Below are 72,089 nucleotides of genomic sequence, written 5' to 3'. Positions count from 1 at the left end.
TCTTCTTTGAAGGTCTGATAGAATTCTGCACTGAAACCATCTGGTCCTGTGCTTTTTTTGGTTGGAAGCCTATCTATGACCCCTTCTATTTCTTTTGGGGTTATGGGTCTGTTTAGATGGTCTATTTGATCCTGGTTTAATTTTGGTAATTGGTATCTGTCTTAGAAAGTGTCCATTTCCTCCAGATTCTCCAGTTGTGTTGAGTACAGGTTTTTGTAGTAGGATCTGATGATTTTTTGAATTTCCTCAGTTTCTGTTGTAATATCTCTGTTTTCATTTCTAATGTTGTTGATTTGGATACTTTCTCTGTGCCCTTTGGTTAGTCTGGCTAAGGGTTTATCTATCTTGTTGATTTTTTCAAAGAACCAGCTTTTGGTCTTGTTGATTCTTTGTATGGTTCTCTTGGTTTCTACTTGATTGATTTCAGCCCTGAGTTTGATGATTTCCTGTCTCTCCTCCTCCTGGGTGAATTAGCTTCTTCCCGTTCCAGGGTTTTCAGTTGTTCCATTAATCTTTCAGTGTAAGCTCTCTCGAATTTCTTTGTGGAGGCACTCAAAGCTATGAGTTTTCCTCTTAGCACTGCTTTCACTGTGTCCCATAGATTTGTGTATGTTGTGCCTTCATTTTCATTAAATTCTAAGAAATCTTTGATTTCTTTCTTTATTTCTTCCTTGACCAAGGTATCATTAAGTAGTGTATTGTTCAGTTTCCATGTGTATGTGGGCTTTCTGCTGTTTTTACTGTTACTAAAGACCACTTTTACTCCATAGTGATATGATAGGAGGCATGGGATTATTTCAATCTTCTTATATTTGTTGAGATCTGTCTTGTGACCAACTATATGATCTGTTTTGGAGAAGGTACCATGAGGTGCTGAGAAAAAGGTATATTCTTTTGCTTTGGGATAAAAAGTTCTATATATATCTGTTAACTCCATTTGGTTCAAAGTTTCATTTAGTTTCATTGTCTCCCTGTTTAGTTTCTGTTTTCCTGATCGGTCCATTGAGGAAAGTGCAGTGTTGAAGTCACCCACAATTATTGTGTTAGGTGCAATGTGTACTTTGAGATTTAGTAAAGTTTCTTTTATGAATGAGGGCACCCTTGTATTTGGGGCATAGATGTTCTGGATTGAGAGTTCTTCTTGTTGGATTTTTCCTTTGGCCAGCAAGTAGTGATCTTCCATGTCTCTTTTGATGACTTTAGGTTGAAAGTCAATTTTATCTGAAATTAGAATGGCGACTCTGGCTTGTTTCCTGGGACCATTTGCTTGTAGAATTGTCTTCCAGCCTTTTACTCTAAGGTAGTTTTTGTCTTTGACACTGAGGTGTGTTTCCTGTTTGCAGCAAAATGTAGGGTCCTGTTTACGTAACCAGTCTCTAAGTCTATGTCTTTTTATTGGGGAATTGAGTCCATTGATGTTAAGAGATATTAAGGAGTAGTGGTTATTGCTTCCTATTATTTTTTATGTTAATTTTATACTTGTGTGGTTATCTTCTTTTGGGTTTGATGAACGAAGCTTAATATCCTGCTCTTTCCAAGGTATAGTTTCCCTCATTGTAATGGTGCTTTCCCCCTATTATCCTTTGTAGGGCTGGGTTTGTAGAAAGATACTGTGTAAATTTGGTTTTGTCATGGAATATCTTGGTTTCTCCATCTATAGTAATTGAGAGTTTCGCTGGGTATAGTAGTCTCAGCTGGCATTTGTGTTCTCTTAGAGTCTGCATGAGCTCCGCCCAGGATCTTCTAGCTTTCATGCTCTCTGGTGAGAAATCTGGTGTAATTCTGATAGGTCTTCCTTTATATGTTACTTGCCCTTTTTCTCTTACTGCCCTAAGTATTCTTTCTTTGTTTAGTACATTTGGGGTTTTGATTATTATGTGACAGGAGGTATTTCTGTTCTGGTCCAGTCTGTTTGGAGTTCTGTAGGCTTCTTGTATATTCATGGGCATCTCTCTCTTTAGGTTAGGGAAGTTTTCTTCCATAATTTTGTTGAAGATATTTGCTGGCCCTTTAAGTTGTAAATCTTCACTCTCATCACTACCTATAATCCTTAGATTTGGCTTTCTCATTGTGTCCTGGGTTTCCTGGACGTTTTGGGTTATAAGCTTTTGGCATTTTGCATTTTCTTTAACTGTTGAGTCCATGGTTTCTATGGTATCTTCAGCATCTGAGATTCTTTCTTCTATCTCTTTTATTTTGTTGTTGATATTTGCCTCTATGGTCCCTGATTTCTTCCCAAGGGTTTCTATCTCCAAAGTTGTCTCCCTTTGTGCTTTCTTAGTTGTTTCTACTTCTGTTTTTATATCCTGGAAATTTATGCTCAGTTCTGTCATTTGCTTGTTTGTGTTTTCCTCTAATTCTTTAAGCGATTTTTTGTGTTTCCTTTTTCATGACTTCTGCCTGTTGATCAAGGTTCTCCTGCATTTCTTTAAGTGATTTTTGCATTTCCTCCTTATTGGCTTTTGTATTCTCCTGAATTTCTTTCAATGATTTTTGTGTTTCCCTTGTAAGGGCTTCTAATTTTTGATCCATTTTTCTCCTGAATTTCTTTAAGAATGTCCTTCATGCGTTCCTGTACTAGCATTATGACCAGTGATTTTAAATCCAAATCTTGTTTTTCTGGTGTGTTGGGGTATCCAGGACTTGCTAATGTTGGAGAATTGGGTTCAGATGCTGCCATAATGCTTTGGTTTCTGTTAGTAATGTTCCTATGTTTGCCTTTATCCATCTGGTTCTCCCAGGAGTTAGATGGTCTTAATGTCACTGGCTGGTGCTTCAACCTACTGTGGATCTTTAAGGTTATCTCTGCAACACTGGATGACTGGGTTTCTTCTGGCACAGATTACTGATATGCTGGCTTCCTCTTTTGTGCCTTTGGAGCCCTTCACAGTCTTGCCTCAAGCAATGTTATACTTAGGTTGTCAAGGTCAACCAGGTGTTCTCTGTCTGCTCCATTATGGAGGGAAGAAGTTGTGGTGGGGGTCACTCCCTCTGTTGATTCTTACATAGGACACAGATCCTGCAATGGACTGGCTTGCAGAACTGGCCTATGTGCTCAGTTCCTGAGTGCAGGCAGACCCCTGGTGGTTTGCACCACCAGAAATCTAAGGCTCAGGGTGATACAGTACCTAGTGATCCTTTTGTGTTCTGGCAGGCAACCACAGGGTTTCTCTGTATAGCCCTGGCTGTCCTGGAACTCATTCTGTAGACCAGGCTGGCCTCGAACTCAGAAATCCGCCTGCCTGTGCCTCCCAGAGTGCTGGGATTACAGGTGTGTGCCACCACCTCCCGGCAGAAGGTTAGTTTTTATTCACAACTTTTACATTTATTATCTTTATTATGGTTGCCTAGAATATGGTCGCAGGTGCTCTCAGAGGCCAGAGATATCAGCTCCTTTGGAGCTGGACTTACACCCAGTCCATGAGGGTGATAGGAGCTTAACTCAAGTCTGTAAGAGCACAACGATCTCTCCAGTTTCTCTCGTTTCCTTTCCATGATTTTAGAATTGGTAGTCTAATTCTCAGGAATAAGTTGGGTAGTTTTCTTTCTTTCTTTCTTTCTTTCTTTCTTTCTTTCTTTCTTTCTTTCTTTCTTTCTTTCTTTCTTTCTTTCTTTCTTCCTTCCTTCCTTCCTTCCTTCCTTCCTTCCTTCCTTCCTTTCTTTTTTTCTTTTTTAAGCTTTCTCTCTTCATATTCTCCATAGTGATTTGTATAGTTACAAGGAAGGGATTATCTTTTCTGGTTTGTTAAAACTTACCTATGAATCCATTTTTTGTAGATTTTATTATGAGTTGTAACATTTAGTTTTGCTTGTCAATTTAGTTAAAGTTCATGCAGATAGCTTTGTTTATGACTGTATTTAAAATTTTATCATTGGCTGTATATAGTGGCATACACCTTTAACTCAACACTTAGGTGGCAGAGGCAGGCAGATCTCTTGAGTTTTGGGCCAGCTTGGTCTACACAGTAAGTTCCAGGCCAGCCAGGGATATATAGTGAGACTATCTCTCAAAAAACCCATGAAATTTTGAAGACAGTCCATTTTACCTGTTTTAAGTTTTATTGGTATGAAGTTATATATTTTTGATAATGAAGACATACAATCAAAGACAGCATTCCACTGGGATTGCTTATCTTCACTTTCCTATATTACTCTTCTCCTTGTCATTTATCACCTTTTGCTCATTGCCTGTCTTGCTTGAATGAGTGACATTTGAGGGACATTTCCCTGCATTCCATTCATTTTGTGAAAAGCTAATCCTCACCTGGTTTTCTACTGTTGCCCCTTCAATGTGGATCTCAGGAACATTCTCCATTTTCTAGTTTCCTGTAAGTCTCCTCTGTGCTTTGTCTACATTTCTTGCACTGTTTGCAGCATTGGTTCTGCCTGCTCAAGCACAATAATAATAATAATCTCTATGACCTTTGCGGTATGAGTCCACAAGGCATTTTTATGAGCAATATTCCATATAGCTATGAATTCTTTTTCACTCTGTGAACTATTTCCTGTCCTTTTCTTGCTATTTCTAATTCTATATGTAGATGCATTAGTTTAGTGTCTCTACAGAAAAAGAAATGGTGATCCAGTTGATGTATTGATTATACTTGGAGAAATAAAAAAACATAGGGTATCAAGAGTGAGGGGAAAGAGTGATGGGAGTCAGGGAGGAAGGGAACACAAACAGAAGAGTTATAAATTCATTTTAAACATTCATTCATTTTCAGATACCCAGGATAGGCATCTGGCGATCAGGGGTTGTGTGGTTTCAGGGAATCCCAAACCTTCTGGATTTTCCTGTCATTCTATTTCCACTTCTCTCCAATAATAGTCAAAGTTCATTTCTTCCATCAAAATCCATCCTGTTCTTTTAGGTTATATTATCTGTCCCCTTTGGCATTGGTGACTTTTGAGGAAGTCAGATTCCATGCCTGTGGAATGGCCTCATCTGAAACTGGATGGATTGGAGAGCTGCCATGGCCCCAAGGAAGGCTATGCTGTAGCTTAGCTGGGCCACGCAGCCAAGGTGGTCAGAAGATTGATTGGTGGGGAGGGAGTTTTCCCTTGAACAAGCATGCAAGGCCTAGGAGATGAAAGGGTGGACCTGTCACATGTAAGAAGAGTATACACAAGTCTAGCCAACTATTATAGCCATCATTTAGTAAAAGAACTTTTTAAAGTATTAGAAATTCAATTATGCATATGGAGCAATGGTAAAAATTTCAAGGACTTGAATAGCATTGTCAGTAGGGCATGGGCTGTGCTTGATCCATGGTTTTTGTCCTCGCTCCAAATGATGCCTTTCCTGGGATTTCAAAGGCCTGCCATCAGGTTTTTAAGTGACTGTGATTGTTTATCATGTGTTTATTTTGTCATGGCTTTAGAGTGACCAGGCAATTGGTCCTATTGGAATTTGTGGGCTATGTTTTGATACATTAGATGATGGCAGCTAGGTGGGGCTGGTTTGTGTTCTCCTGTTCTTGGATAATTCACTGGAAGACTGTGAATAATAATATTGCATGCAAAAGAGACAAAGATGGATAAAGGTTGAAGTAAATGTGTTTTCTCTGTAAGTCACAAACAGACCTGAATCTCTTATTAAATTTTACAGGCAGGGAACCTGCAATTCTGAGCATGAGTCTCACTGGAGGGGCATTTAGACTGGTTATGAAATTATTTACCAAAGTGACCAAACAGAGTTGAAATGTTTTACACCTTGGCCACATTTGGGTAGTAGCAGTAGGGTCTATGGTAAGCTACAAAGCCATTACAAACATTTTTAATCATATAATTTATAGATAGTTCATAGCTGTAGTAATGATAGCCCAATTTGGCTGATCTGAGAAGAGAATAATTTATTCAAATGGCACTGGGCTAGAGAACCAGTCTCAGGGTTGTGTGCAGGTAGAAATGACAGTGTACATCATAGGACAGACCTGGGTCAGTGAGGACCCTGCTGTCACTGCTACTAAGCACTATGGCTCACATGTTGATAGTGCTAATTTAAGCAATGACCCTCAAAGCTGCTACCAGCTATGCTCTTCCTGCGCTCTACAATCTTGATTTTTATGACAGCCAGTTCCATTACCATAGATCATTTATTCCGTCTGCACCTCATCAGACAAAAGAGGAAGACTGACTGGTTGGCCAGCAAGGAACTGTCAGGGACTTGGTAGGTTTAGCACACTTAAGGCATTCCAATCCAATCCCATCTATTTGCCCCATTCTGTATCTTGGTTTTGTTCTACTCTGATCAATGCTTTTGCTTTCACACAGGTGATCTCAGTGGGCTGTGAATTCAACTAACGTTATAATTTAGAAACCTGCAGGATCAAAGTTTGAGTTTGATTTTCAGTTATTTTAGCCCCGCGGCTGGAAGTGATAAGAGATTCTTTTAGCAGTCAGAGAAACACAGGATTTCACTTCATGCCTCTAGCCAGGAGTTTGTGATTTCCGCTTGTCACACTCTTCCTTTCAGCAGTGGAGCCCCGTTAGAGAGCACTTCGTGCTCACGGGTGTCTCGTTCTCACGCCGTTGACATCCATCCATATCCTTGTTAAACTGAGGACTCTGTTAAGATGAAAATTCATGCAATAGCCCTGCAGGTGCCAATCTCTGGATCCTGCCTTGATTTTCATCGTTTTTTATTTTTCAATCCAAAGGTATCTTTTAAGAGGGCTTCTGTTTAAGGCTGCACCTGGTAACAGTTTATTTATAAGTTAGTGTTCTTAGTTAAAACAACGCAGCATGAATTCATTTAAGGATACTTATTCACACAGACTTACCAAGACTATGAGTTAGATACAATGGCCTAAATCATGTCCTGTAGGGTACCACTGATGATTCCACTGAGCTTGATGCTGTACTTTACACAGTTGACTGGAGTTGTGGTAGATCCTGGAACAGGTTTGTTAGCACTGCTGTGGTTACTGATCCAGAAATATTATTGGGTTCCAACTCCTGCTGTTAGAACAAGTCACTCTTGTTCCCCTCTTCATTACATCACTGGCTTAAAAGTCAAGATCTAAAAATGGATGCAAATTATTGATGGAGACAACATCACAGCCCATGATCCAGTGGGAGAACCATCAAGGAAGTAACTGTCTGGCATTTTCCTTCCCTCTGGGGGCAAGGGGCTCTATCTGCCATGTAGCTCACACCGAGGTAGAGACTCCCTAACATATAGCAGTAGGTTGTGATAAATGGTACAGCTTGACTCACTCGCCCATTCATTTTAACCTCTTCTGAATAAGACTTTATCCAGGAAGTAATGAATTATATTCCCAGGCATCATTGCAACTGCAGAGATGTACGTGATTGGGTACAGAATCGTGTCCCCTGAGGTGGTGATTTCATGCAGGGGAACTAGGTCTTCTATAAGTGTGTTGGGAAGGTGATGTCTTGTAGGATGACTCTGAGGGAATTCTGAGATTAAGATTTACTTGTACCCATGCCCCATAAATTTGTACAACTATTATGTATCAACTACATGAAACAGGGGACTCTGAAAGTGAAAGTGGAAGAGGAGGCTGAGAGATCTTTGTTCTTTTCACTCAATTTTTATAGAATTGTGAAACCAATCAGGCAGAGGTATACTGATATGAGAGCCTAATATATCTTAAAAGTAAATAAAACAGTGTTGGAGCCAGTGATTGACATTTCACTGGATTTGGTAAATAAGCAAAAGACCCAATCAAAGGTATTAACTGTCAAGTAGGACTGTCAGTGGCGTTTCCTCGAGCAGCCCCCATGGGAGCTATGTTCTACTCCTTACTGTATGGCTTTGGCTCATTGATCCACCCATTTATCCTCAAGCTTATTCTTTGGCCTTCAGGAATTATACAGCCCAGCTAATGTCCTTCTGTAAACTATTTTCTGTTCAAACATGCTCAACTAGAGTCTTTATGGCTTATAAATCATAAGTAGCCTCTTTGCCTACATATGGACTTAGAGGTGTTCATATCCATCCAGTGTGTTAAGTAAAAGAAATGGTTAACACGCCTGGGGATGTGTATGTGTAGCTGGTGATCATGACGCAGAACACTGCACTAGCTGGTCGACTTTCCAGAATTAGGTGTGGCATTAGATGTTAGCATCGTGCCCTTGTTCCATAGTTTCGTCAGGACTGTGGGAGTAGACTTGCCTGGCAAAGACCACTGACATAATCATTTCAGAAGGTACCTGTCTATCACAGATGTGACCAAGAGAAAGGAACTCACAAGGTTTTCCAAGAAGCTTTTTCCCAGCCCAGGTGGCTTTCAGAGCCCTTACCAGATGTCTGTCCAGACCCATTAAGTCTTGGCACACATGCTCTTAGAGGGAAGGACTAAGCCTGTCTCACTTATGAGCAACTGCTGAAACGAATGGAAAGTTTACAGCTGTATGCCCAGAAGGAATACTTAATGAAGACAACTGGCACTTTGAGTGGAGTGCTTCACGATTACTCTTACGGCGGTAATTTGCAGATACAAAGAAGCATTAAGTATGTGAAGAAAGTACTTAAGCAAACTCTTATTATTTAACAGTGTACCCACCTTTCCTCATGCGTTCACTTATTTTACTGTTTTTTTTCTAAAAGCATTTATCATAATTCACTTTGAAAAATACCTTTTGTATTCCTTCATTTTTCTTACGAATAAATAAGATCACGGTTTCACATTTTCAAAACAAAATAATAGGAAGTTGGTGTTTCTCTTACATGAACCATGTCACACTGGCCCTTGCAGGCTCTGACTGCTGCTTGCTCTCAACCTTCTGGTGCTGTATTCAGCCACAATAAAGGGGACTCCTATACCGTGCCACGATGTTTCGGTGACCACCCTGGACATCGAGTCCCCATGCAACAATCTTGTGTGGACATTCAATGAAACAGTGGGAGCAGTCGAAAAAGACCTTAGCTCTTTAAAATATTTATTGATAATTTGATACATGAGTACTATATTTACATCATTCCCACCTCTTCCTCCAACTCCTATGTCCTTGAAACCCTCTCTTGAATTTACAACAACTTCTTTAAATACATATATAGAAATACAACCCACAGAGTCCATTTAGTGTGGCTTGGATGTCTACAATTTTATAACTGACTTCCAAAGGAGTAGATAACCATCTAGGGCACCTGTCTTAATTCCTGCTATGTCTTAGCAGGAGTTAATTTTCTCCTTTTTGTCCAACTTTCCATTCTTTCCTTGTGAACTTCACATCTAGAACCCCTATCTCATGCATCTCCCCATCCCCCTGTACCTGCCCTCTGCTCCTGTAACTTCCCTGCTCAAAAGAAAAAAGAAAGAAGCACAAACGATCTCACTGTGGAAGCTGCAGTGTGTCATGGTGTGTCACATGGTAAATACCCCCTGTCCAAACATCCTTACTTATATTATAAATGCTCATTGCAATGAGTCATTGGTCTGGTTTGAAGCCTCTGGCCTCTGCCACACCATCTATACTAGATCCTCACTGGACGCATCTCAGATATCCTGTTGCTACCCTTTGTCATAAAGATCCTCTATCTAGCCTTGGATCTCATAGGACCAGCCCCCTCAGGGGCCCCAGCAGTTCACTCAACTCAAAGTCTTCTGGGTCTGGATGGAAGTTGAGGTGGTCAGCCCTCCGGCTCTCCTGCACTTGAGTCACCAGGACTAGCTCTTCAGCTTTGCCCAGGCAAGGGGTGGGGCTATCTCTCCTGCTCTTAAGCCCTCAGGTATAGTGCTACCTCGGAGGTGGGGGTGGGGGGTGGGGGGTGGGGGGTGGGGGGCGGGGGCACGGGGCCTGCTTTCCAGTGTGAGTGAGCAGCAATTCATTTGCTTGCTGCTCTTCATCTGGGGTGGACCTTGTGAGATTTTCCCGTGTATATATATCATCATGCCAACTGGTGCAGTTATTGTTCAGAGCTTGTGTAGGTAGCCGTGATGTTGAGATGTCCTGGGCATAGTTCCCTGGTAGCAGACATCCTTATCCTCTGGCCATTACATTCTTTCTGCGGTGCGATCTATAGGAATTGTATCATAGATGAATCACTTGAGGATGCGTACCTGATGAGGAATGAGAGCTACGGTTATTTGTAGATATAAGGACTGGTGTTTAGAATATAGTTGAGAATTGTACTGACTTAGAAAAATAACTTTGAGTAGAGATGCAGTGAAACAAAAAGAAAAAAAAACATTAAATCTTAAACCACTTTTTAGAGATTCATACAATTATAGGAAACACGATTTTTTTCTTTTGCGCATGTTCGTGCCCTACTTACGCATTAGGCTGAAGACTCTGGCTCAGAACTTACAGCTTACTCATCCGTGTGTACCCAGTGCTCCCTCCAGGGCCAGTTTCCACCTGCTTGACAACACTGCCTTTAGAGGTTAAGCGATCAAATAATCATTTCATTGGAAACATACCCTCATTGCTTCGTTACTTCCATCATGACCTAAGATTGCTGTACCATTTTACCCTCACTGGGAAGCTAGAGAAGTTTGTTTTTAAATAAAGTTTCTTTATAAATTTCTTCAAATGGCAGGTTCAAGAGCATAGGCACATTTGCTCCCGAATGTTATCCCATTCTTCACTGATGATCAATTTAGAATGTGTCTGCTCAGGCAGGAATAAACAGAGCAAATGATCTCTTTCTCCCACATGAGCTCTTGAATTTCACTTTCCCCTGGAATGAAAATTGCTTCTTGCCAATAGAGGATTTTTTATACTGTCATTGAAAAAATAGATTTCCTTTTATCAAACCAGTAACCTTTATATATATGCATTGTTTTCTCTCCCATGGAGCTTTGAGATCAGCTTTCCTAGGCTTAGTTTTGTGGCCAGTGCTATCCACATCGGAAGGAGGTCATTTGTCACGCCTTCGAGACTGAGCACAGGCCTTCCTTCTCCTACAGCAGAAGAAAAGCACGTTTTTCTCCCCCAAAGCCACAAATGTACCTGGGAAACTCAGTCCTTCCTGTCATTTTCCCCACTGAACTTTCTATGTTGGTTTAGAGCTAGACATCTTGGCTCTACACATTCCATCGGGCTATATGTTTCTTATGTTCTTAATGGGCCAGGCATTTTAGAAACTGAACAAGATTGCAAGGAAGTTTCTGTCTGTGATGATTTCCATGCCTTTTCTGTGTTGTCTTTCTTCTTTCTGGACTTTGACTGAGTACCCAGTGTCTTTCTACCCCCTTGTACAGCTCTCCTCGTGACTTTGTCTGACTTCTCTGGGTAGTATCCACGTGTTAAGATCTTTCTCCTTTCTTTTGCAGCTAACAAAGGAAATTTACCCGATCAGCTCACATCCTTGAAAGGCGCTAGTGAGCATCGATGGTGCAATGCCATCTTCTTCTAGGATGAAAATGAGAATTGTGAAACAAGGGATTTACGAGTCTACTTCACTAGTTAAGGTTACAACTCTGGTTTCCAGGGTCTCAGACATCGTGAGCTGCAGTGCTGGAGTGGACTGGGAAGTGACATGGTGGCTGCTGTCCGTCCTCCTTGTTTGTAAGGTGGTACTGGTTTGTAATGTTTGTAAGGTGGTACTGGTTTGTAATGTTTGTAAGGTGGTACTGGAAGCAAACTAAGATGCTTTGTAGTTGTAGTTTTCTGTCCTTTTTCCATGGAAAAGTCTAAATGGTATTATGATATGGTGGCCTCATTGTACTTTGTACATTTCCATAAGCTAAAAGTCAAATCAGTGTGTGTGTGTGTGTGTGTGTGTGTGTGTGTGTGTGTGTGAGAGAGAGAGAGAGAGAGAAAGAGAGAGAGATTTCTGCTCAGGCCTGGAGTTGTAGCTCATTGGTAGAGCTCTCGATGCACATACAAAGAGCACCAGATTCTATGTTTAGTAAAGCAAACAGACAAACAAGCTAACAAAGAAATGTTACTGGCATGAATAAAAGAACTGAAGCAGCAAAACTGTGAATGTGATGATAACTCATAAGTATTATTTTTTCATGAAAATTATATTTTTTGTTTAACTAGATAGAAAACTTTGAGTCACAACAAAAATTTAACAACAGGGCTGGAGAGATGGCTCAGTGGTTAAGAGCACTGACTGCTCTTCCAAAGGTCCTGAGTTCAAATCCCAGCAACCACATGGTGGCTCACAACCATCTGTAATGAGATCTGACCCCCCCCTCTGGTGTGTCTGAAGACAGCTACAGTGTACTTAGATATAATAATAAATAAATCTGTAGGCCAGAGCAAGTGGGCTGACTGGAGTGAGCAACCTTCATTTCCAGCAACCACAAGATGGCTCAGTACAGCTACAGTGTACTCATATACAAAAAATAAATAAATAAATATTTTTTTAAAAAGTTAACAACAATGAAAATTTACATATACCGACTGTAGTATTTGTTCTTACAATTACAGTGTCATTTTTGGTTTATTATGATTATGATTTAAAAATGTTGTTGGACATACATACATTTAGCTTTTATGTACATTTTGGGTCCTCCTATAGTCTTGTTAGTGGTCATTTTTAATATGTAGGAAAAACTGAGAAAATAATTTTTTATAGTCTCAATTTTGGTGAACTCTGATGAGATCATTTAAAGCTGTGTATAAAGTCTGTGACACTTGTCATATATTAAAAATAGTTTGATACAGATTATTCTCTTAGAGCAAAGCATCAGAGTACAGTGTCTGGCCAGCAAAGCAGTTCTCATACCATGGATAATTCATTGATAATTAGATTTAAAAAAAAAAAATTAAAAGGTGTAGAGAAACTACAGAATCAGACAGCAGGTGGAGCTGTTGCCTTTTCATTCTCCTTAACCTCATTTCTCAGGGAGTGGCACCTTCCTAGTTAATGCCATTTTTTAAATCTTATTTGGGAACTCTACCAGGTTAAACAAGTTCATATATTCTAAGATTTGGTTTTGAATCTTATATTTACTAAGGATGTGGATGTAAACCTTACATATATACTTATGAAGAAGGTGCTATATTGGTTTTCTTATTAATTTTATGTTCTGTAATTTTATAATGACGATCACCCGATTTTGAATGGATTCTTTAAGAAGTATTGATAACTTGGAAGATAAGCTTGTCTTAATTTCTTACGTGACCAATCCTTTGTGTTCTTTTTTGTAAATTTTGATATGTGCAGTAGTGAATCTTGTTTGTGGTGATGATTCTGGAGATTTTTTTTTTTTTAACCATGTGAATGTGTGAGCATGTTCATCAAGTTCATGTAGAAAATACCTGGGCAATGTGTTCGTCAACAGCTTTCAGAGTTCTGTTTTCCCATCACATTTCTCTCCTGCATAGGCTCTAATTTTTTTATTACAATACTTCTTTTTCAAGCTATTTTCTAGGATGCCCAACCCTCAGTTTCTCATTTCTTCTTGAATCACTTGCCAGATCTTATTGATTCTATAATTACCATTTTTATCACTAACTTTAAGCTACATAGTATATATTTGAAGCATACGACACACATGCATTTCTGTATGAGGAAGAATTTGGGTGATTTTTTTGGTCCCAGTGAAGTGTCATTTGTCATGAGAAACAGAACCTTCATTTTAAGTGGTAGAAACAGCAAGAGCAATCAGAGCACATTAAAACTTCCTTTTACTAAATTGAATATTACTCACCTTATTCAGTGTACAATTTTGCTCTTGTATTGGGACATGTTGAACTTGTTTTCTTTTTTTCAACTTGCAAAATAAGAAATTTGAATAATGTGCTTTTTATTGATAAAACATGACTCGAGAATCACCAGAGAGAATTTGCTTATTTCACCTAAAAGGACCTTATCAGTCTACATAGCCCCTACTTTTATAAAAATATGCCGTTGATTATTTCTTAGAACTAAAATGCAGCTACGTCTTAAGCATTTGTTGGGAAGTTAAGATTTGTAGAATCACAGAAAAATTTAAAAATTACTATCTGACAAAGTCCAATTAGCAAAGTTGATAAAATTTGGTACAATTCATTTACAATTCAAGATTCTAATGACATTAATTATAAATTTGACAATGTGTATATATTGTAACTGCTAAAGTAAATGTTAAAATAGTTTCTGTTTTAGAATTTGTCATTTGCAATCAGAAGCAAGTGATAAATGTTAGGTTCTAACTTTGTAAATTTTGTTTTCAATAGTAAATGCCTCCAAACTCATTTATTTATCCCCCCATTTACTTGTACTATCCTGTGCATGTAGCAAGAATTCAGTAGTTATTTTGACTCTTTATTAATTAGCACATGGGACAGCAAGAGGAAGGAAATACCCTCAGCACATTCATGTGAGTCCTGAGTGTGTCAGCTGGAACACCAACACCATGTTCAAATGCTCTCTAAAGAATGTATTTGCAGTTGCTGGCATAAACAACCCTTTGTGTTGATGGAGCAGAGAGTGAAGAAATGGCTGACCGGTGACTGGCCCATTTCTAGTCCCATCCCATGGGCAGGCCGGAACCCCTGGCACAATTAAGAAATACCTCCTTCAGATTAACTGTAGGCAAGATCTTCTTTTTGTTGTTGTTGTTGTTGTTAGTGATTGATGTGAGAAAGCCCAGTCTACTGTGACTGATTCCATCCCTGGGCGAGTAGTTTTGTGTTGTATGTGAAAGCAGGCTGAGCGGGCCATGGGGAGCAAGAAACAGTGTTCCTCAGCAGGCAGTGCTCCTCAGCAGGCAGTGCTCCTCAGCGGTTTCTTCTTCAGTTGTGTCCCTAGAGTCCCTCAGTGCACTGTGGGACTTGGGATACGTAAGCCAAGTGCTTTTGGTTAGTGTTTTATCAAAGCAATGAAAAGCAGACTGAGTCCCTTTATCCTACAAATTGTCTTCTTTCTATGCTCATATCATGTATAAATATATTCATATATATGCATATGTATAATTTAAAAATCTAGATTCAGCACAGAGAGAAAACATGATATATGTCTTTCTGAGTGGCTTACTTCACTCAACACAAAGACGTCCAGTTCCACCTATTTTTCTGCAAATGAACAAGTTCGATCTTCTTGGCTGAATAACACTCCATTGTGCAGATACATCTCATGTTGTTCTTCCATTTAGCTGATGATGTACATCTAGACTGAGTTCATCTCTCAGTCATTGTTGACTAAGTCATATTGACTACAACTAACATCAATGTACAGTTATTGCTGTATGTTAGCAAGTATTCTGTAGGTGCCCATTTTCTCAGCAGAAGTAAAAGATAGTACATGTCTATAGATGTGTGTACTGTCTATAAAACATACCAATACAAATAGCTTACTGAAAACTAACAGTTCATGTACTTAATAATTTCATAGACATCCTGAAAAGGAGGCTAAATACTGTGTGTGTGTGAGGTGGGGGACATCTACAATGTAGAAATATTCTTCAAGTCACTTCCTACCATAATTTTCATGTCTTCACAAAACTTGAACATTTGCAAAATGCTAACTGCTGACTTAATTTGCATTTGGCAACATTTACACTTCTTACAACAGTCTACGGGCTATTATTGTCACCTCTGTTTTTAAGATTAAAAAAACCCAAAGGCACAGGAAATCTTGTAGGTGTGTTCAGGTGTTTCAAAGCTTGGAGGGGGACAAGGTAGGATTAACTCCAGATTTTCTGGGTACAGAAAATATACCTGTGGATTACACTGCTGTCTCCTGGGGGGAATTGACTATATCACTTTGGATTGCTCGAGGACAGCAGGATCCACATCATCATCTCAGGCTCTCCGATTTGGAAAATAATTCTCCCTAAAGATTCCTTGTTAGAGCAGCTTTGTGCATTTGAGTGCACCTTTGAAGAACAGTGAAATATTCTTTCCACCTCTGGGATGGCTGGACATCATTAAATTAGGAGTTGCTTATTGTGCCAGGCGGTGGTGGCACACATCTTTAATTCCAGCACTTGGGAGGCAGAGGCAGGTGGATTTCTGAGTTCGAGGCCAGCCTGATCTACAGAGTGAATTCCAGGACAGCCAGGGCTATACAGAGAAACCCTGCCTCGAAAAACAAAAACAAAAACAAAAACAAACAAACAAAAAGAGCTGTCTATTGTTACAAAGTGTCCCTCCATGGGTGGGGATGAGCCACTGGTGTCACTAACTGATAGCTGTGTAAGTGTTGGAAGAACAGCAAGTCTGAAAACCTACTTTGAAAAAATTGGAAGAGAGACAGCCAACTGCAGATGATCAGGCAGCAAGGAGGCTGGCACAAATAATGATGGGGGAAAGACTGGGTTTCCTGGAGATTGTATCACCAGGGGATGTTACCAGGAGAGGATTCTGGAATGTGAGGGCTAGACAACACAGGTTTTCCTCTTTAATCTGCCATTATCTTTGTATTTTTAAAAAAAGCAGCAGGAGTCCCTCTGGTCAAACAACTCAGAATAATCAGAGAAGGTGGTTTTCCAGGTGCTTAAAGGAAAGATCAAAAAGGATGTCTCATTACAGAAGAGCTCTCTGCAATGGAGACAGCTGTGCAGGCACTGGGCCTGCGGGGCTGGAGTCATGGTGCATTGATCAGGGTTCTCTAGAGTAACAGAACTGATAGAATACATTTGTATGTGCTAAAAAGGGACTTACTAGAGTTTCTTTAAAGCTGTGGTCTGGCTAGTGCAGCAAGGGCTATCTCCTGATAAAAAGACCAAGAATCTGGTAGTTATTCAGTCATCCAGTCAAGGAAGCTGGATGTCTCAAGAGGTTGTTGGTCTGTGTTGGCTTCCCAAAGAAGTAGGCTTTAATACCAATGAAGGAATGCCTAAGTGGCAGGATAGATGAACTTGGCAGTAAGAGTGAAGACAAGCAGACGAAAATCAACTGTTTCCTTCTTCCATGTTCTCTTATGGGGTGCCACTAGAATTTACAGACGAAGGGTTTTGGTCTTCCAATTTCAAGTAATCCAGATTTAGGGCGAGTCTTCCCAGTTTAAATGATCCAGCCTGAAGACTCAGTGCAAGAGTATAGGGGAATTCCAGAACAGGGAAGCTGGAAGGGGTAGATGGAGGAACAGGGGAAGGGAAGAGGACTTATGGGACTTGCAGGGAGTGGGGACCCAGAAAAGGGGAAATCATTTGAAATGTAAATAAAAAATATATCAATAAAAAAAAAAGAAAAAAAAAACAAGACAAAACAAAACAAAACAAAATGATCCAGTCTGGGAAAAATCCTCCTCAGGTATGCTCAGTTGCTTGAGTTTTAATTGATTACAGATGTAGTCAAGTTGATGACCAAGATTAGTCATTCTGAATGTCAATGAGTTGTAGACATTCAGGCTGGCCATTCAGGCTGGCCTTTCAGTCTTTACTGTGGTTGACTGGTTGATCTCATTTTGCCTGAGTGCTCAAGGAAATCTTGTGAGACACAGCAAGAGTCACACCATGTCTCCTTCCTCAAGCAAAAGAGAGACTAGGATGGTTATTGAAGGGTATCGCTGAGTCAGCTCAGCCGCCCGGCTCACTGTGCCTACTCTCTGAGCTTAAAGAAATCTGTGGTCCCCTGAAGGTGATGATGCAGCAGATTACTGTCAGCACATTGGCAATTGAGGATCCTTGGTTTTGGCCATGTCTGCATTTACAGCTAGGGGGTTCACACTGTAAAAACAGAAGACATATGATGGGGGATAAAAATGTAGCATTTTTCTTATGATAGGAGAGTAGGGTGTGGGGATAGTAGAACTGGAAACGCTTAAGCATGGCTGAGAGGAATGGGCAGAAGTAGGGGTAGGGAGGGGTCAAGTATCAACATCCTGTCAACAAACAGAGCCTACGGAAATAGCATCTAGAAACTCATTAAATTATAAGGTAACTAAAAGATGTAATTAATTAAAATTCAAATGGAGGTAACCTATATGAATGGATACTGCAGTTCTCAGAAACCAGGACTAAACAAAATTCCCAGTGCCAGGTGTGGCCTGTTTCCTTAGAAGGTGACAAAGGCTATTGCCTTTCCTTCTGATCACTCATTGGGACCACATGGTAAGACCCTATTGCTAAGGACACCACACACTTGGGATTCTGTAGAGAGATTAATCAAGCTAGAACTAAGCTGGACGCTTCCACCCACTCCACCAGCTGGATAGCATCCCCAGAGCCAAGAAGTCACTATGCTTGCAGCTGGGAGAGAAAAAGTGCCAGTGCTCCACCCTGCTGTGGATCCTGAATACTGCAATATTGACCTTCCAGGCAAGATTTTCCCACTAGTATGATAAATAGTGGCATGATTGCTTTGGGGGGTAAGTAACTGACTTTTGATTGGTTGAAGTCTGTTTCATGGGAAGAAGTACATATGTAGTTCTGTCAACCTTGGCAAAACCCTACGGCCAGAGGATGTTGCACATCTTACTGTGGAACTTACTGCTGATATTAAGATCAATAGATCTGTAACCAAGCAAGCATATTTATATTTATATACTTGAACTAACACTTGGCCAGAGAAGCTTCTGTTTGCAGACTGGCTAGCACAGAAACTCATAGCTGCTCAAAACACTATGCTAAGATTGAATACCTGTTGAAGGCTTAATTGTATACAGGACACCTGTGTTACATTCTCCAGGACTCAGAACATCTTGGAAAAATGGAGGGGGAACATTGCATGAGCTAGAGGAGAGGGGGAGTTCTATAGAAAGCTGTCCTCTGGATAGGACGTGGCCCGTGTAATCAGGAATACACAGTGGCTAAGGATACCTGCACAAGATCTGCACACAAAAGATAAGACATGGAAGTTGGAGGGGAACCAATCCGGAAAAGGACAGGGATGGGGGTTGGCTGCAGGAGTGGGAGCTGGGTAGGAGACGGTAATGGGAGTGAAGAGCCTCTCCATACATTCCACACCTGTATGAAATTATAAAACAATTAAAAGGAATGAAAATGTTGGTGATTTTGGCATATGTAATGGAGAGGCCAAATATTTAGATGTATGTCAAAGGATTAGAGTCTGCTTTGACACTAATTAATAAACTATTGGGCCTATTATTTAAATCCAGGAAATGGCAGCACAAGGCTGATAAATGCACACAAGTTCTATTTAAATGAGAATGAAGTTTTGATGTATGACAGTGTGATGGAGTGTGGATAATGTCTTACATATTCCAAAATGCTAGCCGAAAGAAATTTGGTTGCTTTAAGCACGACAAAGTGGTAAGTACTTGAGATAGACACGTGCGCCCTGATTTAAACATCACATACACTACTTAAACATTTTATGAAATGAATCAATGCATCAAAATACACATTTTGCTTTGTTTACAAGGTTCAAGTAAAAAATAAATTTCAAATAAATCTCACCCTTTTTAAAAATTTTATTCAATATATTTTTAATTTACATTTCAAATGATTTCCCCTTTTATGGTCCCCCACTCCCTGAAAGTCACAAAAGCCCCCTTCCTTCCCCCTGTTCTCCCACCCACCCCTTCCCACTTCCCTGTTCTGGTTTTGCCTTATACTGCTACCCTGAGTCTTTCCAGAACCAGGGGCCACTCCTCCATTCTTCTTGTATCTCATTTGATGTGTGGATTATGTTTTGGGTATTCCAGTTTTCCAGGCTAATATCCACTTATTAGTGAGTGCATACCGTGATTGATCTTTTGAGACTGGGTTACCTCACTTAGTATGATGTTCTCCAACTCCATCCATTTGCCTAAGAATTTCATAAATTCATTGTTTCTAATGGCTGAATAGTACTCCATTGGGTATATATATATACCACATTTTTTTTTTTTTTGCATCCATTCTTCTGTTGAGGGATACCTGGGTTCTTTCCAGCTTCTGGCTATTATAAATAGGGCTGCTATGAACATAGTGGAGCATATATCCTTATTACATGTTGGGGAATCCTCTGGGTATATGCCCAGGAGTGGTATAGTAGGATCTTTCAGAAGTGACATGCCCAGTTTTCTGAGGAACTGCCATATTGATTTCCAGAGTGGTTGTACCAATTTGCAACCTCACCAGCAGTGGAGGAGTGCTCCTCTTTCTCCACATCCTCGCCAACACCTGCTGTCTCCTGAGTTTTTAATCTTAGCCATTCTGACTGGTGTAAGGTGGAATCTCAGGGTTGTTTTGATTTGCATTTCCCTGATGACTAATGAAGTTGAGCATTTTTTAAGATGTTTCTCCGCCATCCGAAGTTCTTCAGGTGAGAATTCTTTGTTTAACTCTGTACTCCATTTTTTAATAGGGTTATTTGGTTTTCTGGAGTCTAACTTCTTGAGTTCTTTGTATATATTGGATATTAGCCCTCTATCTGATGTAGGGTTGGTGAAGATCTTTTCCCAATTTGTTGGTTGCCAATTTGCCCTTTTGATGGTGTCCTTTGCTTTACAGAAACTTTGTAATTTTATGAGGTCCCATTTGTCAATTCTTGGTCTTAGAGCATAAGCTCTTGGTGTTCTGTTCAGGAACTTTCCCCCTGTACTGATGTCCTCAAGGGTCTTCCCCAGTTTCTTTTCTATTAGCTTCAGAGTGTCTGGCTTTATGTGGAGGTCCTTGATCCATTTGGATTTGAGCTTAGTACAAGGAGACAAGGATGGATCAATTTGCATTCTTCTGCATGCTGACCTCCAGTTGAACCAGCACCATTTGTTGAAAAGGCTATCTTTTTTCCATTGGATGTTTTCAGCCCCTTTGTCGAGGATCAAGTGGCCATAGGTGTGTGGGTTCATTTCTGGATCTTCAATCCTGTTCCATTGATCCTCCTACCTGTCACTGTACCAATACCATGCAGTTTTTAACACTATTGCTCTGTAGTATTGCTAAGATCAATATACAACACACACACACACACACACACACACACACACACACACACACACACACAGACTCCGGTGTTTATTATCCAGTCAGGCTTCCTTCACACAGGAGGCCTACAAGTGCTTCACAGAGTTCCATTTCTTTCCTGGTAGTTAGTGGCTACCACTTCTTTTTACCCTCAGACATCAGCTTTTATGTTTGGCCTTTTTCAGTATTAGTAGCTTAGATTGAATTTTCGGCTTCTGGCATTTGGCTCACACTCTGATTTCATCTTTCCATCTTGTGCCTCAAGAAGGCATACATAACAACGTCTTCCTTTGTTTTTAAAATGATTGCATCTTATTATGTAATTAGGGTAAACACATGCAATCAGAAGCAAGCGATAAATATTAGGTTCTAACTTGGTAAATTTTGCATTCAATAGCAAATGCCTCCAAACTCTTTTATTTATTCCCCCTTCTACCTGCACGACACTGTGTGTGTAGCAGGAATTCAGTAGTTATTTGTTGAGTTAATGAAGTATCTTTAAGATACTGCTGCAAACTTGACCTAACATATGCAAAATCTCTCAGAGACTGGAACTCTTTTGCGAAGCTATTGAAAACCTCATTCAGTTTGGACCCTGGATGAGTCTCAAAGGAGCTGATTCATCAAGCTGTATGTTTGGCACAGAGTTGGCTATGAGTATATTAGTTGTCTTTGGAAGAAAAATGATTTTTTATAGGTCATAAGTTAGGTCAGTTAGTCATTATGGGTTTGCTGTATTTCAGATGCTGTTCCTTTAGATTTGATCTGGGCTTCTCTCTAGTACATTTGAAGCTTATTTAGGAGAGTGTCAGAACAAGCAGTCTTCCTAGCCTGAGTTGTTAGCCTTCAGGGCAGGGACCACGTTGTTATGTTGTGTTCAGAGCAGTGCGCAGGACAGAGCTGCCCAGGCAATAAGGGATGGGAATGAGCTCTGCAGAGGGAACGGGCTTCTGGGTCTGAGCAGCCTGGGCGGGGCGCGCATGCTCTTTTCCAGAGCTTCTTCTTTGCTTCACTGAAGCTATTCTTCTCCATATTATGAAGTCTCATTTTCCTTTAAACACACACACATGCCTGCAATATAACTTTCCTACTCCCATTGCTCAAGTATTCCCATGCGAGTACTTAAAATATATTTCATCTCTTTGGGCTTTGTCGAACCAGATTGAGTTGGTACCTCTGACAAAGGATAATTAGGTAGTTGAGAGGAACTGAAGATATAAGATACGAAAGCTAGGTTTTCTGTGTGATTTCGGAGAGCAGTGGGTTCTAACGTGTCTCTGATTGCCACCCAGAGTTTGGTGAAGGATTACATAATCTCATGATTGTGGTGCTCACTGAAGTGGCGGACTGGTAGAGGCAGATAAGTTTATAGTTAAATTTGGTCAGTGTGAGTGTATGTTTGCTGCCTGAGGGAATCTGGCTCCTTGGCTTGGGGATATTTGTGCCACAAAATGAGTCCAGAGGAGCTTGGAACCTGGAAGCAGGAAGATATAGTTCTTATTAAAAAATGGACCTTCCTGATGATGTCATGTCAAAGCCTTATAAAACATCCATTTAGTGCTTTTACTGGACTTGTCTAAAGTCCTTACTGTTCAATGTTGGCATAACAGGCATAAGAAACTGTTCTGACAGTAAAACATCCAGTTGAGAAAGATGGTAAATTTATTGAGACCATTAGAGGCTGAAGCATATTTATAACTGTGAGGTGTGGTATTAGCTATTTATCACGAGAAGGAGCGAAGCAACTCTGACATGTTCGAATAAATGCACTTGATTGTACTGCCCCAAACCCAAAGGATCATCTTCAGGAAAATATTCAGTCTTTTTAGGGACACATTTGTGGTTGTGTGAGGACCCCAAGGTTGGTGGGTTTTAATGAATGCCTATTTCATTTTATCTTCTTGTAGGATATTCATTTTAAAGTGTGGTAAAAAGATTCAAATCATTTCAGTTAGAACTAAATGTGAATCTGGAGCGTGGCTAACTTCCTTTGCAGACCAGGAAAAGACAGAGGAGGGAAGACACGATACTATTGTTTGAGCACTTATTATGTTTTAGATCTTAATTTTATTTTAAGGTTTATCTATTTATTCTATGTGAGTACACTATCACTCTCTCCAGACAAACCAGAAGAGGGCATCAGATCCCATTACAGATGGTTGTGAGCCACCATGTGGTTGTAGGGAATTGAACTCAGGACCTCTGGAAGATCAGTGTTCTTAACTGTTGAGTCATCTCTCCAGCCCCATGTTTTAGAAAAACTAGCTAAATGTATGTATAGTTGGTACTCTTTTATAGATGAAGACTCCGAGACCTAGAGCTTGGGGGTTTTTCTCAAGCTTGCATCATGTGTACAAAGTCAGGGAGGGTCCAAACCAGTCTGAATGGCTTTCAGGCCAATTTGCTTCCTCTTTCCTTAGAGATTTCCCCTAGTTTTATGCTTATTTAAATCTCCTCAGCAGGTTTTTCCTCATATGGCACTTCAGTTTCAGCTATATAAAACTTAGTTTCATCTCATTAGACTATGTCTGTCTTAATGAGTAGATTTTTATCTACTTCCAAAGAACCTGGCAGAATGTCCCTGGCATGTGCTCAATACTTTACAAGTATTTATTGAATAAAATTAGCTATAATCTGACCTGGTTTCCTACTTGATAGAGAGCTAAGGTCAAACCTATTCTAAATGCTCAGGCTTGGTAGGTAAATAGTGAAGTCTCAGTTGAAATTTTATAATTTCATGTCTGTCAATGTTGTCTTTTAAAACCATTGAGAAAAATAATAGTTTAGAAGTAGTCTTTTCCCCCTTAAAATCTAGAACAAAACAACACAAGAGGAACACAAATATCTTAGCCAAAATTTCTCTCCTTCAGGAATCTGAAGGAGGAACAACAGCAGGTGATAGCCAACTGTTTATAACACAGGACAGAATGTTTCCATGCCTGAAGAAAGGATTACAGCAGAGTTATTAAAATTTGAGGAGAAATGAGATTTAATTTGTAAGCATCAAGGATGCATTCATGAAAGAGGGGACATTTGACCTGGAACTTAGAAAAATGAACACATTTTGACAGTCTATAAGGGAAGAAACCCCAGACAGAAGACAGCCTTTGAGAGCAGTCACTGAGCCAGAAGTGACAAAGATATGATTGGCAAAGGATGTGCTAAGGCTAGCGAGGAAGGCAAGGCAGGAAAGGACATTTTGGGATCAAATTTGAGGATTCTAGTGCAAGACACACCCAAATTCCCTTCCAGCAGCTCTGTGATCATAGAATCTTCTGAATGCCACCGCAAGGTACTCAGGTTGTATTAAGTCAAAAATGGTGAGTTTCAAAACAGTCTTCTGTTGTGACAGTTTATCTCCATCTGATATTCTTGTAAGTAGCACAGAGTGATGCAATCAGAACTGGGCTTTGTAAACACAATTTTTAGATTATCTTGGCAGCACTTGAGGCATTGAAATGGAGGGGACTGAAAGCGGAAGGTTGTGTGGATCGGAGAGAAGGGTGTAAAGCAACACCATAAACCAATGTGAGCCATGAGGGTGTCCGTGGGAATCTGAAAGCAGAGAAGAGCTAAACACTAAGTTTATACTTAGGTTTCCTAGAGATGAGAGATTGTGTGTGTGTGTGTGTGTCTTGGGAACTGTGTTGCTAGAGGAAGAATTCAAAGTTAATATCAGACTTGGAAGGCAGGACGATTATAGGAAGGCTGAAGACATAGTGGAACCAGAGATTGGCAACCCTGTGGTGCATTTTCATGATTTGTGTTGGATGTGGGAGGGTCCAGCTCATGGAGAGAAGTGACATTTCTGGGATGGATGGTCTAGTGTACTATGAGAAAGCAGCCTTTCAGTGTGTCCCAGAATTTTTGTTGTGTTGTGTTTTCATTTTTATTTATTTCCAGGAAGTTTTTTTTATTTTAAATTTTCCAAAGCCCCCCCTAACACATCCCCCCACCCCCTGCTCACCAAACCAGGAAAGGGGATAACACTTGAAATGTAAGTAAAGAAAATATCTAATTTAAAAAAAGACAAAAAAATAAAGGAACAATATACCAGCATTTTTTCTTTCTTGATTTCCCCTTTGTTCCATCTATTATTCAGTAATGAGTTGGTATATTTACTAGAGATTTATTTTCTGCTTATTTTAAATTTTTGCATTGTGATTAGATAAAATACAAGAAGGGATCTCAATCTTTCTGAGTTTGTAAGGATTTGTTTTTGTGTCCTGGAATGTGGCCTTCTATAGAACAGCTCCTGTGTGCAGCTGAATAGGGAGTGTATTCTTGGGTGTTTGGGTGGAATTTCTGTAGATAGATATTAAGCCCATTTGATGTATGATGTCAACTTCTGATGCTTATCTGTAATATTTTTGTCCAGATGATCGATCTGTTGGAGAAAATGGGGTATTAATGGATTGATGTTAATTTGTGTCTTTAAATCCAGTAGTAGATTTTTAAAAATGAAATTGGGCAAGCCAGAGTTTTGTGCACATATGCTTATTATAGTAATGTCTTCTTGGTTAACTATTCTCTTGATTAGAATAAATTTTTATCTCTTCTTATTAGCTTTGGTTTGAAGTCTATTTCTGCCAGATATTAGGATAGTGATGCCTGCTTGCTTCTTGGTCCCATTTGATTAGATTTTTGTCCATCCTTTCACTGGAAGGCAGTGCCTACCTTTAAAGCCAAGATGTGCTTCCTATAGACAATATATAGATGTATTTTGTTTCTTGATCCATTCAGTCAATCCATGTCTTTTGATTGGAGAGTTGAGGCCATTGACACTTAAAGTAACTATTAAAGTATGCTACTTTTGGTCAATAAATTGTTGAGTTTTGGTTTTGTTGTTTGTATTCTTAGTGATATTTTGTGTCTTTTTTTAATCAGTATAACTCAAAGGTTTATTTTTTCTTTTAAAATGTTATTATTGTTTATTTATTTGCAACCCAATTGCTGCTTCCCCTTTCAGAGTCCCTCCCTGCCTTCTCCTCTGATAGGGTGTGGCCCCCCTTGGCATTCCGCTCTGGAGCATCAAGCCCTTGCAGGATCAGGCACATCTTCTCCCACTGAGGCCACACAAGCCTGGTAGCTTTTTGGGAAACAGGTTCCACAGACAGGCAACATCTTTAGGGATAGCCCCTCACTCTAGCTGTTGGGGGACCCACATGGCCACTGAGCTGTACATCTGCTACATATGTGGGTATTTTGTGTCTTAATAATTATGGCCTTTATCTCTTTCCATGCTTTCTTTGCTGTGTCATTCCTCTCTTCAGTGCTGAATATTACTTCCTGTATTTTCTTTAGGGTTGGTTTGTGAGATATCATTTCTAAGGCCGTTTCTATTGTGGAAAGCTTTTCTTTCTCCTTCCATTATGGTGGATAGTTTTGCCCTGTTTTTAATTTGAGATTGGCCATCAGAGTCTTTTGAACTATGCTTGGAACGCATTGCTTCAGGATCTTTTGGTTCCAAGTTTTCATTGAGAAATCAGCTGTCGTACTAGTGAGTTTTCTTTAATGCACTTGATTTCTCTTGCAGTTTTTAATATATCTTTTTTGTTATGTCTACTTAGGGATTTAACTACGATATGCTGTGGGAATTTTCTTTTATTGTCTTGTTCATTAGGTGTTCTGTGTGCTTCTTGTATCTCTATGGGTGTGTCTTTACTTCTGTAATCTTGTTGAAGATATGGTCGGTCTATGCCATTGATTTGGGATTCTTCTTGCTCATCTATGCCTATAATTTGAAGATTTTTTTCCAGTGCCTCACATTTCCCATATGTTTCTTTCCTGTGTGTGTGTGTGTGTGTGTGTGTGTTGTGTATGTGTGTATGTTTAAATTCTATGCTTTGCTTATTCTAGGTCCTCTATTTTTTTCCTCAAATATTTATATTCTATCTTATTCTTGATTCATTTTGCATGTAAGGCTTCACTTTGAGTTTGATAGTTGAGTTACTGGGCTTTTGAATTCCATCCTTATTTTTGTTTGAGAGTGGAGAGAGGATGTATGGGTAGGTTGGGTCTAGTTGTTGGAAATGGCTTGAAGTCACGTGGACTGAGGGGTCTGTTCTGGTATACAGGATATGCTTTCTGGTCCATACCTGGAATGCTGGAGTACGTCTTGTTAGGTGTTAAAGTTGGATATGGTGTATTAGGGTCCTGCAAGTTGGGGGAGGTCTGAGGGTCCTTGCCAAAGCCTAGAAGATCATTTGTGGTATAATCATAAGGGGGCCAGAGTAGGCTGGAGAACTGGATGTGGGATCTGGACTAGATCTGGTGGCCTTAGGAGATGTTGTGGTTGGGGAGGGAGACTTATCTTGTTAGATCCTGTAGAAGCAAGTGGGCTTTTACAAAAGAATTTGTTTATTTTTATTTTATGAATATTTTCTCTGCATTTATGTCTGTGTACCAAATGCATTCAGCGCTCTAGAGGCTGGGTGAGGGTATCAGATCCTCTGTAACTGGAATCATAGGAAGTTGTTAGCTACCACATGGGTTCTTGAGCACGGCCATGATCTTCGAAATGTCACAAGTACTCATAGTGGATGAGCCATCTCTCCCTCTTCTTTCCCTACCATAGGCATTCTTGAAACTGGATTTTCTACTCACCTGGAATTCACTGAGTCAGTCTGTTTATTGAGCTTTTCCTTGCCTGTTTATTGAGCGCCAGGAGTTTGCCTGTCTCCACCTCTGCAGCATTTGGATTGCACGTTTGCATGACTATGCTGGGCTTTGTCACTGGTTCTGGGATGGATCTCAGGTTCTACAGAACTTCCATGGCATGTACTTACTTACTGAGCTATCTTCTCAGCTTATGACTAAGTTTTTGACTAAATTATATCCAGATTATAAAGTGAGCAGCTGAGTTAAGTATTAGAAAATGAAACAGCAGGGTAGGGACAGATCAAAAGTCTGGATAAAAATTGCCTTGCAGACCAAAATGAACAATGAGCAATCGCAGACAGGAGGAGAGAGCGGACTGTGGGAGACTCATGCAGATTCCTTTGGAAAACCTTATAAATGTCCCTGCTACGGCTCCTCTTAGGATCCTCAAAGGCATAATTCAACTTCTGACATCACATTTCTGAGACTGTTTCCCACCGACCAATTATTTCACAGCCAGGGGTAAATCAGACATCCCGGTCAGTTGCATGCCACTGCCTGGCTGGCTTCGAGCAGGTGCTAACTGCTCTGACACTAGAAGGTGAAGTGTCTCTGAGGAGAGAGTGCTTTATCATACTACACGGGCCCAGAAATCAATAAGTGCTTGACGCTTCCTCGTAAGCTCCCTTTGATGATGGATCCAATGCGACTAGAAGTACTTACAAGCCTCAACAATGTTTGTCTTTTATGGGAGAAAATCGGTTGTAAACTGAACATTCCCAGAAAGCCAGAAGCTGTTGCTGCCTTCAGGGTAGGCTCATGGAGAAGAAGAGTGGGAGAACCGGCCCTACCCCTCACCAGCCACAGAGCTTGGGAAGACTGGGGCCTGCACCTCGCCTGAGCAGCAGGGTAGAGATGGCCCTGCTTGTGGGGATTGGGGAGAAGCTGGCCCAAAGGGTGTGAAAGTTGGGGAGATGGCTCAGGCCCTCGTCTACTGAAAAAGTGGGCCCTGCATCTCGCTTAGGCAGTGCCATAGAACTGGCCCTGATGATCCAGCTCCCCAACCCCTACCCCGCCAGAGCAGGAGAGTGGGAGAGCTGTCTGCAGCGGGAGATGATCGTGCCCTGGTGGTGTAGGTAAGGGGGATCTGACAGGCTGACTGGTTCAGATAATTCTCAAGACTAGATCCAGGGCTTTGAATTGGCTCACCCCAGCATCTATCTCATCTATGAACTGCTGGAGAGCAAGAAGGGGCCAGTCCTTTAGAACCAAAACTACAAGATCTCCATGACACAGGGTAACAACAGGCTATTTGATAGGAGTTCCTGGTGAGGTTCCACATAAGCCAGGATCCTCATACCAGACCAATGAGTCATTGCATTGAACATTTGTAAGTAAAGAAGTGTGGGCAAAAGGGTACACAGTGAGACACTGTTACACATTATAGCTTCCACAATGAGACTTTTTTCTCTATTGGGGGGATGTTTTGCAAGGGTGGAGGGTGAATAGGAGGGGAGGGGGAGAAAAATGGGATTGGGGTACATGATATGAAATTCACAAAGAACCAATAAAAAAGGTTTTTATAAATAAGGTAACATAAACCACTCCTGAAAGCTACAGATCTAGCAACATCAGTGATATAGTTAGGGAGGTTATGCTGAGAATTCTTGCTGGGGCGATGGGGAAGGCAGAAGACAGGGATGTCTGTGGAGATGTCCTGCTGAGTCAGCTGCTCTCTGACCAAAGTCTTGCTTATAATCTGGCAGGAGAAGCAAAGGGCCCAGACTGACTGTGCAGTGCCCACAGTTGTCTGCTTCCTGCCTGCCTGCTCCCCTTTGAAACCTGCTTGCTCATATTGCTGATCCTCAGCTGGTCCATGGCTGGATCCCTCGAGTCCCACCACCCTGGTGTTTTCCAGTGTATTTTCCAGTGTTTGGTATCTGACTCTGGTCCTGCTTGGCTTAATTCCTGCCTTATAAAGCATGTTGGTCATCTTTCTGTTACTGTGCCCAACCATGAAATGAACTTAGCAACCAAGATGAGAGGTTTAGTTTTATTCACTCGTTTGGAGGTCTCAGTCCACGGTCAGCTGGACCTATTGATTTTGACGCACTCATCTCATGGTTAGGATGCAAAAGAGAGGAAAGATGAAGGGCTGAGATCCCTCCTCACCCAATAATCAGAGCACTTCTCATTGGGCTCTACCTCTTAAATGCTCCACGATTTCCCAATAGCATCAATCTGTGCAGTAAGATTTACCCTCAAGATAATGCTCTAGCATAAAATACCCTCACCTGGGCAGTGCTACACCTTGTGAAGACAGGCTTGCCAACCCTAGGCACCATAATGTTCTTTGTAAGAGCCCTTTGCCTCCATTCAACCCTCATGCCTGCCTCTAATGATACGAGCAATTCTCTACTCAGTAGTGCCAATAAAATCTGGGGACAATATTTGAATCCTTGATTTAGAGGGACAAGGGATGGCTTTATTTCATATAAATCAGTGCTACAAGTATAAAACCGAAAAAAGGAAATTTGATACTAGATTTCAACTTCTGGGTGAAAACCATTAGCCAGAAATTTTTTCCCCTAGTTTGAAATCTCGTGTAGTGACTGAGTGTATAACTGACCGTGCTTTGATGCTCTTCAGCGTATCTCATGCTATTTTTTTTTTAAAGTCAGTCTTCTGCCCAAGGATATAACTTTTTTGCTTAAAGCTCATTTGATTTTTTTTGGTGATACTGTGAAAATAATGTTTAATTCATTTTGTTCTTCAAAGTGTTGGTTCCTCCTTTCTCCTTATCCCAGTAGTGGGTGGCTGTTGCTATCATTCTGTTTTTCTCTTAGTTTCCATGCTTGGGGTCTGTCCATGTCTTTCCCATACAGCTCTCAGGGTCTGACCTTCATTCTCCCTCCTACTGTGCTGGCTGAGACCTACGGCTTGGGACGGAGATGTGCTGGAGTTCAGTTCTATCACAGTGTTTAGCAAATCACTCAGCATCGCCTGCTTCATTTTCCTTATCCTAGAATTGGTACATAAAGACACTTCTCTAGGCTGTGGGGATTAACATATGCAAAGCACTTAGTGCTTACTGGTTGGTTTAGGAACTGAGTCTGTCTTCACTCCCTCCATTTACCAGGTAAAAATGAAATTCCATGATATTTCATACACAATTACATTAAAATCCTACTTTTTTTTTCAGATCAGCATCACGGAGAGACTTCCCTTTAAAACAGCCATGCTCAGTGTTTGCGCCGATCGTGGCCTTTCTGTCCATTAACCTGCTTTTGCTTTTCAGTCAGGGATAATCTTCCACCTTTCATTGGCTACTTACTCCACCCTGCAGTTTCTTGTCTTTGCAAGAAATGCTACCCAGTGGATTAATCTCATATTGCCACACAGTAAATGACATAAACTTCATGGCAGATGAGGCACATGTGTTGTTGACTTTGTTGACATGACTCAGGGGTTGTGGCATGGTTCATCTGGATTTTCGGCTCATGGTCTCATGAGGCTGCACCAATGTGTTGGCTAGGTTGTTTCTTCATTGGGAAACTTAACTGGGAGGAAACAGCTTCTGAGATCGTTCAGGTGTCCACAGAATTCATTTTCTTGAGGATGTGCGATTGAAGGTGGAGTCCCCATGGTCCCATGCCAGGTGGCTTCTTCAAGGACAATTGTTTGCATTATCAAGGCCGCAGGAAGAATCCCATTCTCTTCTGTTAAAGCGTTGCCATGTGTCGTAGCATAAATATCAGAGAGGCATCCTGTTGATAACTTTCCATATTCCCTTTGTTAGAAGCAGTCACAGACCTATCTTTTCACTATCAAAGGGGAGGATGTTTCAGAACATTAGGAACTGGACAATATTTGGGGATGGCTTAGGGGCTAGTCACATGACAAGATTCATGATAAAACATCAAAAAAGCATACTAAACTCTTCTGTGACTTCATCTTGTTGACTTTTAAAGCAAGATATCAAAATATGGTTCCATGTTTAGCATTCTTAGAAACTCACTATGTAATCAAGGGCAACACTGAACTTCTAGTCTTCTTGCCTCTGCCTCCTGAGGCTGGATCCAGATGTGCACCACCACTCTGTTTACACAATGCTGGGACTAAACGATGCTTTTGTATACAAAAGGAAAGCACTATCAACTGAGCTACTGCTGAAGCCCCTCATAACATTAACAACAAAAGCAAAAACTGTAACTCTTCCACCAGATAAACCTGTCCCAGCAGAGTAAGCTCAGATTCATACTCTTCTGAACTCCCATGCTCCTGATATGTCAGTTCTCACCCCTAGTTAAGTTTTGGTGCTCATCCTCCTCTATACCACCCAGCATTGCTACACAACGCCATTTTCATTAGACACATCCTAAGTTTACCCCCTGCAACCTAAGGTAAGAGTCCTCAGCAATTTGCTTTTCCCCTGCACTTAATGGACCAGTATCATTTTACCCATCAGCCATCCTGAACTCTTTCTACCTTATTTCACTTCCTGAAAGATTATTGGAATTTTAGCTGACATTTTCTTATGTTCATAAGCTTCAAGAAAGCTTTTCAAGTCATGTCAGACCAAATTAAAACCAAACTAAACCATCCAACCAAAACCCCCCATCCCAACAAAAAGAATAACAAAACTTCAGTTATGAGCAATTCTACATATCAAAAAAGAACATATAATATTGTAGCAGGCAGCCACTTATACCCAATGATATTATTAGAGGTTAAAACTTCATATATTTCCCTCAGATACTGTTTTTAAAAATAGTTAAAATCACATGTTCTATCTGATCACTCTCCTCCCTTTTCCCTTAATGAAGATTTGAGTTATTATCATATCCGTTTAACTGGGTCAATAAGTACAAACTTAGAATGTCGTTTGGAATGAAGTGAATCCCTTAACACGCTCATTAGCAAGTAAGAGATATAAAGAAAGGCAAAAGGAACTGGAGCAACCTTTGAGGACAATGACTAATGCCTGTATCATTTGCTGCAACATTAATGGGTCTGATTTCAGAGCCGGCATTAAAATGCTTTGATATCCACTTGGCTTAAAAGGTTAAGGGCAGAAAAACAAAAGCATTCTTTTGTGGCAGAGCTGAACTGGAAGGCACAGGGAGCGCTGGTCTAGCAGGAGTTAGAAGAGATAATTGTTCATTAGGGAGTATGGAATCTGCTGTGCGTGAGCACAGTCCTTCGTTAGGCAGTTTCCTGCTTTCTGCCTATAATGGCCATTAAATTTCTCTTTGCTCAATTAGAATGAATTCTGGTTTTTGCACTAAAGATTTTTCTCCCTGGGTTTGTCACCCCTCACCCCTTCGGATTTTCACTGAGTCAATGTAAGATTGTTATAAACTGAGAGATCACGCCCACATCTTCTTATGTTGAAGTCCTAACTTCTGAGTGATGGTGTTGGGATGTGGAACCTTTGGGGGTGATTAGGTCATGAGGGTGTACTGCTCATGAATGGTCTTAATGGCCCTGTAAGATAAGATTCTCCTCCTTCTTCCCTCCCCTACTGTCTACTATGTGAGGACACAATAAGGTATTTATGTACTGGAAGCAAGCCCTTAGTATACCTTATCTTGTAGGGATCTTGACCTCAGATCTCCCAGGCTTGAAATGTAAAACAAATTCCTCCTGTTTAAACCTTCAGGTCAATGGCAAATTGTTATAGCAGACCAAGCTGACTGGAACAACCCTTAAGATAGAGTATACATTACTTCTCATGTAAAATGTTCTAAATGTCACATTTTTAGAAAATATATTGTACACAGAAACCAATAACTTACTGAATTAAACATAGGGAATTGACATAAAAATGCCTCAGATATATTTATAGTGGTTGACATGCATTATGCTTTTAAAATAAGCATCCCTTAAAACATAATTTGAATGTCAATACTATTACTATTTATCATGTTTGTGTTTATTGTGTGTATAGCAACTTACTTTACTTGATGGTCACCGCACTTTGACAGATATAGGTTTTGTGCATGTAGGTGTTCAATTGAACTATGACATCTACTCAGTCAAAGCCACATGCTTCAGAGGTGTCTTCTGGAGAGCTTGTTACTTAAATTTTTCTAAGAGCAGTTCAGTGGTTGACTCTGTGTGACGTATATGAGGCTCCTTGTAAAAGTAGCCAAACCTCCCCAACTACCAAGAAAAACAAATAGACATCTCTAACAACAAGGGAAATGACCTTATCAAAGAGTGATGTGGGAGAGAAAGTAGATGTGTAACTTTGGAGAATTATTAGGTTGGAATGGGTTCTAAAAGCAGTTATGCCATTATGTACCAGAAGCGTAGGATTCATTCCGTTGGAGCTGTACATGAACTGAGAGGCTACTTTGTAATTGCTTTTTGACACTCTGATGAGGAAAGGGATGTGTGTGTGTAAAGTCTTACTGTCCTGGTATTTATGCCCACTAGTGGAACATTCCACTTCTGGTGGAATGGTGAGCTTGTCTCACTGGGGGAGGGCATGGGAGCTGTGGAGTATGCTTGTATCACCGGAAGACCTGATGTGCCTCTTAACAATTGGTCAGTAAAGAGGGCACAAGAGACTTACTAAGTGTGTTGAAAGTCTCATTAGAGATAATCTGTAGGTTAAGTCTGTATGGGTTGCTATCATTGGAAAGGACATGCTGCAGACTGGGGACTTTTCACGAGATTCAGTTGTTCATGGAAATTACCTGTGAAGGTGCAGGAAGTAGAATCTGATAGGTTCACCTAGTGATGTTAAGTGTTCAGCATGCAGGCAAGGAAGAAAGCCTCAACCCTTCTCCAGATGTAAATTATTCAGCTTCCAGAATATCTTAGTGAATGTAATTTCTTTCTTTCTTTCTTTCTTTCTTTCTTTCTTTCTTTCTTTCTTTCTTTCTTTCTTTCTTTCTTTCTTTCTTTCTTTCTTTCTTTCTTTCTTTCTTTGGTTTTTTGAGACAGGGTTTCTCTGTGTAGCCCTGGCTTTCCTGGAACTCACTCTGTAGACTAGGCTGGCCTCGAATTCAGAAATTCGCCTGCCCTCTGCCTCCCAAGTCCTGGGATCACAGGCGTGCACCACCACGCCCAGCAGTGCATGTAATTTCTGATTGGCTAAATGAGGAACTTCTCTTTCCTCTAAGACAGAGTCTTCCTTTGGTAGGGAAAATAACCAAGTCTTGGAGAATTAGATCTTATTACCACCTAAAGTTAAAATGAGGATTCCATTTGGAAAAAAAGCACACAACTACAAAGAAAGGCATGGGTTTTGAAAGGTAGAAAATGATACTGCCTACCCTGCACATATTTTTATTGTCAAGGCATTTATTAAACTGTTGATATGTGAATCGTGGTACTGAGTATGGGTGACATAAAGATGAACAAACTTTCATTGTTCCTCTATCCTGTAAGAGCCGCTGGTACAAAGTGCTTAAAACAGGAATAAGCAAGTATCTGAGGAGGTGATCAAAGATGAGCAGGAACTGAAATTCCAGAGAGGCATGTATGTGTTTTCAGTTTGAACTTCAACCTGTAGAGTTTAGTGGCTTTTGGGAGTGGAGGATGGGAGATCTGGCAATGCCAGAGTGCGGATATCCATCACAGTCATTTTGATGAGAAATGATAGCTTAGGACTCAGGCTGAGGACCAGTATAGCCATAGTCTCAGTGTTTTGACTCTGTGGAACACTGTTTCATTAAACTAAATAGGACTGAACTATTTCCTTATTGTATATTTGCATATGTGCATTTGTGTGCATGTGAATGGGCATACATGTGTCCCAATGTGCATGTGAAGGTTCGAAGATAACTTGCGGCAGTCAGTTCTTTCCTTCCACTACATAGGTTCTGCTAATCTAATTCACAGATTCTGTCTGAGACATCTTGCCAACCCAAGAGCTAATTTTTTTTGGAGGAGGGGAAAGATGGGTTTTTATTTTAGACATCTTAAATTTGAGGTTCTATAAAATATCTTAAGATGGTTACCATAAAGTAAAACGTGCCTGAGGTTCCAAAGAGAGATTTGGTTAGTCAAATTGTTGGATAGTTAATAATGTAAAGATTTTAGAGCCACAGATATGAACAAGAGTGTTTAGGGTGAGTGTGTCAGAGCAGAAGGCAGGCAAATTTGAACCAGGGAACCCATACAACTAATTAGTGACAGGGTGCCAGAGGTTGGAGGGGGAGGGAAAGGAAGAAGGGAACGAAGGAGGGAGGGAGGGAGGGAGGAAGGGGGGAAGAACATAACATTCCAGGGAAGAAGAGGAGTATGTAAAGCCAGGGAGGTAGAAATCTCCTCATGCCCCTGAGTGACCAAGTGTGAAAAAGACATGGATCTAGTCATCACAGGCCATGAGAATAAAAGTAGTTTTATTATGATGCTAAAAGCCCAGTGAGTTAACAGTATGTGGCATATTGAGGGCTGAATGGGAAATGTGGGAATGAAGTTCCCAGATGTCCCACTTTATTTTAAGGGGAGGGGAAGGAGCAGCCTGAACATGCTGAAGGCACTAGGAACCATGTTTTGAAAGACCGTTGTGGGAATGCGATGTTTGAGAGGGCTCAGACACTGCCCTGGTGATTGCTGGACTAAAACTTTTTAGTCCTTTTGGGTGTTGATATAAGAGTATTTTAAAACTGGCTGTGCCTTTGAAAAGTCTAACTCTGCTTAGGAAAGCCTCCAGTCACACCAAGACAAAGGACAACTGGAGGAAGAATCCCTGCTGCTGCTGTACACAGAGCGAGGCTGGGTTTCTGAGACGACGAACTTTGAGATAATGGCAAAGAGAGTGAAGCGTCTATAAGCTTCCTTGTGCCTGCAAGATACCCGGACAACCTGCCCTCCAGCAAGCACATTTCCCTTCTGAAATCCTGTCAAATAAATTCAGAGAGACATGAAAAGAACGGAAATAGATCTCACAACACGCACTGATACAGCCCCTATTTTGCAGTCAGTATGCAATGAATTTCAACAGCATATCTGATCTCTCTGGCATGTACATTGTGTCAAAGAACTTGTGAACGTACAGCTTTATAGCCATGGCAGGGAACTTGAGAGGACATCGAACAAAAATGAGACTACAGATACTGTGTGTGTAAGAACGAATGCTCTCTATAATGACATTCAGGGAAAATGGCACACTTATAGGCATCTCCGCATTCAATCTTACCGATGACAAGAAATGCAGCCTGGATTTAGCATTTCATTCGGAGTATCACAGCCTCAGCTAGCTCTGAATGGGTAGATTTTTTTCAAGATCTGAAGTTTCTCAGCTTCAGAAGTGATTGGTATTCCTCTCCTATCTAGCAGCTGTTGGATGGTTTTTATTTAACAAGCGAAGAGTTTCAGTGAAGTGTGGTCTTGGATGTATTTTAAAAACACACATTTCAGGCTTTTCCTCCTTCACTTGAAGTAGCAGATAAAAATTGCAAAGCGAAAGTGACAAGATAGCATTGTGACTCTGACTCACAAAGGCACACAGAATCTACAGATGCCTCCACATGCCAGAAACAGAGCGAACACGGCAACTGTCACACCCAACTTCCAAAAATGAAGTAGCTCTTGTCCAAACTTTGAGTCATTGTAGTGCTCATGGGGACTGGGTATTCTGGGCAATGCAACTTTCTATTTTTCATAAAATTTTTAAAGTGACTTTTTATTAGGTGTATTTGTTGAACACCAAGCATAATCGGATTCACAACGACAGTTTTCATGTGCAGCATGTAAGCTAGTTGCTTGATGATTGAATAGAATTCTCCTTTTGTTAGAATCATTGTCGCTGAGGTTTAGAAATATCGCAACTATTTTATCAACTTAGTGGGAGGCAGAGATGTAGGACTGTTGCTCTTGCTCAGTCTCTCCTCCCCATTTTAGACTTATGATTTATCTGTTACATAGTTATCCTGTTCACACCTCTGTTAGCTCATAAGCATTTTTTTTGTTCTACTCTCAGTATATTATTTAATTCTTGGGTATCATGTGGGTTGGATACTGCAACTACTTAACTAATACAGAATTTGAAAACAAAAACACTTCTAATCTAGTAGGATAGGAAGTGTGTTCTGCTGTAAAGCAAAGATTCTTGGGGTTGAATCCTGGCTCTACTGCTTTTTGGCCATACGGCTTTGCACTAGAAATAAAAGCAAGGCACTGACATCATCTCCACTGTGAAATGTTTGGATTGGGGTCTAGCATAGAGTTTGCTCCAGGTGGTGTAAGCTGGATCTCTCTATTTATTGTTAGATAAAGAGAGCACCTGCAATCCACACTCCTGTGAGAGGATGGAATTTCCTTCAGAGTGCAATCATCCATCACAGAGACTGTGAAGAGCCTTGTCACCTGAGTTTGGTGCTGCCTGATTGTTCTTGATTGAGAGTCTATGTTCTACTTTTGAAAGAGGAAGAAGAAGAAGAAGAAGAAGAAGAAGAAGAAGAAGAAGAAGAAGAAGAAGAAGAAGAAGAAGAAGAAGAAGAAGAAGAAGTATCAAGGAATCTTGATATAGCTTGGTATGTTGTTATGTGCCCCCTACAGTTTGAACATTTAGAAAACAATTTCTGGTTCCTAAATTATGGTAAATTAAGGGTTTCAGTGGATTAAAGGTGTTCTATACTCTGCCTCTATAGATGACAGGGAGTAGTTACATGAGCTAGAAAACATAAAACAAACCAAAACATAAAGAGAAAAGGCAATTTATTGGTGCTTTCTTCATGCTTGTGTGTATGGCTTGATGTATGCAGAGACTAGCAATCAGGTTGGCTTCTCCTCCTCCGGGTCGGCAGTGACTGGAGGATTCTTTTGATCATTTTATTCATCTTGTGTTAAAAACTATATAGCTCTTCTAATTTATAGACTTGTTTTGAATGTCAAGGAAATGTCACCCAAATCATTGAAATACAGTGAAATTCATCCGTTGTATTTAAGTCACAGGTTGCCCTGGGCTCCAAGGGAAGTAAGCTTAAATGGACCTAGGCTTTTCACTGTTCAATTGCAGTACTTTAAAGACACAGAACAATCAAGGTAAATTTCTTAAAGGAAGAGGCTCTAAGGAGAGACAGGTAACCATGAAGTATTTCTCGATAAGCCATTAAGTGGCAGATTGGCACACATTACATTTCAGAGCTTGATTTGTTTGGTTCAATGTGAATCACTTTTCCCCTTTAAATTGAAGTCCAAATCCTATAATGTAGATACTTAAATGAACCCTCTGGGTCACTTAGGCGTCTATTTCAGCATTCCTGGGAGGAATTCAACAGTCTGTTATAAAAATTGAGTTTTATGTTTCTGTCAATGCCTAAGGAAAAATGTGATTATCCTTCTGATTTTTCCAAGTCCTTTAACTAAATTGGATTAAATTCTGGCTCACCCTTTACTTTCCACTGCTGTGATAGTGTTTTATTTGCAAACTTTAGAGTTTAAACTGATGAGAAAACTAAGGCTGAAGGTCTGGAGAAGCAGTGTAGAAGCCCATGTGGGCCAGCATTCTATCCTGACCTGACTGTTTGCTGTTACATTGCTTCAGTCTCATTGTGTGTGCACTGGGACTGCTGACAATGACCTTGCCTGGGTTATGGTAGAATGAGGTGGAACAGTGCATGTGTAATGGCTCCCAAGAAGGTTCTAGATAAATGTACTACTCCTCTGCCCATCCCATCAATCTCTGAATCATTTTTCACTTGTTGAGGTGACACAGGGACCAAGAATGAGTTCAGACATAGGACCTTTCATAGAGGGAATCAGCAGTGTCTATCAAGGTTCAAGTGGAGAATCAATAGTACAATTGCCATAAGGACTTGCCTCATCTAATGTGAAGGCTGTCTGGGAAAGTCTGAGATCCACAGGGTCTGAGGGGAGGAAGGGCAGGGGCTAACGTTGCTCTCTACATTTGAACTTTATTCTTTCTAATATTCTTGGTTCTGTAGTTAAGGACTTCTAAGTGAATGAACCCAGCTGACTCAGAGTATCCAGGACAGTCTCATTTCTTTAAAGTCAATTTCTGGTGGGCTTTAGTCATATCAACAAAATATCTTTATAGAAATACCTATATCTTTAAGTATTTGACTTATCAGAGGGGAAAGAAGATTATAGTCCAGTAAAACTGACACATCAAGGAGAACATTAAGCCATCCTTTCTGCCTTATTTTGTCTTTCAAATAATATGTTTTCATGAAAACATATTATTCACAATTAATAGCTAGTAGGGGAGGGAGGGAGGAGGGTAAGTTTTCTTTAGAGGCATGGACCTGCGTAGGTTGGACATATTCTGGTAGATGGCTGTACACATTTTACCTATAGATAATCCTAATTAGATTCTGTGTCTTTGTCACAAAAAAAGAAAGAATGTGAAGGTGAGAGGGAATGTATATATGGGAGGAATCTGGGAGAAGTTGGAGGTGAATATGATTAAAATATATTGTATATGTATATGAAATTATCAAAGAATAATGTATTGAAAGCCAATTATGTTTAAAGTATTGTGTGTGTGTGTGTGTGTGTGTGTGTGCGCACATAGGTGCTGGATACGGAAACCAGGCCTTTGTTTCTGTGAGGTGAGCCCTCAGAAGTTACTTTTAGCAGAGTAAAATATAAGATTAAGTTCTTCTGAAGCTGTAGAAAAGAAAGAAGGAAAAACTCTACTTTCATAGGACATATTTCACAAAATGCGAAGATTCACCAAAATTTGATGTTTTGTTTTTTGTTTACTATATCATAATCTCACTAACATTTTAAGTACATTTCTATTTGACTTGAAAGCCAAGTGAGCTCTGTGAGGCAGGACTCTGGTGGGGGTCCTTTGCAGCCCTACCTTTCAAACAGCGCTTGATGTAAAATAGATGTTAGAAGGAAAAGCCAGGAATTTATTGCAGAGAGGAGGTGAGCCTGGCTCCCTGCTGAATGGTTTTCTAATGTATCTGTGTGGCTCACTGTCTGCAGGTGTGTGATGCAGCAAGGCTGAAAGCTGAGGACGGCAAATGCCACTAGAACATGATGTCCTCACCTTTTCTCTGCAGGGAGCAACCACATTATTGGAGCAACTGAAGAACAAAGAAACAATTTATTGGTATATTTTGACTTTTGTACTCAGTCTTTATCTCCAACAGTTTCTCAGAACAATACATGCAATCTCTAAAAAATTTATGAATTATTTAATATGTAAAAGATAATATGTAAGTTATGAAGCATAATAACAACATATATAATATATTAACAGCATATATAGTATGACAGCATATAGAATATATATAATAACAGCATATGCATTTATACTTCATAACACATGCACACACACACACACACACACACACACACACACACACACTCATGAATGTACCAATCAACAGGCTGATGCTGTGGGAAGATGCCCTGCTCACTACGTTCCCCATCCACCTGATTGCTTGTTCCCCTCCAGGCATAACCATTGTGTGGCATTTTGTATTTATTATTTGCTTTCCTTAGTATTTGATACCAGAATGCATTCATCCCTAAACAGTATATTTCATTTTACTTGCTTTTAGCTTATAAGGATAGTACGATAATACATAGCTATATTTGCGTGTATATTGTCTTTTAGTACTATGCTTCTGAGATCCATCCATGGTTGCATGTAATCATAATGCATATTTTCATCTGGACAGACTTTTTCATTGCATCTTTTATGATTTTTTTTATTTTCTAAATTGTTTACATTTCAAATGATTTCCCTTTTCTTGGTTCCCCCCTCCCCATATGTCCCATAAGCCCTCTTCTCTCCACCCATACTCCAATCACCTCTCTCCTTTTTCTCTGTCCTGGTACTCCCCTACAATGCTGAATCAGGCCTTTCCAGGATCAGGGCGCTCTCCTTATTTCTTCATGGGAGTCATTTGATATGCTACTTGTGTCTTGGGTATTCAGAGCTTCTGGGCTAGTTAATACCCACTTATCAGTGATTGCATTCCATGTGTATTCTTTTGTTACCTCACTTAGGATGATATTTTCCAGTTTCAACCATTTGCCTACAAATTTCATGAATTCATTGTTTTTAATTGCTGAGTAGTATTCCATTGTGTAAATATACCACATTTTCTGTATCCATTCCTTCATTGAGGGACATCTGGGTTCTTTCAAGTTTCTGGCTATTATAAATAAGGCTGCTATGAACATAGTGGAGCATGTGTCCTTATTGCATACCGGGGAATCCTCTGGGTATATGCCCAGGAGTGGTATAGCAGGGTCCTCCGATAGTATCATATCCAGTTTTCTGAGGAAATCAGCCAGATTTCCAGAGTGGTTGTACCATCTTGCAATTCTACCAGCAGTGGAGGAGTGTTCCTCTTTCTCTACATCCTAGCCAACACCTGCTGTCTCCTGAGTTTTTAACCTTAGCCATTCTGACTGGTGTGAGGTGAAATCTCAGGGTTGTTTTGATTTGCATTTCCCTAATGACTAATGATGTTGAGCATTTCTTAAGGTGCTTCTCAGTCATCCGAATTTCTTCAGGTGAAAATTCTTTGTTTAGATCTGTACCCCATTTTTTAATAGGGTTATTTGGTTCCCTGGGGTCTAACTTCTTGAGTTCCTTGTATATTTTGGATATTAGCCCTCTATCGGATGTAGGGTTGGTGAAGATCTTTTCCAGTTTGTTGGTTGCCGTTTTGTCCTTTTGACAGTGTCCTTTGCCTTACAGAAACTTTGTAATTTTATGAGGTCCCATTTGTCAGTTCTTGATCTTAAAGCATAAGCTATTGGTGTTCTGTTCAGGAACTTTCCCCGTGTGCCCATGTCCTCAAGGGTCTTCCCCAGTTTCTTTTCTATTAGTTTCAGTGTGTCTGGCTTTACATGGAGGTCCTTGATCCACTTGGAGTTAAGCTTAGTACAAGGAAATAAGAATGGATCAATTTGCAATCTTCTGCATGCTGATCTCCAGTTGAACCAGCACCATTTGTTGAAAAGGCTATCTTTTTTCCACTGGATGTTTTCTGCTTCTTTGTCGAAGATCAAGTGACCATAGGTGTGTGGATTCATTTCTGGGGCTTCAATTCTATTCCATTGGTCCACTTGTCTGTTGCTGTGCCAATACCATGCAGTTTTTAACACTATTGCTCTGTAGTATTGATTGAGGTCTGGGATATTGATTCCCCTAGAAGCTCTTTTACTGTTGAGAATAGTTTTAGCTATCCTGGGTGTTTTGTTATTCCAGATGAATTTGAGAATTGCTTTTTCTAACTTTATGAAGAACTCAGTTGGGATTTTGATGTTGATTGCATTGAATCTGTATATTGCTTTTGGCAAGATGGCCATTTTAACTACATTAAACCTGCCAATCCACGAGCAAGGCAGATTTTTCCATTTTCTGAGGTCTTCTTCGATTTCTTTCTTCAGAAACCTGAAGTTCTTCTCATACAGATCTTTTATTTGTTTGGTTAGAATCACACCAAGATACTTTATATTGTTTGTGGTTATTGTGAAGGGTGTCATTTCTCTAACTTCTTTCTCAGCCTGCTTATCCTTTGAGAATAGGAAGGCAACTGATTTGCTTGAGTTGATTTTATAACCAGCCACTTTGCTGAAGTTGTTTATCAGCTGTAGGAGTTCTCTGGTAGAGTTTTTTGGGGTCACTTAAGTATACTATCATGTCATCTGCAAATAGTGATAATTTTACTTCTTTCTTTCCAATTTGTATCCCTTTGACCTCCTTATGTTGTCTAATTGCTCTAGCTAGAACTTCAAGAACTATATTGAAAAGATATGGAGAGAGGGCAGCCTCGTCTAGTCCCTGATTTTAGTGGGATTGCTTCAAGTTTCTCTCTATTTAGTTTGATGTTGGCTACTGGTTTTCTGTATATTGCTTTAACTATGTTTAGCTATGGGCCTTGAACTCCTGTTCTTTCCAAAACTTTTAGCATGAAAGGATGCTGAATTTTGTCAAATGCTTTTTCAGCATCTAATGAAATGACCATGTGGTTTTTTTCTTTGAGTTTGTTTATGTAGTGGATTGCATTGATGGATTTCCTTATATTGAACCATCCTTGCATCCCTGGGATGAAGCTGACTTGCTCATGGTGGATGATCATTTTGATGTGTTCTTGGATTCAGTTAGGAAGAATTTTATTTAGTATTTTTGCATCGATATTCATAAGGGAAATTGGCCTGAAGTTCTCTTTTTTGTTGGATCTTTGTGTGGTTTTGGTATCAGCGTAATTGTGGCTTTATAGAACGAGTTGGGTAGTGTTCCTTCTGTTTCTATTTTGTGGAATAGTTTGAAGAGTATTGCACTGAAGCCATCTTGTCCCCTGTTCTTTTTGATTGGGAGACTTTCTATGACCCCTTTTGTTTCTTTAGGGGTTATGGGACTGTTTAGATGATCTATTTGATCCTGATTTAATTTTGGTGTTTGGTATCTATCTAGGAAACTGTCCATTTCCTCCAGATTCTCCAGTTGTGTTGAGTATAGACTTTTGTAGTAGGATCTGATGATTTTTTGGATTTCCTCAGTTTCTGTTGTTATATCTCCCTTTTTATTTCTAATTTTGTTAATCTGCATACTGTCTCTGTGCCCTTTGGTTAGTCTGGCTAAGGGTTTATCTATCTTGTTGATTTTCTCAAAGAACCAGCTCCTGGTTTTGATGATTCTTTGTATCTTTCTCTTTGTTTCTACTTGATTGTATTTCAGCTCTGAGTTTGATGATTTCCTTTCTTCTTCTCCTCCTGGGTGAATTAGCTTCTTTTTGTTCCAGGGCTTTCGGGTGTGTCATTAAGCTGCTAGTGTATGCTCTCTCCATTTTCTTTTTGGAGGCACTCAGGACTATGTATGAGTTTTCCTCTTAGCGCTGTTTTCATTGCGTCCCATAGATTTGGATATGTTGTGTCTTCCTTTTCATTAAATTCTAAAAAGTCTCTTTCTTTCTTTCTTTGTTTCTTTCTTTGTTTCTTTCTTTGTTTCTTTCTTTGTTTCTTTCTTTGTTTCTTTCTTTGTTTCTTTGTTTGTTTGTTTGTTTGTTTGTTTGTTTGTTTGTTTGTTTGTTTCTTTCTTTCTTTCTTTCTTTCTTTCTTTCTTTCTTTCTTTCTTTCTTTCTTTCTTTCTTTCTTTCTTTCTTTCTTTCTTTCTGTCTTTCATATAGTATTGTTCAGTTTCCATGTGTATGTGGGCTTTCTGTTGTGTTTGTTGCTATTGAAGACCACTTTTACTCCATAGTGGTCTGATAGGAGTCATGGGATTAGTTCGATCTTCTTATATTTGTTGAGGTCTGTCTTGTGACCAATTATATGATTTATTTTAGAGAAGGTACCATGAGGTGCTGAGAAAAAGGTATGTTCTTTTGCTTTAGGATGAAATGTCCTATATATATCTGTTAAATCTAATTGGTCCAAAGCTTCAGTTAGTTTCACTGTGTCTCTGTTTAGTTTCTGTTTTCCTGATTGGTCCATTGAGGAGAGTGGAGTGTTGAAGTCACCCACAATTATTGTGTTAGGTGCAATATGTGCTTTGAGCTTTAGTAAAGTTTCTTTTACAAATGAGGGTGCCCTTGCATTTGGAGCATAGATGTTCAGGATTGAGTGTTCTTCTTGGTGTATTTTTCCTTTGACCAGCAAGAAGTGTCCCTCAGTGTCTCTTTTGATGACTTTGGTTTGAAAGTCAATTTTATCTGATATTAGAATGGTTACTCCGGCTTGTTTCCTGAGACCATTTGCTTGTAAAATTGTCTTCCAGCATTTTATTCTAAGGTAGTATTTCTCTTTGACACTGAGGTGTGTTTCCTGTATGCAGCAAAATATAGGGTCCTGTTTATGTATCTAGTTTGTTAGTATATGTCTTTTTATTGGGGGATTGAGTCCATTGATGTTATGAGATATTAACGAATATTGATTATTACTTCCTGTCATTTTTGATGTAATTTTTTTTATATTTGATTGGTTATCTTCTTTTGGGTTTGATGAAAGGTTACTATCTTGCTCTTTCCAGGGTGAAGTTTCCCTCCTTGTATTGGTGTTTTCCTCCTATTATCCTCTGTAGGGCTGCATTTGTGGAAAGTCATTGGGTAAACTTGGTTTTGTCATGGAATATCTTGGTTTCTCCATCTATTGTGATTGAGAGTTTTGCTGGGTATAGTAGTTTTGGCTGGCATTTGTGTTCTCTTAGAGTCTGCATAAGATCTGCCCAGGATCTTCTGGCTTTCATAGTCTGTGGTGAGAAGTCTGGTGTAATTCTGATAGGTCTTCCTTTATATATTTCTTGGCCTTTTTCTCTTACTACCTTTAGTATTCTTTCTTTGTTTCTTTGTTTCTGTTCTGGTCCAGTCTGTTTGGAGTTCTGTAGGTTTCTTGTATATTCATGGGAATCTCTCTCTTTAGGTTAGGGAAGTTTTCTTCCATAATTTTGTTGAAGATATTTGCTGGCCCTTTAAGTTGTAAATCTTCACTCTCATTTATGCCTATAATCCTTAGGTTTGGCCTTCTCATTGTTTCCTGGATTTCCTGGATGTTTTGGGTTATAAACTTTTTCTTCTTTTTCTTTTTCATTTTCATTTTCTTTTTCTTTCTCTTTTACTTCTTCTTCTTCTTCTTCTTCTTCTTCTTCTTCTTCTTCTTCTTCTTCTTCTTCTTCTTCTTCTTCTTCTTCTTCTTCTTCTTCTTCTTCTGTATTTTGCATAATATCTTACTGTTGAGTCCATAGTTTCTGTGGTATCTTCGGCATCTGAGATTCTTTCTTCTATCTCTTGTATTCTGTTGTTGATATTTGCATCTATAGCCCCTGATTTCTTCCCAAGGTTTTCTATCTCCAAAGTTGTTTCCCTTTGTGATTTCTTAGTTGTTTTTATTTCTGTTTTTAGATCCTGGATGCTTTTGCTCAGTTCCTTCACTTGCTTGTGTTTTTCTGTAATTCTTTACGAGATTTTTGTGCTTCTGCTTTCATGTCCTATGCCTGTTGACCCAAGTTCTCCTGTATTTCTTTAAGTGATTTTTGCATTTCCTCCTTATTGGCTTCTATCTTTTGACTCATATTCTCCTGAGTCAAAAATGATTTGACTTTAAATGAGTTTTGTGTTTCCCTTGTAAGGGCTTCTAACTTTTGATCCATTTTCTCCTGTATTACTTTAAGAGATTTATTTATGTCCTTCTTGTGTTCCTCTAAGAGCACCAAGACCAGTGATTTTAAATCCAAATCTTGTTTTTTCTGGTGTGTTGGGGTATCCCAGACTTGCTGTTGTTGGAGAACTGGGTTCAGATGTTGTCATATTGTCTTGATTTCTGTTGGTATGGTCCCTACATTTGCCTTTTGCCATCTGGTTGTCTCTGGTGTTAGTTTGTCCTGTTGTCACTGCCTGGTGCTTGAACCTCCTGTGAGCTTGTAAGGCTATTTCCATACCACTGGATGACTGGGTTTCCCCTGGAACAGATTGCTGATGTGCTTCCCTCCTCTTGGATGCTCTTGGAGCCCTGATGTGTCCTGCCCCAAGCAATGTCATACTTGGATTATCTCTGTGGACCGAACCTGGTGCTGCCTGTCTGCTCTGTCAGGGAACGAAGATGTCAGCGGAGATCCCACAGGGCACAGGACCCATGCCTGACTGGCACACAGAGGAACCACTGCTGTGCCTTATCATGTTATTTATTGTCCATTCTCCTTTTGTCAATACCATCCGTTTTTTTTTTCTATTTTTACGAATGAAATAAATGAAACTCACAGTGTAAGCTATGAATACTCTTGCCTAGGTATCCTGAATAAAATGCCTGGGAAGTAGACTTTTGAGTAACCTAAAACTCTGCATTGTGGGTAAACTGAGGTCCAGGGCCTCCTGACTATTAGCATTAAGGCTGCAGGAGATGATACTGGTTTGGATCTGCTCCTATCCTGTTCTCCATCTCTATGAATATGCTGAGGATTGTTTCCTAAGAAAAAGTTTAAGTCTTATAACCATTGGTAATGATTTGTCTAAATATAGTGTTTTTATTTTTCTCTTTTTAAATAACTTTCAGAGGACTAGAAAATACATCTATTTCCCATGCCCATATAAAACCAACCAACCAACAAACCAACCAATGAACCAAAGAACCAATGAACCAACCAACCAACCAACCAACCAACTAAAGAAAAGAGAACCTAAACTTTAGGAAGACTTAGAAAGCTAGCCTAGGATCAGGAATAAATGCACACCATCTTTTTGTTAATGAAAGGAGAGCATGTCTACATAAAAGTGAATATATGGTGTGTGGTCAGTTTGTTGAATTTTAACAGCATGAACAAGGCATTACCCTTGTCCTCAGCACACAAATGCAGGCCGAGGAGGACATACCCAGCACTGAGTGGCACCTCCCCTTGCTTTCCACGCCCCTGTACTGCAGCATGCCCCTCAGAACTGAGTAGTGTCATTTCCACCACACTGGTCACTGCAGCATGCCCCTCAGTTTCCTTCTTCTACCCTCTGTCCATCACCGGGGTAGAGACTTTACATACATAATACAACTCATGGAGGGAGAAGGTGAGAGATAAGTCTTTTTTATTTTTTTTATTCGATATATTCTTTATTTACATTTCAAATGATTTTCCCTTTCCTGGATCCTTACTCCCTGAAAGTTCCATAAGCCCTCTTCCCTCCTCCATGTTCTCCAATCCTCCCCTTCCCACTTCCCTGTCCTGGTATTTCCCTACACTGCTGGAAAGATAAGTCTTAATACCTGTTATTTTCTTACCATGAGACATAGGTCCCTTTAGTGCCCTGGCCTCTGTTGACTTAACATGATGATTATAAAACATTATTGCTTTGGCCAAAGGTTTAAATGAAGTAAATCAAGATAAATTCCTAATAAAGAACCCAGGAAGGGTGTAGGCCCTGAGAACTGGGAGTCTTTGTGAGCTATGGTTCATGAACTTGTATATGACAGCAACTTTCCCCTGTTCCTGTTCCGGTCCCTGTTTCCGTGATCACTTTCCTCTAATCCTTTTCTTCCTAGGGACACACTTTCTGCAGCTACCCTTCATTCTGAATGAGTCAATATTGGGATTCCTATTTGAAGTGTAGGCTTATCTTGCCACTCCTGGCTTGCTCATTGCTAGCTGAGTGTGAGCTTTGATAAAATTCTTATAGTGGGGTCGAAGAAAGCAGCAACACAGATCAATGGTTTCTCTTGTATTTCTGCTCTGGTCTTGAAGCTTGTTTCAAGTTACAACACTTGACACTCTCAGAATGTAATGCCTCTCTCTGAATAACTTCCACTCTAGTCCCTGCTCCTCAGGTCTGAATGAAGGTCAGTGTTTCTGTCTTCATTAAGGGAGAGGAGCAGGTGCTTGTGGGAAACCATCTTCTCACCTCCTGCTTCCTCATCATCACACCTCCTCTCTGTCCTGTTTGTACAGTAGTGTACTGTTTGCTTTGTATATTCTTGTCATGGAGTTTTAACCTCTTCCTTTATTTACTGAAGTCATTAGAGAGGGTGACTGGGGGTGCACTAAATGTGTGTTTTATATGTTGCCACTCACCTGAGAAGACAAAGAAATGTTTTATTTTTCTGGCCCTGGTTTTATTTTCTATGGAGTATAAGCACATTCCTAATTGTGTCATGAATTCAGCACTCATTAATTTGAAGAAATTGACCATGTTTGTGACTTTCATAGAGCCATGAAAATGTCACCAGCTTTCTTAGATACGCCAATAAATGGGAATTAGTGTAGAGTAATAAGGTATAAAAAATATGGATGGAGAGGAAAAATTGAAGTTGAGTCATTTGTGTTTGTCACTGTGATTTTCTGTGATCATATTTTATGTCATCATGAGGAAGTAAAAGCAGCATGCACTTGCACATTTTGTTTTGGGATCTTAAGGTGAAAGTGTCTCTCTGTCAGCTCTTTTACAGTTTTAGGTTCTTCTGAGATAGCCAAGGATTGATCTGTCCTATTCAAAGCTCATGTGCTCATGTATACAGATATAAAACCTGGGCTTTATATAGCCCAGGGTTTCCTCTAACTTCCTGTGTACCCGAGTGTGATTTTGAATTTATAAACCTCTCCTTCTCTTTCCCTAGTGCTGGGATTACAAGCATGAGCCATCATGTCTGACTTTATGTGGTCTTGAGGATTGCGTCTCAGGTTTGGTGAGTACTAGCTGTAATTTCTAGCCAAATTTGCTCTTTATTTTATTAAAGTCTTGTAAGGTTTATAACTTTGGGTGTGTGCATGTGTATATGTATGTATGTGTGCATGTGGATGTACTTGCACATGTGTACACAACCAGACATTAGGTGTTTCCACCAATCACTCGCTACCTTAGTATTAAAATTTTTTTATTTTTTATTACAATTTAAAAATATTGGTACATGTATGTGCACGTGTGTGGGTATGTGTGAGGTGCTAGCAAGGCGAGAGGTAGTGGATCTGAGTGGAGCCATTCTATTTCAGTGATGACCAAATTCAGTCCTCTGGAAGAACAGGAAGTAGCCATCAATGCTGAGCCATCTTTCCATCCTGTCTCCACCCTAATTTTTGAGAGAGGGTCTCTTGTTGAATCTCGAGTTCAACCATTTGGCTAGATTGACTGGCCTGTAAGCCCTGGGGATCCTACTGTTTCTATATTCCCAGCTGGGGTTACAGGTGTGTGCTTCTTTGCCCCTGTTATTTAAAATTTTTATTTTTAATTAAAGTATTATTGCACCTTTTCCTTATTCCTTGTTGTGGTGGTTTGAACAGGAACAACTGCCCTCCCCAGGCTCATATATTTGAATGCTGGTCATTAGATACTTGACAGGGATTACGATGTATGGCCTTGTTGGAGTAGGTGTGGCCTTGTTCGAGGCAGTGTGTCACTGGGGGGGGGGGAGGAATGTAGGATTTCAAATACTCAAGGCAGGCCCAGTTTTTAAAATCTCTTTATGCTGCCTGCTGCTCTGGATGTAGACCTCTTATCTACCTCTCCAGCACTATGTCTGCCTGCATGCTGTTATGTTTCCTGCCATGATGATTCTCTGAAAATGGATCTCAGCTCTAATGAAAAGTTTTCCTTTGTAAGATGTTGTGGTCATGGTGTCTCTTCACAGCAATAAAGCACCGACTAAGACTTGTTTTCCCTCCAATATCCTTTTTCTCCTTCAGCTTAAGTTCATGTCATCTTATTTTTATTATTATTACATATATCTGAATAAATATGTAAGCACACACATATATGAATACATATACAAGAAAAATTTGCTTAGTTCATTTGTATGTATGTGTTTTTAGACTGGTTACTTAGTATTGGGTAATTAATAGGGGAGCTCATCCCTGGGAAGGCTATTCCTCCTCTCTCAGTAGTCATTAATTTGCTGTAGTTCTTTATCTAGGGATGGAACCTGATGAGATATCTCTTATCCATGTTGACATGTCAACTGGTATAGTCATGCTTTGTTATATAAACCTAGCCAACTCTTCACCATTGAGCTCATAAATCCTAGAGGAGAATCTACTGGTGTTACTTTTATATATGAGTAAGTATAATACCTAACTGAATTAAAAATCCTTAGATAACTGTCGTTCTCACTACTCAACAAAGAAGCTTTTTCTTTTTTCAGAAAATAACTGGTCAAAATGCAGAGAACAACTGATCATGGGGTGATTGTGACCCCAATTGATATACCTACAACACAACCCCTATAACCTAAGACTTAGGAAGCATTGCAGAATACAGGGTGTAAAAGGAAAAATGGTAAGGACCATGAAGTCTGCTGTTAGATCATCTTCTAAACATGAAAGGAAAGTCATGGGCACAGATCTCAAACAAACCTGAACAATGACATCACCAACCGATATGGCTGGACTGAAAGTTCCTATATAGATGAGGGTGGCCTTAAACTCACAGGAATCAGTCTGCTTCTGTCTTCTAAGTGGTGGGATTAAAAAGTTTTTTGCAAGTTAAACAAGAAGGAAGGTCCAAACTAGGATGCTTGAATCACACGTACAGTACAGGCAGAATAAAATAGTCATAGGAGGCAGAGGGAGGGAGGGTAGAAGAATGGGAGAGGAGAGGGGAAGGGGGCATGTCAGGCAGGATTAGGTAGATGAGAGACCCAGAGGACTAGTAAAATGAGTGGAAATCTGCAGCTATTGGGATGGGAGGAGTCTTTGGGGTAATCCCAGAGACCTGAGATAGAGAAGGCTCCCCAGAATCAATACAGGTGACCTTAGCCAAGATGCATAATACTGGGGATGGATGTAGAACCTGAAGAGGCTACTTCCAGGAGAAAGGCAGGGCCCCTAGTGGAGAGATAAGGAGACCACCCCCAAAACTTTCAGTCCCAAGTTTGTCCTGTCTAAAGAAATCCAGGGACAAAGATGGAACAGCTGGAACAATGATCAACCAATAATTGGCCTAATTTAAAACCCATCCCATGGGCAAATAACAATTCCTGACATTATTAATGATACTCTGTTATGTTTTCAAACAGGAGCCTATCATAACTGTCCTCTGAGGGGTTCTAGCCAACAGCTAACTGAAACAGATGCAGATATCCACAGCCAAACATTGGATAGAGATCGGGAGCTCTTATGGATGAGTTGAGGAAAACATCTGAAGGCCTTGAAGGCTTGGAAACCATACAGAGGACCAACAGAGTCAACTAACCTGTACCACTGTGAGCAGTCAGAGACTGAGCTACTGATTAAAGAATGCACAAGGGCTTGAACTAGGCCCCTGGCACATATATAGCAGACATGCAACTCAGTCTCTGTCTTAGTTAGGGTTTTACTGCTGTGAACAGACACCATGACTAAGGTAACTCTTATAAGGGACAACATTTAATTGAAGGTGGCTTACAGGTTCAGAGGTTCAGTCCATTATCATCAAGGTGAGAACATGGCAGCATCTAGGCAGGCATGGCACAGGAGGAGCTGAGAGTTCAACATCTTGCTCTGAAGACAAACAAGAGAAGACTGGTTTCCAGGCAGCTAGGATGAGCTAGTTTTAAAGTCCACACCCATAGTGACACACTTTCTTAAACAAGGCCACACCTCCAAATAGTGCCACTCCCTGGGACAAGCATATTCAAATCATCACAGTCTCCATGTGGGCCCTCCCAACAACTGGAGCTGAGGCTCTCACTAAGGCTATAGCTTGACTGTGGTATCCATTCCCCAACAGGGCTGCCTTGTCTTATTTCAGTGAGAGAGGATGCACAGACTACCCCAAGACCCTAGCATCTCAAATCTCTAATATGGCAGAGATTTGATATGCTAGGGTCTGGGGGAATACGGGGAAGGGGGACCCTCTCAGAGGAGAAGGGGAGGGGGAGGGTCTTTTTAAGGGGGGCATGGGGAGGAGGTGACATTAATAAATATATATATATATATATATATATATATATAAAAATAAAGCTTTTCTTTGCTCACTTTCATTCGACTGTCCTCATACCCCCTAAACTACTGTTCTTATCCCCATCAGCACTGATTAGGATCACCTGATCTTGAACTTCATAAATGTGCACACATGCAATATGGACTCTCTGTTATTTCTTCACTCCAACTTGTGTTTTGAAATTATCTGTTACTGAACAAAGCAGCAGAAACCACTTTCCACTGTATGAGCACTGCTCAATTAATTTGTTTTATGGGTACTGTTTTTAGTTTTTGTTTGTGAACAAAGTAGCCCTATGCATTCTTATTAAAATCTTTTGGGAGAAAGAGGAGGAGGAGTTGGAGGAGGAGTTGGAGGTGGAGGTCTATTGCTTTATCTCTTTTTAGGTAAGTATGTACAGGTGGAATTGTTAGATTGCAGGGAAGAGTGTTTGCTTAATTTTGTATGAAACTGCCTAATAGTTTCCTACAGTATTGCACTCAGACTCCATACTGTCTGCACATGCTGTTTTCTTTGCTTGGAGTGGACATCCAACTCCTGTTAGGAGAATGTTTCATCTTCAAGTGACAACCTGAGTTGCACTTGCTCTGTGACAGCTTTAGGAGGGTAGACTATACCTGATTCTGTCTCTGCTTCATTCGCTCCTTCCCATTTCTACTGCTCTTCTGTGGAAAATAGGAACTGTGTCTTGTAAACAAATTCACTCTCATAGCAATATGTTATTTCAGGGCTTGTTAACAGCACCATGTGTGAGATATTCATTGATTTCATTGATTCATTCAGTTCTTCTGAGCATTTCCATGCACACAGACACATAGACATGAAGAGATATACAGGCACACACACACAAACATACACACACACACACACACACACACAGAGAGAGAGAGAGAGAGAGAGAGAGAGAGAGAACAAGTTTTCAAATGGAAAAGTTATAATATTTAGAGGTCAGCTCATTTTTTCATTGATTAAGAGATGTCTCTGATTATTTTTTTATTTAATATTTTTATTTTCTATATTCTTTGTTTACATTCCAAATGATTTCCCCTTTCCCAGATCCCCTCTCCCCATATGTCCCATAAACCTTCTTCTCTCTAATTTCTCCCTCCTTTTTTTCTGTCCTTATATTCCCCTCCAATGCTAGATCAATCCTTTCCAGGATCAGAATCATCTCCATACTTCTTCATGGGAGTCATTTGTTATGCGATGTGGTATATTTACACAATGGAATACTACTCAGCAATTAGAAACAATGAATTCACAAAATTTTTAGGCAAATGGTTTGATCTGGAAAATATCATCGTAAGTGAGGTAACCCAATCACAAAAGAATACACATGGAATGCAATCCCTGACAAGTGGATATCAATTAGCCCTGAAGCCCTGAGAACCCAAGGCACAAATTGCATGTCTCTGATTATTAAAAGCCATTTTTTTTGGGGGGGGACCAAGAGGTTATGGCTATCAAATTGGCTATGTATTTTTTTGTCATTGTTGTTAATATAGTGAAAATCCAGGGAAAGATAACATAAAGTTTCATGGTATTGAAGTAAAGTTTATTGTTGCTTCCACAAGGCAGGAAGAAATAAACAAGAGGATGTATATGGATTATTTAATACTTAGGCCACAAAACATCATTATCCCAGAACTGAAGTCTAAGAAGGTGTCACAGAAAAGAAAGGAATATCATGACTACAATATTCCATTTCTTTTATAGATTTTTTGGGGAAATATTTTTATCTTTAATTCATCAAGGGTCACGATCCTGTCGAGCTGGACTAATCATAGGGCGGTCGCTGACTGGCAGTGAACATTGTGGATTGTGGAAAGAGAAAAGAAACCAAATCTAAGTGATGCATGCTAAGCAGTGGAAAAGAAAAACAAGTCACTTAGTATAATTTCTCTGTAACCTTAAACAAGTTTCATGATAAGAAAATATTTTAATTAGTCTATTGCTCAAAATCTATTGCATTTCCCCCCTTTGTCCATAATTCTCAGGCAGGAGGGAAGAGTTATTACTTAGTAATTAGTAATGCTGATATTTAATGAGAAAGCAGTTCTGAAAACTGGATAGGTTTTAAACATCTCAGCATGAAGAAGTTGAAATATTAAAGGCAACAGCTGCCTGTAAACGATTGCTGTTAGTTGAAAATTTACATATTAAAGAGCAGGAAACTTCTAAGATTTCTTCCTTCTTAACATTTTAATGATCAAGTTGTAAGACAATACAGCACTTTAGGTTGGTGACTTTAAGTTTTATTTTTCAGGAATGTGCTAGAGGCAGCTGAGTAAGCTTATGTGTCTACCAGAGACACTTTAGGAAAATATTTATGCTGCGCTATTCTTAGTTAATGTGGCAGCTTTTCCAGAACACACAGTCACATGCTCTTCCGTGACTTTCACTGTCTCTAATAGAGAATGGGTAATGGTGCCATGGATCAGTTTTTGAGCACCCTTAAATATCAAGGGAAGGGATGCCTTGGGGCGGGAGTACCGACACCGTGTAGGGATTGTATTCATCAAGTACTCGCAGTGTCCAGAGTGCTGTAGGAAAAACAGGGAAAACCTTGATCCTGGTTTAGACAAATTTTAGATTTGGAGAGGGAGTTGGAAGAGCTGAGTGGCACATTTACATATTAACCTAAATAAATGCAAATTCCATCATGCCAGGCAGAGACTTGAAATAACTTGAAAGGGAGTCTTTAAATGTGATTTTATTATGAGTGTAACCTACTTTCCGCAGTGAAACTTGGTAGTGATGTTTTCCAGCTCTGAGGATTTTATTTGAGGTCACTAAGTTAAGGTCTAACTATATTGTTATTAAATTAAAAGGTAGCCTTACTTTTATTTACACATATTTTGGAAAATACTATATAGCAAGAGAGAAAATCAGTGATTTATAGGGCCAACAAACAGAAAGACTGGCCAGTCACTCTGTTCATTATCCCTATTTGTATATGGATTTGTGTTCATGATTGCATGAACATCTGATTTATTAATTTGTACAAAAAATCATAGGCTATTTTAACTTGCTTTTAAGAGAAACTTCAGAATATATTATAACTATTTTATGTTACAGAATCAAAAGTAACATAGTTTCACGTGGCTAAATTAGAACATATTTATTAGTTGTTTCATGCTGCAGATCACTGACTCCCTTCTGTTGGACTTTAGACCAAGTTCAGCAACGTGACAACGCTCTTCAATTCCTAGTACATATCAGTACATAGTCTATAGGGCAGACCTTTTTGGCCAAATGATAGGCTTTTGTACAGAGCCATATTGGGGTGTCATGCCACTTGGTAGGAACTCCACATTGATCAAAGTGAACTTCCTCTCCCAGACTTTGTTGAGCAGGGATTCCTGTGCTAGTCAGGATCCTGCTTGACCTAGGGTGGAGTACTCAGAGTGAAGGTGAAGTTCATTGTTCCTCCAGGTCTACGAATTCCTGAATTAAGCAGGTGACCCACCCAGCTGCCTGAGCAGTGGAGCCAAGGACCACCAGATGACTTCCCCTGAACTCAGCCCGGGGTCTTGGGGAAGGGGCTTGCCCAATGACCGCCATTGAAGTTGGGGCCTCAATCGATCGGTAAAGTATCGTCCTGGACTCTTTCTTTTCACCATTTCCCCCATCCATCCCTAAGTTTCTCTTCCAGAACAGTTTGCAGTAGCTGCAGGCAGCTACAGAGTACGATAGGCTTTTTTGAAAAATATTTTACATGTATTGCTTAAATAGCTTATTAGTTTATATACTACTCTCTTTTCATGCTCCCAAAGTGAAGAAATACTTATTGCCATGAAATCTTGACAATATAAAAAAGTTACCATTAAAATACACCCAAAGAGGATTTGATGAAAAATTACCTTGCTGCTTGAATTTTTATTCAGATTCCTTGCTTCATATCCCTTATTTCAGTTTACTAATCATTATTTCAGCAGTGTCTAATTTGCTACTTTGTCTTCTGTTCAGGTTTTAAGCATTCTTGGTTTTCATTTCAAGACAGTCTTTGTGGATCTTTCCTAAATCAACCTGGTCATTTCTGAGCCTTTCTTATTATTTGTTTTGCTGTTAGAGGCATGGACTCCATGTTTGGGTTTTTGTGTGGGTGCTGGGGATTTGACTCAGACCTCCATGCTTCCAGAACAAGCACTGTTACCACTGTGCATGCTTTAAGCTTCATGAGAATGAACCCCAGAGAGTTCCCATGCTTAACTTGAACCCTCAAATGCCTTTAAACTTTCTGTTCTTTACTTCTTGTGTACCCTGATGATAGAACAAAAGTGTTTTCAGAGCAATTCAGTGTAGGCTTAGATTTTTCAAAGCCTACTTTTAATAAGGGTTCTTAAATGCTTTAACCTCCCTACTACTCACCAGGGTACTGAAAAGGAAAGGTTAATGGAGCAAGGGAGGATGTGTTTAAAAATAATTCTTTGGGGAGACTCCAGCCTTTGTTGTCAGGATATCAGCAGTTCAGCTCTCAGGAGTCATCAGTGGCAACTTGATGCACTTGCAAACACCATTCACAAATTAGTAACAGCAGGTTGATTCCGAAGACACCCCAAAGCTGTGCCGACTGGCCTGAGTGAGTGGAAAGGGCAAGAAGCTGCCAGGACACCACCATAAGTCCTTTGGTAATGTTTCTCTCTATGAAGTCACAGCAAATGATGGCCAGCAAAGAATGATAAGGTAAACCAATACCATATAGCATTGACAGCAAAGACTGGAATCAGCAAAGCCCAAGGATGACCAGCAAAGAATGTTAAGGCAGATCAATACCATGCAGCACCACCCACTGTCTGTTGGGTTATATTTATATCCTCTTCAAACATCATGTGTTCTCTCAAGCAACTGCTCTAGCAAAACATCATATGCCCCGTTTCCAGGCTGCTTCTAGAAAAACATCACATACCTGGTCTTAGCAAAACATTCTCCCAAGTGTCTGCTTCAGCAAAAACATTCTCTCATAAGACAGTTTCCAGAAAAACATCACATGACACAACTGAGTCTCCAAAGAAACTTCCACTGCAATTCAGTTTTTTTTTTTTAAATTATTTTAAGGACATTGTCTTGCCAAATATCCTGGGTTGTCCTTGAGCTCTGAGAACTAGTGAATGCTGGGATTGTAAATGTGCACGACTGTTTCTGGAAAGTCATTGATAGCTGAATGGAGGATGGAAAATGTTCTCAGTTCTTTCAGAACTTTGAATACATTTTCCCTTCACACTGAGAAAGCTAAATGAGTTTTTTGAAAGTTTTAAAGTTTTCATGTGTGTTAAGCTTCATATTTAGTTGACCACACAAGGAATTTGTGTTGTTTAGTTAATTTTTGTTATTAGGTGATTATTTGATAGCCACTTCATGTTTTAGCACATTGAACTCCTAAAGTGGTAGTGTTAATTTATGAATAATTGCATTTTAAGGTCTGAGTGACTGTTGAATTGGGTGGGGTCTAGGGCAACAGTGAATGCGGTTTTTTTTTTTTTATATGAGGTATTATGTGGAATTTCAGTTTGAACAAACGAGGGAGCAGAGTATACTTCAGTTGCGAATATTCTATGCAAGAAGGGAATAGCCACTAATATTTTAGACTTAGAGAGAAACTATATAATTAGTAATTGCATACTGCCCTAGTACTGCTTACATGGTTTCCACTCAAGCATATACAATTCTTACATAACTAGCAGAGTAATAGCCAACTTTAAGGGTTAGGAAATAGGTTGTTTCCTCTTTAAGACTCGAGACCAGGGACATTGTCAAGATGTGCTCTATTTATTGTTCTAAATTGTCCAAAGAATGATTATTTTTTACTGAATACTCTTTGATAACTATTTGTGAGCTTTGAATTCTCTTTCATATTGACTGATGCTGATATGAAATAATTCATTAACTGATTTTTACTTTTATTCTCTTTTCTTTTTTGAAATATTTATTTTTTGAGAGTTTTATACAATATATTTAGTCTTCATAAACTCCTCCCAGATCATGCCCCACTCCCTACTCACCAACTTTGTGTTCTTCCTTCCTTAACCAACCAACCAATCAATCAACAAAACCAAACCAAAAGCATGTATACCACACACACACACACACACACACACACACACACACACACAAACCCTTTGGAGTCTGATTTGTGTTGGTCAGTTAGTTCTGAGCATAAGGCTTGGCCTATGGTTTGGTTGTCTTAATTCAGTGGTTCTCAACCTTCCTAATGCAGAGACCTTTAATACAGTTCTTAGTGTTGTAGTGACCCTCAACTGTAAAATTATTTTAATTGCTACTTCATAACAGTAATTTTGTTGCTGTTATGAATCACAAGGTCAATATCTGATCTGCAGGATATCTGATATGCAATTTCAGTGAAAAGGTCATTTGACTGCCCACCCCCCAAAAGGGATTGTGACCCACAGTTTGAGATCCTCTGTCCTACTTATTGTTCTATTGATGTGAAGAGACATCATGACCTCAGCAACTCCTGTAAAGAGAAGCTTTATAGGAGTTTTACTGGGGCTTGCTTATGGTTCAAAGGTTTAGTATTAGCATGATAGCAGCATGCAGACAGACATGGTCTAGAGGAGCTCAGAGTTCTACATCTGAATGCATAAGCAACAGGAACACTGGGTCTTTGAACCCTTAAAGTCTACCTGTCCTGCCACACTTCCCCCAACAAGGCCCCACCTTCTAACCCCTGTCAAGTAGCACCACTATCTAATGACCAAGCATCGAACAAATGAGGGCTATTTCCATTTAAAACACTCAGTGGTTGATATACTGTACTGGCTGATTTTGTGTCAACTTGACACAAGCTGGAGTTATCACAGAGAAAGGAGCCTCCCTTGAGGAAGTGCCTCCATGATATCTAGCTGTGGCACATTTTCTCAATTAGTGATCAAACAGGGAGGGCCACTTGTGGGAGGTGCCATCTCTGAGCTGGTATTCTTGGGTTTTATAAGAAAGCTAGCTGAGCAAGCCAGGAGAAGCAAGCCAGTAAGGAACATTCCTCCATGGCCTCTGCATCAGCTCTTGCTTCCTAGCCTGCTTGAGTTCCAGTCCTGACTTTCTTTGGTGATGAACAGCAATGTGGAAGTGTAAGCTGAATAAAGCCTTTCCTCCCCAACTTGTTTCTTGGTCATGATGTTTGTGCAGGAATAGAAAACCCTGACTAAGACACATACCCATTGTCATTATATTGAAGAAAACTTATTTCCCCTCTCCCAGCAGCTATCAATTGCAAATAGCTTCTTGGCTAGGGGTGGGACTTTTGTTTCTAGTTCTCCTTCCTTCTGTTACTTTGCCTGGCTTGGGCTCATCAGGGTCTTGTGTGTGCTGTCACATATTAGGACACAAAGCAAGTTTCAACAGATATAGGAAAATTGAAAACTACATCTTGCATTCATTGTTTTAAAAAGAAATGTCTTTTAATTTTTATTTAGAAATAAAATTTCCTTTTATAGTCAAAAATAGTATTATTTATTTTATCTTATATGTATGAGTATTTGCCTGAATGTATGTCTGTTCACAACTTGTCTGGTGCCTATAAAGGCCAGAAGAGGGCGTTGGGTCCCTTGGAACTGTACTAAAGGTTGAGAGCTGTCCTAGATGTGCTCAGAATGGAACTCAGGTTCTTTGGAAGAACAACTAGTGCTCTTCACCATAAGCCAACTTTCCAGTGCCTACAAAATGTTTTAAAAAGTATACTTATAATAGCATTTTTAAAATCTAATATTGGATGAAGAGACCCAGTGTTGACAGAGTCAGTAACCATAAGAACAAAGACTGTGTACTTTGAAGATTATGTACAACTTCAGTCTACTTGAAATTTCTATGGAAATGTTTTGATATATTTGAAGGCACTTGGCTGAAAATGATAATACATTTTCCTTTCTTTTCACCCAGAAACATTTATAAAATTTTAAGTCAAGTTTTCACTCCAATGATATTGAAGTACTTTACATCTTTCAGGAGGCAATTTATTCATAGCTAAATTATTACTTAAATATCAAACTTTGATTTTCATTTTTTACTTATCCATTGGTAAAGCAGCTGATAAACTTATCTAAAAAATGCAATCACTGATTCAGCTTGACATTTCATAACGGTTTTCTATCTTTTATGTTAGAAGTAATAAAATTGTATATTTTTTCTGATAAAACTGTTAAAGAAACTGAAATTATACTAAATAGTTTTTAACAGTTTTTAGCTCTGTTTTCTTTTGATGTGGAGAGAGATGCCACAAAAGAGACCGACACTAGATTGATGGTGAGCTGCACGATGGTTGTTTTGCCTGTAGAACTTTGAGTGACTTGTATACACTTGCTGCTTTTGAGTGATTTTAAAGAACACTCTTGTTCTTTCCTCCACGTTTCAAACTGCAATTGACAGAATGGGGCGTGCTTATGGGATGCTATATGAAGATAGTCATTGATATTTTATTAAAGATTTGAAAGTTTGTGCTTTTTGATTCTCTTTCTTCCTAAGCTCTGAATTTGAGAGTAATTTAAGAACTAAACAAAAGACTCTGCAGGGACTCTTTGGCTTGGTGGCTTACCAATAATGTTTTGAAAAACCTTATTCTTATTAAGCACTACAGTTTTTCATTAGATTTCAATAGCCCCTTTTTTGTCTGACACTTTTTAAGTAACTGATTTGTACAACTGGAACACTGCACTTCACTGTGGCTTAATATTAATTGTCTATCTTAGCACAGGCGAATAGCATTTAAAGCATGCTTTGAAGCGCATTGCCAGGAAGGGCAGCCTTTTCAGTGATGCAGAGAAATGATGTTGAAGTGACATTAATTCTTTAATGAAATTCTGTTGGGGAACCTTACAATGGTTCAGTATTTTTTTTTTCCCCTTTTGGGAAAAAGACTCCCAAGCTATGTTTTTTTGACATTCTTTAGGCCCATTTACACTTTTAGATGGCTCTACTTAATTCAAAATAATCTGACATCTTAGCATCTTAAAGTTTAATACTAACAGATTCCAATCACATTCTTTCTGAAAATCTTGTTGAACATTTTTTCTGTGATCACCGCATGTTTTGCAAATTTCTCACAAAGAAATTGTCTTAGGGTTACAACTCTTCTGATCCGTTTTAATTTCTTGACCCTGTGTAGTCCACATTTGCCTATACTTTTAAGTCAATCTAGGGTTGTATTTATAATTCTTTTAATTTGAGAGAAGGTTGTTGCTTAGACGTTCATTTTCAAAGATAGACTTGAAGCTCAGTGTGCAGAGCATCCTCACAGCGTGCACCACGCTTGGGGCTCAATCCCCAGCACAAAAACAAACATCAGGCGGGTTTCAGTTGTCAGATTAAGCAAATTAAATAGATGTAGGGTGTATTTTTTCTCTGTGTCTTTCCCTAATTGATCCTCTAGTTTTTCAGAGAGCCTACGTATTTGTTGTTGGCTTAGGAATGTCATGAGATTTTGGTAGTCTAAACCTTTTGTCAAAACCCCAGTGGCATCTTCATTGAATGATGCTTCCTGGTCCATATGGTCACTGGTTGTCTAACAGTGATGAGACAGCAATAGTTTACACATTTATTTTCCTTTTTTTTTTTAAGCCCTCTTCCCTCTGCCCATTTCCCAATCACCCGCCTCCCATTTCCCTGTCCTGGTACTCCCCTACAATGCTGGATGACCTCTTTTCAGAACCAGGGCCCTTTCTTTCCCTCTTCTTGGGAATCATTTGATATGCTAATTGTGTCTTGAGAATTCAGAGCTTCTGGGCTAATTAATATCCGCTTATCAGTGATTGCATTCTATGTATATTCTTTTGTGATTGGGTTACCTCATTTAGAATGCTATTTTCCAGATCCAAACATTTGCCTAAAAATTTCATGAATTTATTGTTTTTAATTGCTGAGTAGTATTCCATTGTGTAAATATACCACATTTTCTCTATCCATTCCTCTATTGAGGGACATCTGGGTTCTTTCCAGCTTCTGGCTATTATAAATAAGGCTGCTATGAACATAGTGGAACATGTGTCCTTATTGCATGCCGGGGAGTCCTCTGGGTATATGCCCAGGAGAGGTATAGTAGGGTCCTCCGGAAGTGTCATGTCCAGTTTTCTGAGGAACCTCCAGACTGATTTCCAAAGTGGTTGTACCATCTTGCAATCCCACCAGCAGTGGAGGAGTGTTCCTTTTTCTCCACATCCTCGCCAACACCTGCTGTCTCCTGAGTTTTTAACCTTAGCCATTCTGACTGGTGTGAGGTGAAAACTCAGGGTTGTTTTGATTTGCATTTCCCTAATGATTAATGATGTTGAACATTTCTTAGGGTGCTTCTCAGCCATCCGAAGTTCTTCAGGTGAAAATTCTTTGTTTAATCTGTACCCCATTTTTTAACAGGGTTATTTGGTTCTCTGGGGTCTAACTTCCCAAGATAGCTAAAACTATTCTCAACAGTAAAAGAACTTCTAGGGGAATCAGTATCCCAGACCTCAAACATTACTACAGAGCAATAGTGATAAAAACTGCATGGTATTGGTACAATGACAGGCAAGTGGATCAATGGAATAGGATTGAAGACCCAGAAATGAACCCACACATCTATGGGCACTTGATCTTTGACGAAGGAGCTGAAAACATCCAGTGGAAAAAAGATAGCCTTTTCAACAAATGGTGCTGGTCAATTGGAGGTCAGCATGCAGAAGAATGCGAATTGATCCATTCTTATCTCCTTGTACTAAGCTCAACTCCAAGTGGATCAAGGACCTCCACATAAAACCTGACACATTGAAACTAATAGAAAAGAAACTGGGGAAGACCCTTGAAGACATGGGCACAGGGGAAAAGTTCCTGAACAGAAAGAACACCAATAACTTATACTATAAGATCAAGAATTGACAAATTTGACCTCATAAAATTACAAAGTTTCTGTAAGGCAAAGGACACTGTCAAAAGGACAAAACAGCAACTAACAGATTGGGAAAAGATCTTCACCAACCCTAAATCCGACAGAGGGATAATATCTAATATATACAAAGAACTCTAGAATTTATTTTCCTTTTAAATTAAATTTCATGTTATTGGTATCAAGATCATCTCGGAACCCTACGACATCACACCTAGGCGACAACGCACAACCATGCACACCTGTTGCCAAGGCAACAGCCTTTATATTCCCAGAATCCACTTGGCTCACCTCCCACTTTACCTGAGGCTACATCACTATCTATATAAAAGGAAGAACCCTCTCATCTCTCTCTCCCTCTCTTCCCCCCTTCTCTTTTGCTGCCTCCTTTGTCCATCTCTCCTACAATAAACCTCATGTGGAACTGTTTGGCCTGGTGTGGTCTGTCTGGAGCCAGGTGACTAAACAATACATGTGATACTGTGGTATACTTTTTTAATTTATGTATTTACATCTCAAAAGCCTGACCCCAGTCTGGAGTCTCCTCCCAGGGTTCTTCCCCCATCACCCCTTTCTTTTGCCTCTGAGAGGATGTTCCCCCCCATCCCACATATCGCCCCTCCCAGGTGCATCAAGTCTCTGCAGGATTAGGCTCATCCTCTCCCTCAGAGGTTAGACAGGGCAGCTCTCTGCTGCCTATGAATGCATTTAAAAAATGGGCAAAGACTTAATAGATATTTCTCAATAAAAGTTACACCAATACCAACTAAATACATAAAAGATACTCATAATTAATTACTAAAGAGATATATAGAAACCACAAGAATATAGAACTTGACACACATAAGAATACTGACAATCTAGAGAAATTGAAACCCTTGTACAGTAGTGCAAATGTGAAATTCTGTAGTCCTGACTTAAGTTGTTAAATACAGAGGTGCCATCACACTTAGCAATTATCCTTCTTGGTATATATGTCCCCCAAAGAACTGAAACTAGATGTTTAGCAAAAACTGGCACATAGATATGCAGAGTAGTTGTACTACTATTCACAAATCCAAATAGTAAAAACAATCAAACTAATCAGTAACTGATAAATGTGCATGTAAAAAATATTACTCAGCCATATAAAGGAATGAAATAGTAATATGTGTTTCAGCATGAACCTTGAGGACAAAAGAAGGAGAAGCCAGACACAAAGACATGGATTGTTGGTTGAATATTTGAATGAAACACACAGCATAGGCAGCATAGAGACAGAAAGTGAGTTGGTATTTATCAGGGACCGAGGGAGAGAGGAAATGGGGATTGACTGCTTATTGATTCAGAAGTTTGCATTTTTATTGGTCAATGCTAAGTTTTGGCAGTGATAAATATGGGTATTTAAACCACTAGTACCTATGTTAGTCTCCAAAGCAATTTACCCTCCTTTAAAGCACAAGGCTTTCAACCTTTAGTCAAGGTTCTGTTCACCACTTGAGATCTGTAATTCATCCAACAAAAAGTTTTGTCCTAACTCTGGTGCTCCTGGGAATGTGAAGTTGGGTGGCCCTCAACTAACCCCTCCTTCCCCCCCAATACAAATTAGGCCCAGACTAGCATCTTTGCTGTATATGTTCCTAGCCTCTGGAACATATTGATCTTCCTTCAGTCAACAGCAGAGTGCCTTCTTGTCAGACACCAGCTATCCATCTCAATGGGAAATTACCTGTCTGATAAATTTTGTCTAAAATGTAGTGGAGACAAATGATGGTCTACAGGGAAGAGCTGAGTAAGTAGACTGCAAATTTTTTTTAGTAATGAAATTCTCTATTCAAATACAATTCTGCACTCAGCTATAATATTTAATGCAGTATTTTATTTGTACAAATTTAGTTTGATTCATGTTTACAGAAAATGGAATTGTTCAGATGCTTTCTCTCAGACTTTCAATGGATTGTCATAGGTAGCACTTGTAGCACTTTGGTGTGGGTAGTTAATTTGTTCCTTTGTTTTGGTCTTAGTTATACAAAATTAAGACAATTCTAAGTCACAGAGAAAATTACTCTCAAATAGCACCAGTGTTATAATGGCTGTTCTAGGTCTGTGAGATTCTAACAGACATATTTCAAGTAGTGCCACCCCATAAGGATTCGAACATACAAACGTGTGGGGCTCTTCTTTATTCAAGCAATCATACACTCTATCAGTTGAGCTATACTCCAGCCTTAAATGTCTCTCTTTTTTTTAAAATTTTATTTATTGAATATCATTTTCATTTACATTTCCAATGGTAAAACCTTTCCCGATTTCCCCCCTCCCCCCAAAACCCCCAACCCCTCCTCCCATCCCCTACCTCCACATATATGCCCCTCCACCCGACCCACTCCCACTTCCCCCCACCCCTCGATTTCCCTTTGTTGGGGCATCTATTGAGCCTTCACTGGGCCAAGGACCACTCCTCCCGCTGTTGCCCAACAAGGCATTTCTCTGCTACATTTTTGGCTGGAACCATGTGTACCCCCTTGGTTGCTGGTTTAGTCCGTCCCTGGGAGTCTTGGGGTGTCTAGGTGGCTGACATCGTTGTTTTTTCCATGGGACTATAAACGCCTTCAGCTCCTCCGGACCACACTCCAGCTCCTCCATTGAGGACCCCACACCCAGACCAATGGTTGGCAGCTAGCATCTGCCTCTGTATTTGTAAGGCTCTGGCAGGGCTGCTCCAGAGACAACCATGGCATGCTCCTTTTGGTATATACTTTGTTGTCCATAGTAGTGTCAGGGTTTAGTGACTGTTTATAGGATGAATCCCCAGGTAGGGCAGTCTCTGGGTGGCCTTTATTTCAGTCTCTGCTCCACACTTTGTCTCCTTTATTGCTCCTGTGAGTATTTTGTTCCCTTTCTCAGAGGAACCAAAGCACCCTCACTTAAAACCTCCTTCTTCTTGAGCTTCCTGTGCTGGGTAAATTGTAACTTGTTTATTTTGAGCTTTTGGGCTAACATCCACTTATCAGTGAGTACATACCATGTGTGTTCTTTTGTGATTGGGTTACCTCACTCAAGGTGATATTTTCTAATCCATTTGCCTAAGAATTTCATGAAGTCATTGTTTTTAATAGCTGAGTAGTACTCCATTGTGTAAATGTGCCACATTTTCTCTACCCATTCCTCTGTTGAAGGACATCTGGGTTCTTTCTAGCTTCTGGCTATTTAAATGTCTCTTGATAAAAAGAAGTATGTATATGATTAGAAAAGCATACATATACATATATTATAACAATGTTGAACAATGTAAGCAGTAGCTAACAATCACCACCATGTGAGTGCCCACCATGCTTCAGACACAGTTATAAACTCCTCTTGTAAAAGTAGATCTATAAATAAGAACAAAAAGTACAAATGCACATGGCACACGAAGTGAAGGAGGTGGTTTGCGTAGTAGACCAATGTGAAAACGAGTGAAAATGATGCAAGTATAAAATGTAAGATAAAAAAGATATTTGCATTTCTATAGAGACCTAGGCATATATAGTATATATGGACATAGCTATATGTTTACAGTTGAGGGTCCAAAATGTTGTCAGTGACTTACTCCAAGAACTGGATTGGCTAGAGCAGGCTTTTTATTTCTTATATAATGATGTTATGGGACTGAGGATACTTCTGACTTTTCGTTCTTTTCAAACAAGACGTTAAATAGAAGCATATTGGTGATGGTGTGTGGAGAATTCTGCTCTGTTGCACTGGGGTAAGCCCAGCTGGGTCTGTGCAGATTGTGCTTGATCAAAACGCGTCGGAGACCTCCCCTCAGGCTTTAGGTAGCCGTGGGGAAGAGGATGCAGAAAGACTGTAAGAGCCAGAGGGAATGACTCCAAGGAAACGGTATCCTCCAGGCACAAGGGGACCAATGCACACGTGAATTCACAGAGGCCGTGGCAGCATGCACAGGGCCTGTTCAAGCTTAAGCCAGATGGGGCCCTAGCACTGAGTGGGGGAAATGAGGTTAGGCTTCCTCTAACCAAGAAGCTATCCACAATGGCTATCTAATGGCAAAGGGAAAATCCGTTTTTCGTTTTCCTGACGGGAGTCTTACCTACACTTAAAGGGAGCCAGGGTAGGAAGGTAACTTTTTTGTTGTTAACTTATTCATTTTACATCCACTCACTCCCCCCTCCTGGTCACCCCTCCCATAATTCTTCCCCCACTCCCCTGGGTGGCTCTATGTCCAGCTGTAGATGGCCAATACAAAATGAACTCAATTGTATTTGTGCCTTTCATCCAATATTATTTTACTTGAACTGTTTTTTAATTTTAATTTTTTATTATATATTTGCTTTATTTACATTTCAAATGTTAACCCCTTTCCTCGTTGCTCCTCCAAAAGCCCCTATTCCATCCCTGCTCCCCCTGCTTACCAACCCTCCCTCCCACTTTCCTGACCTGCCATTCCCCTACATTGGGCCATTGAGCCTTCACAGGACCAATGGCCTCTCCTCTCATTGATGTCTGAAAAGGCCATCCTCTGCTACTTGTGTAGCTGGAGCCATGGGTCTGTCCTTGTGTACTCTTTGGTTAGTGGTTTATTCCCTAGGAGTTCTGGGGATCCTGGTTGGTACATATTATTGTTCCTCCTATGGGACTGCAAACCTCTTCAGCTCCTTGGGTCCTTTCTCTAGCTGCTCCATCGGGGACCCATGCTTAGTCCATTGTTTGGCTGAGAGCCATGGGTATTTGATCCCCCTTCTAAGAAGGACCAAAGTATCCACACTTTGGTCTTCCTTCTTCTTGAACTTCATGTAGTCTGTGAATTGTATTTTGGGTATTCTAAGCTTTTGGGCTAATATCAGCAAGTGTTTACCATTTGCGTTCTTTTGTGATTGGGTTACCTCACTCAGGATGATATTTTCTAGTTCCATTCATTTGCCTAAGAATTTCATGAAGTCATTGTTTTTAATAGCTGAGTAGTACTCCATTGTGTAAATGTGCCACATTTTCTATATCCATTCCTCTGTTGAAGGACATCTGGGTTCTTTCTAGCTTCTGGTTGCTATAAACATAGTGGAGAATGTGTCCTTATTACATGTTGAAGCATCTTCTGGGTATATGCCCAGGAGTGGTACAGCTGGGTCCTCAGGTAGTACTATGTCCAGTTTTCTGAGGAACCACCAAACTGATTTCCAGAGTGCTTTTGCCAGCTTGTAATCCCACCAGCCATGGAGAAGTGCTCCTCTTTCTTCACATCCTCTCCAGCATCTGTTGTCCAGTGTAGATGAGTGGGGATCAGGGGCAGGGGGAGGATCTTGGAGGAAGTGGGGAGAGGAGGCCCTCTTCAGAGTATGATGTTAATGAATTTTGATATGGTTTTTGGGAGAACTGCTATGTGGTAATGGGTGAGAGAGAGCTAACCACTTCTCTAACAGAAGAACCTTAATTCTGTCAGTAATTAATGAGAATGCATTTCAAAATTAGGCAACAATTCTCTACATTGAGAGGAGCAGCTATAGGGAAAGAGAACTAAAATCCCATTTATTTTGTTTCTAATTCTGTGTATGCGTGTGTCTATATGTATATGTGAGTGCACGTGCCCATGCATACACAAGAGGGCATTGGATTACGCTGGAGCTTCAGGCAGGTATAAGCCTCACGTGGATTCAGGGAAGTGAATTTCTGTGGTGTACATGTTGTGGTCAGAGGACAACGTGCAGGAGTCAGTTTTCTTCTATCAGGTGGAGTCTAGGGATTGAACTCTGGTCCTCGGCATTGGCAGCAAGTAACTTTACCCACGGCTGCATTTCAGCAGCCCCAGGTATTTGTGTTTTGTCTTTTTCATTTCATCACTGTTGTAGAGTTGTGTTGGGCTTGTCTGTTGTTTTCTTGGGAAAGTAATTTCATCAAAGCTCTAGGTTTGAGTATTGGGTCATTCGGGTTTTTTTGTTTTTGTTTTTTTGTTTTGTTTTTTGTTTTTTGGTCAGTGTTTAAGCTCTTTTTGTCCAGCTTCTTTTAATGTAGCTCAGCATCTCTTTAGTGTCTCCCTTTTTCTTCTTTTTTTTTTGGATTTTTTTTTTTTTTTTTTTTTGAGACAGGGTTTCTCTGTGTAGCCCTGGCTGTCATGGAACTCACTCTGTAAACCAGGCTGGCCCCAAACTCAGAAATCCGCCTGCCTCTGCCTCCCAAATGCTGGGACAAAAGGCGTGTGCCACCACTGCCCGGCTAGTGTCTCCCTTCTTGCTCTTCTTCTGGTGCAGTGGTGAAGATGAGACAGTGTATGCACTTGGAAGAAGAAAGGATGAAGACTATTCCGGTTTTAGATCATGTATGGCTGGAAGCATCACTCGGCGGCCCTTGGGGCTTGCACTATCCCTTTGTCTACTGCATCTGTCCCTCTTATTTTATAGCATCCACATCTCTCCATTTCTAGGGCGGTTGTCTCGTGCCCTAGTCTGTCGTGTGTGTCAGTAACAGAACGCCTGATACTTGTTGGATGCGGTGGTTCGTTCCTGTGATCTCAGCACTCAAGGTGTGGAGGAAGGAGGATCTCAAGTTTGAGGCCAGCCGGTTCAGTCAGTCAACCAACCAATCCATCAAAAGAAGGAAAAGAAACTGGGCAATTTATAAAGAAATTTCTCACAGAATCCTGAAGCTGAAAACCAGGAGGTCCAATATCAAAGTGCCAGCCTGTGTCTGGGACCTTCTTGTTATGCTATTTGATGGCAGAAATTGTGTGTCTGTGTGTGTGTGTGTGAGAGAGAGAGAGAGAGAGAGACTAGAAGAGAGGCATGGGAAGAGGGGTTCTGTGGGTGTAGGAGTAGGTTAAGAGAGGGTGATGAGAGTCAGTATGATGAAAATATACTATATACATGTATAAAACTGTCAACTAATATATTAAAATGTCCAAAGAAATACAAAACATATATCCTGAAAATAAAAAAGAGAATGAGGAGATGTTTATTTAGGTCACAATTCTGGAGCCTAGCAACCAGACACCAGCTTCGGGTCAGCTGTGGCTAGGTCTTCATGACAAACAGCATCAAGTGGGCAGGGGCATATGCGAAAACAAGGGCTCCTGATGCAAGAAGGGCAGGAAGCTAGGGCCATTCCAGAGTGGCTCTCGCTCTAGACACGACCTCAGGGCCACCTAAGGACAAACACGGCCTTGAAGTCTTCTACAGCACACCCTCAAAGATCTAAGGACCACATGACCACTGCTTACATGCCCCATCACTGCCCAGGATTTCTAGACTGAGGACCACGTCTCTGTCACAGGAACCTTCAGGGGATAAACTGCATGCAAACCATAGCAAAGATGTTGGTAAAATGATGGGTAGTCCTTAGAAAATGGAAGACAAAAAGCATTTCTACCAAGAGAGGAAAAATATAAATGCATAGTCAAAAATTCCTGTGAATTAAGCCAAAAGGGGGAGTGAGGAGCCAGAGTGAGGCAGAGTGAGCAGTTTCAACACAAACAACAGATAACTGCTGCAATCCATACACAGCACTGAGCCCAGATGCTCTAATTTCCCAGAAGGTCTCAACAAAAATGCCCTTGGCTTCTAATCGGACCATGATTTGATTGTCACAGTCTCCTCAGTACTGACCACAACAGAAATCCGTGCCTGTAATACAAATCACAGACATCATTTGCTGATGTCAAAATATTCTGCCATTTGTTAAATTAGAAATTAAAAATCTTTTTTTTTGTTTTTGTTTTACAACCCCTCTCCAAAATTTAGAGAATTAGGGCAACTGTGAAAGAATTGAGGAACACGCGCTGACTACAGATTTCTCCAAAAAAATCCATCCGTGAAACAGTGAAGGGTTTTCTGTTTAATAGATTCTCAACAAGCCACATGCTGTGCTCGCTGAAGCGGGAAGTAAAAAGAAATGATTGAGCAACATTAAAAGGTGGAGAGACAGACCCTTCTCTCTGGAGCATTTCAGTGTTGAAATAAAGGGCACTGGGTAGCGCTTGGCCTCAGCAGCTAGGACGCCAGCTCCCTGCCCTTCTTGAGCTGCTGGGACTTCGAGTCCCGGAGAGACCATTCTCTCCCGATATTAAGGAAAACACCGAAGCAAAAGCTGCCAGCAGGACCTTCCAATTCACACCGCATCAGAAAGCAGCCCGCTCAGCTCCTAGCAGGACTGGGGAAGCACAGCCAGTCAGATCTGAATGGAAGTTCATACTGCCGCCGTTCTCATCAGCCGGGCTGGGGAGGGTTCTATTTTCAGCAGAGTGGCATTCTGTTTCAATGCAGTGTACTCAAATGCTTTAACTTTCAGACTTTTAAATAAGGAATAATACTTCAAAATTACCCTGCATGTCCTGTTATTTCTGTATACACGGTGCGATTTGTGCACACAGGCGTGTCACTAGGCTTACAGGAGGTGCTTACAAATTGCTGCTCTTCAATCATGGGGCGTGAGCCTAAAACACAGCTGCTTTGTAGACAGACACACGGGAGCTTTGAGCGAGAATCTTCCAATATATTTGTTTTCAGTTTACTGACTACTACGCATCTTTAGCATATTCACATTAGAGATGCATTAGAATTAATGTCTATGCATATACCGGAAAACATCAGTACTCCCAGAATTCTTTGGATTTAAAATTTTTCTAGAGGAAACCCTACATCTCCCACTCCCTGCTGTCTTCCCTCCCTTACC

The sequence above is a fragment of the Apodemus sylvaticus genome, chromosome 6 (assembly GCF_947179515.1).
Source record: "Apodemus sylvaticus chromosome 6, mApoSyl1.1, whole genome shotgun sequence".
NCBI lineage: Eukaryota > Metazoa > Chordata > Mammalia > Rodentia > Muridae > Apodemus > Apodemus sylvaticus.
The sequence above is the reverse complement of the archived record's forward strand: the minus strand, read 5'-3'. Positions refer to the sequence as shown.